Source organism: Stegodyphus dumicola, chromosome 6 (genome assembly GCF_044657685.1).
Source record: "Stegodyphus dumicola isolate Sdum_Otavi_A_Nest chromosome 6, ASM4465768v1".
In the NCBI taxonomy this organism is placed as follows: Eukaryota; Metazoa; Arthropoda; class Arachnida; order Araneae; family Eresidae; genus Stegodyphus; species Stegodyphus dumicola.
This window is the reverse complement of record NC_140773.1, coordinates 199125450-199197538: the sequence shown is the minus strand read 5'-3', so window position 1 is coordinate 199197538 and position 72089 is coordinate 199125450. Positions and strand designations below refer to the sequence as shown.

Here is a 72089-nt window from a genome sequence, read left to right as displayed (position 1 = left end):
TTATGCTGTCCTAATGCACCTTTTTGCTTAAATCGCTTTCCACAGATATCACATGCATAAGGTCTTTCCCCTGTGTGAATATTACAATGATATGCCAAAGATGTTCTACTTCGAAATGCTTTGTTGCATATTTGACACATAAATGGTCCAGATTTATAAATGGATGAATCTTGAGAGAAAACATAAGCATTCTTTGCATACGGAAAACTATGCTGAGAAACACATGAAGCAAAGCCTAAAAGAAAATTTTGAAATAAGATTATAAAAAAGAATTTTGCATTAAATACAAAAAACATACAATATGTAAAACACATACACAAGATGAACAGGGAAACTCGTATATCTCCAAACAACTGCTTAACAGTCAACTATACTAATGACTGTGATGTATAGCTATAATAAAAGGAACACACTCTACAAAATGAGGGCAATTAAGCACTTCTATCAGCAAAATTCAAAATTTAGTGATCTTATTTGAACAAAAAAAGTCAATCATAAAATTGTGCAGCATCATTATTTACATATAAAAAGATATATAGTGCACATGAATTGAATAAATTGTTGCCGGTGCAGCCTAAAATATCCAAAACCAAAGTGTGACATATTATTCAGTCATGCAAAAGTAGAATTACAGTTGTCTGAATTTCTCAAAAAATAGGTTAAAAAAAAGTGTTCAAAAAGATATGCAAATTACAACATCCATTAGATTTCCAAGCCTCATCCACGAGCAGAAATTATCATTAAACTAGTTTGACAACTCACAGAAACTAAGTACTGTAAATTATCCTTATTTCAATTTTTTTATAAGAGATTAATCATTTTAGTGTATCCACAACAGAGTATTGAAGACCAGAGTGCACACAGACACTACAAATGTGCAACAAACATAAAATATAACTTCAGAAAATATTAAAAGAACATGCTAAATATGAATCATACACTTTCAGAAACATACAAAAATACAAGCATATACATAAGATCGCCATATTATTACAAGAATATATAATACAAAATATACATACACAATTAATTTTTTCATAGAGAAAAGTATATTTCTTGCAATCATCATTTGTTACGTGGAGCCAAAAGATCAGAATAAAACCAATTCAAATAAAGGACTTGCAGCACATAGTTTTTGAACTTTGAGAGTGACATATTAAGAAAAATAAGTTCATTACAGTTCTAACCAAAAACTTTATTTTAAAATAAATAAAACTTGCATGCTAAATGAACAATCAAATTATGCAGATACAACATAGTTAAATAATAAACAGCACTTTAAAAACATAATAATAGTGTTTTTATACAGATATAAATATTCTTATTTTCTGAATAAAATTAAAAATACACCAAATAAAATAAGAAAATTTAAAAAAAATAAAATATGAAAGCATATAGCAACTTAACTTGCCTGTAAATAAAACCAAGCTGACCAAATAAAATCAATTTATAAAAAACATCCAAAGCAATACAAAGAAATGTTTTTTATGTAATACTTTTACTGCCTGAAAAATTAACTAAAAGAAATTTTAAACTCTTAGTCACCTTAAACATCTAAAATTAACACTTAAAACAGAAGTTTTCTGAGGGGAACATAAATAAGAGTAACAATTTCAAATAATTCTTCATACCAATTCATTTTTAATCAATTTGCTTTTTAACAGGAAAAACATTCTGGATTTGATCCCAATTTTATGTTTTTAATCAACCTAAATTTCTAAAATTAATGCTTTGAAAAGAAGTTAAAAAAGATAATTAAGTATAACAATTACAAGTGATCCTTCATGCAATTTTTTTTAATATCAGTTACTCTTTAAAAAATAAAACAAATAAGATTTCACTCCAGCAGTTTATTATCTTTTTAAGCAGAAAAGAAATGTGCATTTAAACTATAATAATACAGATAGGCACATAAAAAATACAAAACTGAATATCAGAGAAAAAATTTCATTAAATGGGTCAAATACAAAGAAAACTGAATCTATGCAAAACATTCAAATTACAACTGAATCCAAATACATTGAAGCAATTAGAAAAGATATATAGCTGCATCCATGAGAAGAAAATTCTTAGATTTTTATATATGGATGTATATAAAGCAAAAATTTAGAAAAATATAGGGGGAATAAACAAGGGAATATCAATAACTGTAAGAAATGGGCAGTTTTGTTTACAAGTTTGCAATTCTAAATTAGACTTTGTTATGCATTTTATTTTCCTGTTATTAGCTACCTACCAGAGCACACTACAGCAGTGAAGGAAATAACTGCAACAATATGCCCACATAGAAAGAAAAATGAAGGATCTGTCAAATTTCTAATGTGGGCAAGTTATGGATGCTTGATTAGTAAGGGCACAGATAAGCAAAGCTGTTGTTAACAGAATTTCAAAAGCAGTCTTGGATAACCTGACTGCCTGCTTACATAAAGTATGGAAGTACACTATAAGATATGACCATGAGAATGTAAAGTTGAATACCAGTGCCAGGGATTGCTAATAGAAGTGGGTGGTTCGAATATACTGAAGCACAATGGCAAAAATGATAGCAAAACTGAATTCCTACTTTCCAAAACCTTCCCTCCCCCCCAAAAAAATCATGGAGGTAGGAAGTAAGAAGGAGTCGCCCTAAACAAGTTTCTCCGTACCCTGCTCTGAAGCACCGGCGATCCCTACGTGGTGACCAAAACATTGGGTCATTTACCATTGAGTTCTATGGGATTTGACGCGTTCGGGTGTAAATATTTTGTAATTACCTCGCAAATATACATATAAATGTATATATTTTCTTTTTCTACAACACTTCAGAGTCCTAAGTATGTGAAAACAACATATTTTTAAACAACATTTCATTCTGAACGGAATTAAATGCTATACTTTTCACAGGACAGTTTTCTCAGAATGGTTTAATTTGAATGAAATATTTTCACAAGTTTTTGTTAATTACATTAGAAAAAAAAAATTAAGGTAATTCGATTTTATTCAGTTAAGGTACAAAAATTAAGATCAAAGTTTATTGTATTATTAATATTAAAATTATGCATTATTTCTTTTCTATTTATAGAGCTTCTTCCTAAAATACTTTCTTAAATATGACATGATTTTTTGGCTTCTTTTAAATCGAAAAATGTAAGTCAATTTATAATTAATGCTCTATTCGGTTCATTTTAAATTAGAGAATTATTAGGAATTAAATAGTATTTGACTTTCTCTGAACATTTCCCTAAGTATTATTTAAAACTTGTAACTGAGTTATTATAAAATTTAAAGGGAATAATTCTTTTAATTATACTTATCAGATTTTTTTTTTTTTTTACCCTTCATTTCAACAATACATATTCCAAAACTCTTTATTACGTTCTTAAGTGCGCATCTCATAGCATTTGCTTTACAATACCTTTTAAGAGATTGCTTTCCAATACGAACAATTCTTGCTTAAATAGTTTTATAACGTATTTGTCAACAGGATTTCAATTTATGTTTACAATTCAATATTAAGGTTATTATATATTTAGATAACATTTATAATCATTACAAATTAGATACATTTAATCATTAGATTTCTTCACAGTACTTTCACAGTTGTTTATAAGTGAATAAATTCTTCATTTCAAATACATTTATAAATAATTTAATGAATATTTCAAAATTTTGTCAAAGGCAGATACATGCTTTTTGCAAGCACATGCATAAATACCCATACATATTTCCTATTTATCATTTCCGGCATGTGCAAATCTTTAATTTCTGTGCATTCACTATATTTTTCGTGTAAAGTAATTTACACTAATTTAGCATACACCCGAAAGTTTTACATAAAAAATATATATGAATATAATTTGAATGAAAATTATAAGTATTATTTTTAATACCCACTCAATGGTCAGTTTTTCTTCAAAATTCCTCCACGATGGCACCTCTCTCTTTAGGCAGATAGCCCTTGCATGCGTTACTCTTGTAATGTATTTTGCAGTAATTTACAAAACAGACAATCTTCTTAGCAGAACATAAATTTTATTTCTAGTTCACAGTGATAGACAAATTTTATACAATTCTTAAGTGCCAAAATTTTCATACTTCTCCTAGCTGGTAAAATCTTCGGAATACTAAACCTTTTTAAAACAATATCTCTCGTTGCTGAGTAACGGTTTGATACAAATATGACGTTGCCACTTCAACAATAATTATATTTATTTATTAAATAACAAGATATTACAACCTCTCCCCCCTCCAGATAAACTTTAATTTATATTTTTATAAATTAAAGTTTACAGTTTTTAAAACAATAATATCAGCACAACAGAGAATTAAAATACAAGCATTTAAAGGAGAATTAAACAAGAAATAACATAATAACATACACTGAAGAAGAGAGGAAGGAACAAATTTTTTTTTTTTTTTTTTTTATCTATATAGAGAAACAAATTATTTAATCAGGCCAGGGAGTACGACTTAATGCATTTACATTTTTATGGTTTTTACCACTTCGATGAACGATCGTGTAATTGTAGGGTTGTAGTACCAGTGCCCATCTCATAAGTCGTGGATTTAGACTCACATTATTTTTGAGCCAAACTAAGGGATTATGATCGGTCATGATGAGGAATTTAGTATGCCCGTCTAAATAACATTGAAGTTTCTTTACAGCAAATATTATGGCGGCGCATTCCTTTTCTGTGGTAGAGTACTTTTTTTCAGTTTCTGTAAACTTCTTACTGAGGTATAATACTGGATGTTCATTGTCTCGTTCATCTTTTTGAGCTAAAATTACACCCATACCAGAGTCTGAAACATCAATTTGCAAAATAAACTCCTTATTGAAATCAGGCGAGTGTGACAAAGGCTTTTGTGGCAGTTTTGCTTCTTCAACAACTCGCTCTTGTCTGTTTAGTTTCTCTAAAAACTTCTCTTTGACTTGCATCTCAACTCCAGAACTTGGCAATTCATCTGGAACTTTTAACTGAGAATCGTTTAATTTTGTCAGTTCTTTCTTGTAAGATAGTTTTTGCTCTTTGCGAGATGAATCTCTGTTCTTATCTGCTACTTGCACTCTCATTGAATGTGGCAACTTTGAGTATCCTTTATCATGTTTGTGCCTCTTTGCTAAGTTTTCTGACGTGAACGTAGATTCTGAACATATTTTTAATTTCTTAGCTTTAGAAGCACCTTCATGAGTTCTTTTATCAGAAGTTCTTTGATCTGCTGTTAACAAACTGTCAAACACATCTTTGCTTTTTGGAGAAGAAGGAACTGGGGAACTTGTAGAGGAATAATCCCACACATTATCCATAGAAGATGAATCACCAGGTAAATAAGGTGAGTCAACTTCCATATAAATAACTTCAGCTTTCTCATCAAGAGATGAGCGCTTAGATTGTTTGTCAGATTTCTGTGAAGCATTGATAGGAGCTTGACTTTTAGGAGTGTGAGTATTGACCAAATTACCTTGAGTTTTAGTAATATTATTTGTTTGGTTCTGTATCAAAGATGTATAGTTCTGCATTTGATCCCTATATTTTTCAGGAATAACAATTAATTCCCTTTCATTTCCATTTTTATCTAATTTCGTTTTCATCAACATCCCGTTCTCCTTTACTTTGAAATCATTTCTGAAATTTTCACTTATAGCTTCGCTAAGCAATGAGGCTAGATCTCTGCTTTGATGCTGAGATTCAATTAATTCCTTTGAATTAACATTAATTTTTTTTTGTCTTCCTCATCAGCTTGCGGTAAAATATCTTCATCAGTCTCAATAATAGACAGTTCTTCTTTGTTTCCCATTTCGGTGTCTCTACTTCGATCTCCTTCACGAGATCGTGTCAAAACCGCATTTATCTTTTCTAAATTTAAGAATTGTTTATCTTTGAACAACTGAGCAGTTTTGTTACCCAATATATATCTTCAGGGATCATTTGTAACAACAGCTGCCTTTGTCTTTATATTACCAAGCTCGCAATTAATTTCAACTACCGCTAACGGTAGACATACTAAATGGTCATTTAAAAGATATTGTACCCAGACATGTTCTCCAGTCATTTTTGCGTTATCTATGTATTTCCGCGAAATAACATCAACAGTGGCTCCTGTGTCTCGAAGAATAGGCATTTCATACCCATTCACTAAACCGTTAATTGTATATGTCTCTAACAAATCATCATTTGAAGATACGCAATTTACCTTTTCATTTGGTTTTAAGCGAAGACACTGAGGCTTAAAATGTTCATATGATCCACACTCGAAACAACGTGGTCGATATCTTTTGTCATATAAATTTTCTTGGTTTTTGTTTTAGAACTGATTCCTTTGCTGATGATCTTTCTTGTATTTTGAATCATCCCATCTATCAGAATGCTTAAAATGAGGCGGATACTCTATTTTTTTCACAAAATTATCATAACGCAGTTTAAATGATCCTTTGTTAAATTTCTCAGTCTGATTGGTAGAAAATTTCGGTTTTATTATTTTTCTCACATCTTCAAAATCTTCAATTTTCTTAACCATTTCAGTAGGTGAAATGATGGTTGTCCATTGATCCATAAAATGTTCTTTGAAATCAGGAGAAGTACGTTTTTTTATTTGATCAACCAGCATGAGATCTTTTAGCTGTTCAAAAGTTTTAATGTTTAATCCGTTAAGCCATCTGTATGGTGTCTCTCTTCATGAGTCATAAATTCAAAGATCGTTTCGTTTCAGGAGTCAAGGTTAGGAGAGCATTAGAATTTCAAAGCAAAACTTCAAGATTTCTTAGAACATAGAAATAACATTTATTAACGATAAACTTATATTACTTCCGCCTATAGCGGCCATGAAACATAATCAAGCATCAAATAAATATGACATGCGTCATTGTTCATGTTCAAGCATCAAGTGATATATTTTTCATCGGCACGCATCAAGAGCGCCACCTATCTACCAAAATGACGGAACATACTCCGCCCCGATGAACATTGGTTCATTACAACATTATTATAAAAATCTTCAATTTTAGATTCAAACAAGTTTTCCAAAGTTCAACAGTATATCATATAAAATAAAAATGCATAATGACAAATTTAAATTGAATAACAACATTAAATTTAGCACAAAATTTTACAAATAAAACATACTTACAATCTCTAGAAGGAAAACAAAATAATGAAACTGCTAAATTACCATAATCCACAATTGTGGTCCATTCTCTGAATCTGAAACATAATTGAATTAATAATAATAATAAAGACACAAATTATGAATATACAATTAATGGTTTTTTTTTTTTTTAGAGTCTTATTCACTCAATGGTAAGCGGGAAAGTTTATGTATAGGACGCTTCATTTCGCCCAATAAAGTTTTTAGTTTCACAACACGAACTTTTCCATCAGCACCAGGATATAGTTCAATTACTCGTCCAAGTCGCCACTTTAATGGAGGCAAATTTTCGTCCTTTATCAAGACTAAGTCATTGAGGGCTAAATTTGGTTTATCCCTCAACCATTTGGTACGCCCTTGTAATTGTGAAAGATAATCTCTAGACCAACGTTTCCAAAAGCTCTGGAAAATTTGCTGTGTCAATTTCCATCTTTCAGCAGGGGTTAGCTTATTATTTGTAAGATCAGGTTCAGGAATTGCTGTTAATGTAGTCCCAATTAGGAAATGTCCAGGTGTTAAAGGATTAAAATCTTCAGGGTCAGATGAGATGGAAACTATTGGCCTGGAATTCAAACACGCCTCGATCTGTGTAATTAAGGTGTGAAATTCTTCGTATGTCAGAACCTGGGTACCAATAGTCCGCTTTAAGTGAATCTTCATTTGTTTCACTCCAGCCTCCCAAAGGCCTCCAAAGTGAGGGGCAGCAGGAGGATTGAAGATCCATTGAATATTTTCACCGCTCAGGTAGTTTTGAAATGCTTCGTCAGAGGAAAGTGTAGCTATGTATCTTCTTAATTCTCGATCAGCCCCAACAAAGTTGGTTCCTCTATCTGAAAAGATTTTCTTGGGTTTTCCTCTGCGTGACACAAATCTTTTCAGAGATGCTAGGAATGCTTCAGTTGTTAGATCACTGATCACTTCTAGGTGAATGGCCTTTGTGGTGAAACATATGTAAAGGCAAACGTAACATTTATATCTCGTTCCTCCTCTTCCTTTCCTAGCTTTAATTAAAAAGGGGCCTGCAAAATCTAGTCCTGTATTCGAGAATGTTCTATCCGGCAATACGTGAGAAGCAGGTAGGTCGCCCATTATCTGACTGGATGTGCTTGTTCGATTTTTAAAACATTTTATACATTTTCAAATTATTTTTCTTACAATTTCTCGGCCATTAACGATCCAATATTTCTGTCGCAGAGCAGATAATGTTAATGTGGCTCCTCCGTGAAGGTTCACTTCGTGAAAGTGTTTGACTATCAATTCAGTAACTTGGTGACTTTTGGGAAGAATGATTGGATACTTTGTGTTTTCTGAAAGATTCGAGTTACAGAGTCTACCACCGACTCTAAGGATTTCTTCTCTATCAAGAAAGGGATTTAATTTCAGGATTTTACTGCTGAGATTCAATTTCTTCCCTGCTTTCAAAAGTCTAATTTCTTCTCTAAATTCGGAATTTTGCATGATTTTAAAAATCAAATTGCTTGCCTTATCCAATTCTTGAACTGTTAAAAAACCCTTGAGTTTTACAGATGTAGGTTTAATATTGTGGCAGAATCTTAAACACCATGCAGTTACGCGTTTCAATTTTTTCCAGGATGAAAATCTGGATGTCAATTCAAATTCAGCCTCTTGGCTAATAACAGAACATACAGTAGTTTGACGCTGTTCTACCTGTACCTCTTCCACCATAGGCTCAATCAAAGGATCAAAAGATGATGAAGGTACATTTTTCTCTTTTAACCACACTGGTCCATTGAACCAAAGTTTATTTTCCACTAGATCAGAAGCTCTTAATCCACGTGAAACTATGTCAGCCGGATTGTCATTTCCCTTACAGTATTTCCATTGCGAAGGTGATACAACATCTTGTATTTCCCGTACACGATTAGCAACAAAGGGTTTCCATTTATCAGCGGAACCCCTGATCCAGTGAAGAACAATTTTAGAGTCACTAAAACAAAATACATTATCTTCTTGGATATTAAATAATTTCCTTAAATATTTAACTATTCTTGCGGCAATAATAGCTCCCATAAGTTCTAAACGAGGTAAGGTTAATTTTTTAAGTGGGGATACATGGCTCTTTGAAAGAACAAAAGACGTACAGCAAGAATCAGGATCACGAAAATATGCAACAGCTCCATATCCCTTGAGGCTGGCGTCACAAAAGACAAAAAGCTCTATTTTATCGAAATTTACACATTCATCATTTAATATGTATTTTCTAGGAATACACAAGTTGAGAATAACTTCAATTTCAAAGTACCAAGTTTTAAATTTTTCACTCAAATAGCTGGGCAAAATTGTGTCCCAATCAATACCCAATTCCCATAACTCTTGTAATAAGAATTTTATTCTGATAACAAAGGGTGCAATGAATCCAACTGGGTCATAAATTTTTGCCACAATCTGTAATACCTTTCGCTTTGTAAGATGTTTCCAGTCAACTGGTTGTAAAAGTTCTTGTACATCTAATTTCAATGTATCCTCATCCAAATCCCAAATTATTCCCAGCACTTTTAACGTTTTCTTATCCAAATTATCTTCCTTATTAATTAAACCAATATCTTGCCAATGATTTTTTAAAGATACTGAATTTGATTCAAATTTTCTTAAGTTCATACCAGCGTCTTGAAGAATTTTAACTGCATCAGTTGATAATGAGAAAACTTCTTCAACGGAGTCTGCTCCATGGATAAGGTCATCAACGTATAGGGACTTATTTAACATGTCAACAGCTTTGCTATATTTCTTTTCATAACCCTTAATATGATGTTTGATAGTGGCGGACAAAATAAACGGACTTGTTGTCATTCCAAACGGCACTCGGCACATTCGGAAAACCTTAAAGCCTAAACTATTGTCACTATCGTCGTAAGAATGATCAAACCACAAGAACCTTAAAAAATTTCTATCTTCATTATCAATTTGAATTTGGTGAAAAGCCTTCTCTATGTCTGCACAAAATGCAACTTTATGTACGCGAAATTTTAAAATTATATCCAACAAGTTAGGATTTAAATTAGGGCCTGATATCAAACATTCATTTAACGATTTAGCTCCTTCAGACTTAGAAGAGGCATCATAAACTATTCTTATTCTTGTTGTTACTTTTCCTTCACGTATAACGGGCCTATGAGGCATATAATAACAGTTAGGTTCATTTTCAACAAACTTACATTGTTCAACAATCCCCCTTTCAACTTGTTCTCTAATTATATTATCATATTCATTATATAGGAAATCATTTCCCTTTAATTTATGCTTTAGTCCTAGAAATCGTTGTTTAGCAACGAAAAAATTATCAGCGAGTTGTGATTTATTGTCCTTCCAAAAGAGTTTTGTTTCGTATCTGCCGTTATTAAATTTTAAAGTGTCGTTAAAATGCTTAATAGTATCCAAATCAGTTTCCGAAAATGTTTTGTTTTCATTTTCAATTCCTATCGAATCCAATTTCCAAAATGACTGCAAATCAAATGTGTTTCCTTCAACGGCAGATAAAAACAACGCATTAATTCAATTCGAGTATTATTATTTTTTACTTTACCCATCACTGTGTATCCAAATATGGTCGGTACTATAAACAAACCATCATTTATCATTGAATTACTTCCTGTTTGTATATACCAGAAATGCTCCGCGCCAAGCAGAATATTTATGTTCTCATTAACGGGACTTGTATCCGAAAGTTCCAAACCCTTTTTAGTCATAAATTCTTTAATGTTTTGACATGTTGATGGCGCCTGGAATTCTATTGATGATATTAATTCTATCCCTATAGCTTCTACAACAAGGCAGCGATCATCGTTTTTATTTTTTATTTTTAGACTATATACATCAAATTCTTGCGAGTTACCGCGCTGATTTCCAAACGAATAAATTGTTAGAAATTCTTTTCTAATGACTTGCAATTCTAAATCGCGCGCTAACTTGTGGGTGATGAAGTTTCGTTCACTACCTGAATCAATTAATAATCTTACGATTCTCGATTTATTTTTGCTTTGAGCAATAACAGAACATGTCTGTAAAAGCACAATATTTTCAGGTTTTAGAGTGTTACAGTGGGAAGTAGATACTAAAGTTTTATTTTGCGTATCTGCGGAGTTAACATCTTCTATTTCTTTCGATTTCAAACGGCAGAAAAGTTTATTATGATTTTTGTCGTTACAATTTTCGCATGGTTGTATTTTTGAATGACAAAACGCCGACAAATGTTTTAGAAAGCATCTATAACAGCGACCTTCATGTTTTAATTTCTTTCGTTTTTGTTCGTCGGAAAATTTCAAACATCCGGCAGATGTATGTTCGTTTGATTTGCAGAATATGCAAAACATTTTAATTATTATAAAAATTATTTTAATAATTGCAAAACATTATTTGTGTTAAAAGCAGAAGCTTGTGATTTGACTTTATAATTTTTTAACCCTTGTTTAGGATTAACCCCTGTGTATTTATTACCTTTTGTGCTATTAATCAAATTACTTGCTTCTCGGCATTCAGTTTCTATTTTAATGAACTCTATTAATTCACTTACTTCTATATTTTTGTTAGATGTTCTTTTTCTATGGAATTCAAGAGCTAAATCTTCAGGTAACAATTTAAGAATTATTGGGTTCAATAACTGTCCGTATGAACCGCTAGTAACATCTAAACTACTTAAATTTCTAACGCAGATTTGTAACTGATCATAGAGCTTTCTTAACCCAAAAATATTTGAAGAACTTTTAACTGGTTCTAACTGTAACAACATCTGCATGAATTTTGATATAATAACATCTTTACGACCAAACCTCTCTTCTAAACTTTTAATACATAGATCATAATTTTCTTCAGATAAAGCATAACCAGAAACACAATTATATGCTGAACCAGATAATAAACTTTTCAAATATGTAAACTTATCTATTTTAGATAAACTTGGATTAGAATGAATAGCATTATCATACGAATTAAAGAATTCGAGCCATTTACTGGGATCACCAGCAAATTTTTCAATACTTAATTTAGGTAACTTTACTGAAGCACTACTTGTAACAACATTATTACCATTCAGAGTACTACTAATACCATTACTACTTGCAATTATACTTCTTTCAACAACTTCATTACTGTTAATTTTCTTTACTTTACTAACAATCTTAGCTTTAAACGTTATAATTTTTTCATCATATTCTTCACATACAAGTAGTTCGTTATCATATTCTTTTTCATCAATTATGAAGATTTCTTAGAACATAGAAATAACATTTATTAACGATAAACTTATATTACTTCCGCCTATAGCGGCCATGAAACATAATCAAGCATCAAATAAATATGACATGCGTCATTGTTCATGTTCAAGCATCAAGTGATATATTTTTCATCGGCGCGCATCAAGAGCGCCACCTATCTACCAAAAAGACGGAACACCATCCTTCTAAATAATTTTTTAATTCATAGTAGAAATCATACCAAGTACTTTCAGTAGATTTTTGGTGTTTATTAAATAGTTGTCGAAATTTTTCCGCAGTCAATTTAAATCGTTGTAACAGTAAAGTTTTTACATATTCATACTTTTTTGCTTCCTCTTCTGGTTCTCTAGCAATAAGCTGAACAATGTCAGGAGGCAGTAATGAAATAAGTTGAGTCACTTGATTTTCAGCAGGTATATTCATTATTTTAGCTTGACGCTCAAATAACACCAGGAATAAACTTATTTCATCTTCTTTAGGGTTGAAACGTGGCATGACATCGTGAATTCTGATTTTTAAAGGCTGCTCAGGTAACTGCGTAGTTTCTGCCGACTGTGATGTGGCAGCCATAGCTTCCAGTTGAAGTTTCTGTAGCTCAAAGGCTCTAATTCGCTCTTCTCTTTCAAGCTCTTCTTTTCTTTCTTCTCTTTCGCGTTCTTCTCTTCTTTCTCTTTCTTCTCTTCTTTCTCTTTCTTCCCTTTCGCGTTCTTCTCTTCTTTCTCTTTCGCGTTCCTTTTCTCTTTCTCTTTCTTCTCTTTCGCATTCTTCTTTTCGTTCCCTTTCTTCTCTAATTGCAGCCAGTAGTTCTCGAGTAAACTCCTCATCATAATCGGGACTTTCCGTAATCAGTAATAATGCAATTGAGCAATCTTAAATTCAGGTTTCACGGTTAAACCTAACTCTTCTGCTAGTACTTTTAAATCCTGTTTTTTACTCCTAGCTAAGAATGACATGTTGACACAAGTTACTTTTAATAGGCTTCCTTTTGAAATTCAATCTAAAAGCTCGTACTTGTATTAAAAATATATAATTTCTGGCGAGATTTAATTTCTCGAATACGAAATTCACACTAACCAATTGGAGAGAATTATTTAAACAACTTTGCCAGGTTGGCACAAAATAATTTAATACTACGTCGGGTTGACGTTTTAACTCACTATTCACAAGCCTCGTTAGCTATAACTATATAAACACCTTTGCCAGTTAGGCAATACAATGGAATTTTACCAACGTCAGTTTGACGATTTTACTATCTATCTCCACACCTGGTTGGCGATAACGAAAACAATTTTTGCCAGTTTCGCAATACAACTTTTAGAATATACAATCTGTAATACGTCGGGATGACGTTGCTATCTACCACACGCCTGGATGGCGAGAACTAAGAAAAAACCTTTTGCCAATTCTGCAGTATAATTAAATCACACTACGTCAGTTTGACGTTATTACTTATTTTCACGCGCCTGCTTGGCAACAAATTCAAAAACTCAGCTAGCAGTTCTTTTTTTTTATAAATGCCGGGATGGCTTACACATATCAATTATCAACATAAAAATTCAATACAAATAGAAGTAAAGCATAAATAATAATTTTAAAATACTTCTTTACCACAAATATCAATTATAAATTTAAGCTGAATATTCTTAGTGTCAGTTATTTTAAACAAAATCTTACACGATATACTATAATTCTGAAACAAAGTATTAAAATTCAATAAAAGCTTTTTTAAGAAAACCAAAAGTTAATCTTATCTTCAGAGATCACCAGTATCCTGTTTTTGACAATTTTTTCTCGGATGCAAGTTATAGAAGCACAGAAGATAACCTTAATGATCCGCTTCAAATCTGGATTTAAAACAGCAGACTTCTTACATCCATTTCTCCTTGAAATAAACAAACTCGGAAATTGGTATTAGCAAACTTGTTCTAAAAAATTCAGCAAATTTCTGGGATTAGGAGACCAGCACCATCAAAATTGATAATTGCACTCCTAATTTCCAGTATCTCGGTGGAACCTCCAATTAATTAAGACTGTAATGTATTTTGCAGTAATTTACAAAACAGACAATCTTCTTAGCAGAACATAAATTTTATTTCTAGTTCACAGTGATAGACAAATTTTATACAATTCTTAAGTGCCAAAATTTTCATACTTCTCCTAGCTGGTAAAATCTTCGGAATACTAAATCTTTTTAAAACAATATCTCTCGTTGCTGAGTAACGGTTTGATACAAATATGACGTTGCCACTTCAACAATAATTATATTTATTTATTAAATAACAAGATATTACACTCTATTTAATAAAAACTTAATCTGACCTATGTGCCTAATTACAAATATTTTAACATACATAATTTTATATTTACATTTAGCCATCAAGTTTCATACTTTTCAAATCTTCTAGAAAATAAATTTTGGCAGATCTCTTTTAGCAATTTTCTTAAAATCTATATTTTTGTAGTGCAACAGCTTAGAATTTTATAAAACAAATTCATAATCAAAATCGCTGTTGTTAGTTATCGAAAAATAACCAAGATGTAATTTTTGCGTAAATGTCACTAAACTATACAAATTGCTATTATCCATCACACTATGAATGTTTCTTTCATGCAAGAGTGTCCCTTTTTCGATTTCTATGGAACTGTCGTGTGTCGAAATACTATCAGAATCTTGTCAAGCGAGCTTCTGAATGTAAACAAAGAACACCCCGTCTGGTGACCCAAGCTTCAAAGCAGTGCTTCACTTCTAGCGCGGAATGGCCCCTCCTCCCTTTCCTACCTCCATGAAAAAAATAGTTTATCCCAAACAGATTCATGGATGATTAACTGATAAGCCATTAATTATGCAAATAATATTGCATTTGAATTGCAATTAATATTGCATTGTCCATGAATTGTGTTTTATGGACATTAATATTTTTTTATCTTCCCCTGTGTACACGTATAAATAAAGGCATTCTAAAAATCATCTTCAAAAACACTACCTGATTAATTATTACTTTCATTATTTATATCAGACTTTTCTATAAAAATTCTTAATTTTATAGAAAAAATCAGACTATCAGTCAAAGTTGTGTATCATCCACATATTCATAATTCTCTGTAAGCCTACTTAGAAATCAGCAAAATTTATTATGCAATAAATCAAGTTATATATAGGATATTTTGATTGTTTTAATGATCTATAGCTATATTAATTGTATGTGCTTCTGCTCACCAGTTTTTAACTTGCAATAGCTACCCCTGCCTTGTACTAACTAAACTGTCAATTAAAAATAAATAATTAGCAAGATCAGAATATATACATATATAACAAATACAACAATTTCTATAATAAAATTATTAAATTATGTATCAAAATGAAAGTAAAATATAAAAAAAGAAATATGCATATTATAAAAATTGATAAACATATAAAATGGCAATAATATTGATGATCAAAATACCAAGTGTAGAAGATATATAATTTTACAGAAACAAACAAACAAACAAACAAACAAACAAAAAAAAAAAAAAAAAAAAAAAAGGTATTTTTGATATATATAAGGAAACTATTTCAATTTTTCAGCTTTTTTTACTACATTCTTTATTTTAATTACATTTCAAAACTTTAACACTAAATGGAGAATAATAATAAATCCTTCACTTTTACACTTCTTAAACATCAGAAAATATTTGATTTTTCAATATTTTTTAAAATTAATATATATATATATATATATATATATACAAAGTTCCATAAATTTCATATAATAAAATATTATTCTTTTGAATTATACTTACCACAATGATTTTCTAAAGAAGAATATAATTCACTCTTACTTTTACATGTAATGATGAATTAGTAACGCTTTTGTTTTGAACAAAAATTTCTTTTGCACTTGACACAATGATAGGGCCTTTCACTAGTATGTGAATGCAAATGAACTTTTAAATGGACCTTCTGCCTAACACTCTTATTGCATACCTAACAATTAAAAGGTTTCTCCCCAGTGTGAATATATATAAGGTGTTTCAATGAACTTTCATATAAAAACATTTTACTGCATATAGTACACATAAAACCACCTGAATTTGGTTGACAAAGTATATTGGTGCTGCAAAAGTTCACATCCATGATTGCTTTCACACTCCAAATTATTCTGAATTACTTGATATTTTTCTCTGGAACATTCTTCTTGCTGAGTTTTTGTATTTGTGATACCCCACTTCAAATTTATGCCTATAAGTGATGGAAAAAAGCTGATATGTCTGACGATTAATTATACAAAAATATTTATATTAATAAAATATACAATTATTGCAGAATTAGCATTATTAGTGCCTGCTGTTTGAAAGTAATGCAAACTATATATATTTACAATTAGTTCAATGCAGTAGTACACATACTTGCTCTTTAAATGATTTTCATTTTAGGATACATAAAAAAATTTAATTCTTCTTATTCAATATCCAAGTAATTTAATTTTTAAATGAATTTAAAGCAAACAGGAAACATTCAAACATTTGTTTATTTCAGCAAAAACATTCTAATAATAATGTAAAATATTGAAAAATAAATAAAATTTCAAATTATAATCAACTTATTATACTTTATGAGCCCGAGTATGAGCAATAAAAGTACTTCTCTTTATAAACTGTCTCCCACATACTCTACATACAAAAGGTTTAACTGTACTATGAATAAGCAGATGTTGGCCAAGTGAAGCTTTCTGATTGAATTTTTTTCCACAAAACTGACAAACAAATGGCCGTTCTCCAGTATGTACATATAGATGTCTTTTTAAACGGCTTTGAAACAAAAAATCTTTACCACAGTACCTACATGTTTTTGATGAAGAGTTTAAGCGAGTCTCTGGTGAAAACATTACACTTAATTCTGGTACCGCTTGAATGCTAGATGGGTGCTGCAGAACATCAAGAGAAAAATGAGAGTTATTTCCTGTTTCATGTCCTGAAGAAGGTTCACAAGATTCTTGGTTTAAACTTGTATCTGATCTAATTGTCTTTGTTACACCTTAAAAAAAAAAAAAAAAAAAAAAAAAAAAAAAAAAAAATTCAAAAGTAGAATTACATTTTTAAAGAAACAAAGAACTTAAATATTAGTTCATGCAACTTTGCTTCCTCACAAAATATAATATTAAAACAGATTTCATCAGCTAAGCTTAAACTAGTTAAACTAAAACTATCTTACATGCTAATTGCAATTATGTAATATAATTAAAAAATTTAAACTAAAATTATACATAATTAATATTTACTAAATTATAAAAAGTTTAAAAGAAGAATATAATACATAGGAATTAATTTTGTATATTTGAATTGGCAAAAAGGGTACATAATAAGTATGGAAAGGAATATTTTTGTTAGGAAAGATACATTAAATAATTTATACAAAACAAAACAAAACAAAAAGTAATTTAATCTAATTTGGCAATATAATATAAAAGGAATATTGAAAAGTTACACATTATTATTGCAGTTACTACATAAAACATAAGTAAATCTTACATACTACCAGACATAAAATAAACACAAACAACTAGAAACTTATTTCAGATATTACTTTGTATTTTTCTCATGCAATAGATTATTAAAGCTATATGTTAGAAATATTATCAGTGTTGTTTTATATATTGTTATGCTGCATAAGTTAACATAAAATTTAAATTCTGTTAAAATATAACTTTATTAATTAATTGCCATTTAAATAAATGAGAACAATAAAATTCCTGTTGTTTAAATCTTCAGCAAACAATGCAAATGTAATCTCTAAAGTTGCTTTGGATAAAGCAGTAACAGAAACTTTAACACATGTTTTCATCAACCTGCTCTAAACATTCAAACTAACCTATCAGCATTTGCATTTTTAAAAACTGAATCTGCTTTGGTAATGTTGCCACAGAAATTTCATCATTCTTATTATACTGATTTGAAAATTCTAAATAACCCTTCCAGTATTTGAATTATGTACACTTTGCACATAAAAAAGGGGGGGAGTTCTATATATCTAATTCTACTAGATCGATTATCGAAATTTATGATGCTATAAGATGATTCTGTTACAGAAGATAGACAACAGAATATTTAAAATAACAGAATATTTATGCTATAAGATGATGGTTAAAATTTTATAGGTCATAATTCAATATTTTTTTGAAAAATTTATAAAAATTATTTAAAAATACAAATTTTAAAAATAAATCATAAAAAATGGGCGAATTTTATTTGAATTGAACCTAAATTTCAAAATGTGAAAGGAAGAATCAAATAAGTTTAATACAAAAAGAGAGATTAATAAATATATACCAAATTCAATTGACATGGAGGAGCTAATACATTTAGAGCTAATTTTTTTTTAATTACTTGAGACATTTTTACATAACTTGGCACTCTGGCATAATTTCAGTTGTAGAATTGAAATATGGAAAAAAATGTATATGTTATTTCAGAAAAAGTGCGATTTTTTGCCAAAATACCTGTGTTAGAACAATGCTATATATAAATTTAACATATATTCTAAGTTGCGCTTTTGAGACATGGAAAATGCCAGTTAAATTTCGATAATCAATCCAGTAGAAGAGAGATATAAATCTGTCTCCACCTCTTTTTTTTTTTTTTTTTTTTTGTGCTAGGTATACATTCATTAATTACATAAGTAGTTTAGGTACTTGGTATTTTTTGTCTTTGGCAAACAATAAATGTCACCAAGCAGTATGAATAAACACTAATGAATACGCATGATGTAAGAACACAAGCAAAAAAAATCTTTGCTTTTGTTTTATAAAACTCCAATTCTCACAAAACCAGCTTTCTTTCTGCAAAGAAAAGCATAAGTTAACTGCTTTTCACATTTATTAAAAAAAATATTAAATTTGGGAAACGCCTTCTACAAAACAATAAGCAAAGGAGTACTTTCAAAGTTCCAGGGCATATACATGCTCAAAACATTCAATGATTCTAGGGTTCAGGAAAATGGTCCAGTAAAAAATCACTGCACGGTCATGATGCAATATCAGTTTAATGCCTTTTTAAACAAATTTATGTACTGCTAAGATCACAAAGACAATGATTTTTTGTTGCTATTTTAAATGCGATCAGGAATTTTTGACTACTGGAATGATTGGCATGTGTTTTGATAAATTTGTTTGTCAGATAATCTCAAAGTTTGAGCTAATATTTATTTCAGTTTTTATATATTACATCCGTAATTTATATCTGCTGATTACCTAACTAAATAAAAATCAACTTGTTCCTCAACTTCTGCTGGAATGATTCGTTCAAGTTTGGTAGTATCCCAGCCAAGCTTCACAGTTAACAGGAAATTCTATAAGTACTATAATTTTAAAATGCTAAATTAAGACATGCATAGTTTATAGTTTAATTATATACTATAACTAATACTGGCAAACATTGGTTTTGTGATAATGTTTCACTATCCGTGAATTATGAATATTTTATGGTAAATTAAAGTGAAACAGTATAAACTACATAAAGATCATTATTTTATGGTTGTTTGTCAGATAATCTCCAAAGTTTGAGCTCATATTTATTTCAGTTTTTATATATTACATCCGTAATTTATATCTGCTGATTACCTAACTAAATAAAAATCAACTTGTTCCTCCAAACTTTTGCTGGAATGATTCGTTCAAGTTTGGTAGTATCCCAGCCAAGCTTCACAGTTAACAGGAAATTCTATAAGTACTATAATTTTAAAATGCTAAATTAAGACATGCATAGTTTACAGTTTAATTATATACTATAACTAATACTGGCAAACATTGGTTTTGTGATAATGTTTCACTATCCATGAATTATGAATATTTTATGGTATATTAAAGTGAAACAGTATAAACTACATAAAGATCATTATTTTATGGACTAACAAACATAAAAAAAAATCGAACAACTTACCATTTACATATGCCTAATTAGTTAAATATTACCAAATAATTTCTGTGTTCAATAATAAATATTTTGAATGCTTTGTAAAATTTTTCAACATGCATAAACAAAAGAAAATGGAATAAAGAACACAAAAATACTCACTAGTAGTAAAACAATACATTTATCTTTACATATCTCATAAAATCTTATGAATGTATGCCCAAAATATCATACGTATAATCTAATGCCCTGAAATATCAATGGAAAAGTGAATTTATTTCAACTTACAGTTCAAAACATTTTGCACAGTTTACCGTATTTTAAAAAACTGTTTTTTGGCACCCAATAATTACTATTAAATCACTTTATCACATGACTGAATTACCGAATAATTTTTACAATTAATATACAACAGATAAAGATTAACTTTCAAAGGCAATTATTTAAAAGAGAAACTGTATCAGTTTCACATAGGGAGAATTTCATTAATCACTTCATTTGAGCATAAATAATATGATGCAAAATGATGAAGTAAGCCAAAACATTTGCACTTTCTGATTATCCCCCTTATATACAGACAGAGAAAATAAAGTAACCAATGGGTTGGCAATTTTGTGAATTGGCAGAAAAATTTGTTTGGTTACTTCTATGGCTAAAAATTAAATAATAAAAAGAAGGTTTTTATAAACAAGAAATTTCATGGGGTTGGGAGTAGGACAAAAATCTATGAGAATTTTTAAAGCCTGTAAACAAAGCTGGATTAACAACTATGCAAAATAAGCACATAATCAGAGCATCAAGGAAAGGAGGTAACACAAAATTTCTTTTCACTGTTTTACTATGGAATGTATAATATGGCTAAACTAAGACTTACAAAGAAAAAAAGGGGAAAAAATTGCATGAATGTATGGGGATACGCAAAACTTAAATGCGTACAGCTGAGTCTTAATATGGCCCTGTTAATGAATACTATTCAGTGAAATAACAATTAAATATAAAGCATATAAATCCATGTATACTCAAACACATGTGTTGTGTGTGCATACCTGAATTTACTACAGTTATGTGTATGCTGAAAAATAAGCCAAAACATGGCAGTTTTAGCAAATGTTGAAACGAGTGATAATGAAAAAATGAATAAAGGATAATGAAAAAGTAACTATTTGTTATATATAGCAATTATACATACAGCAGTATATGAAAGCAAATTTTCCTTTAAAACTAGGAGATGCTAAATATGGAATATTCAGTACAGAAGTTTATTTCAATATTTAATATTAAAATATAGAACCTGAATGTATATATTTAAAACATTTCTATGTAAAACACAACACAATATTAATATAATTCAACACATCAGTTGTATTTAACATGCTACATAACTACGTATGTTAATTTCTAAAAAATAAAATAATAAAAAAAAATTATGAAAAGATAAAGAATTTCACAAAATACTCCCCTCCCTCCAAAAAACAATAAAAAAATGCTTCTATCTGCAGTAAAAAGTTTTAAAAAAATACTGTATTGAGCTGAATAAGCTTGTAGTTACTGCTATTTCACAAAACATCTAAGAATTTGGCAAATACTACTACAGCTCTGATGTTTAATACACAAGAGGTATTTTTGCATTTTCTGATAAAAAGTACACAAATCATAATGTGATATCTACTTATAATGTGAACTATATGACAAATAGATTTCAATTAGTCAAATACAACTCTGATAGACATACCAAATTCTTAATATAAAAAAGCATGACAAAAATATTATACTAGTATAGTGAAATACTGATGAAAAGCTACACATTCTAAATTGAAAAATTATATTAGAGAAAACACATAGTCAGTTAACTAGATATTTTTTGGTAGCTTCTTATAATTCAGATACTTTTTTCAATACTTCTGTAAATATATATGCTTCATTTATACAGGACATCTTGCTTATTTGTACATATTTTCTTTTATAAGTTTTTTAATTTAAAAATGAAACTAACTTCTTAATTATTAAAAAATAATTAACCTGACATCACACTTTAATAAAGCATTTTAAAAGTGTACAGGAGTTATTTTCTATCTTAGTTAAATACACAATTTTTTTTTTTTTTTTTGAGTGTACAAGACATCAGGTTCTAACAACTTGTTGAGTCACTAGGCTTATTTGGAAGCAGGAGTCATGAAAAATGAGCAGCGCCTTCACCGGGAGTCGAACCACAGACATCTGGAATATGCACCCAACATGCAGACCACCACACAAGCAATGGCAAGAAACTCCAACTCCAACTTGCTTTATTTGCCGCGATTAACCTGCGAAATCGCAGGTTGTGTTCCGGCTATCGAACTTTGGTGCTTCTAGGAGCGCTGCAGGTAAGGAAATGCCGAACGTAGTTCTCGTGGAGACAGGATAGCAGATGCAGGGGGTGTGACCAATGTCACGTGATGAGCGATAAGACATCTGGTTGGCGATGAGGTATCCAGGCATCGTAGCGCTGTAAATCTGAAGTTTTACAGTAGTTATACATAAAATAGTACTAAATCAGTTCATAAAAGGTGTGTGTTGCAGTCATAAATGCAGAAAATAGAATACGATTCCAAAAAGTATAATAGTATATACAGGAAAAATATAAGTAATATCTTGTGGGCTTGGCTGTGTGTGTCACATGATCATTCGGCTAAGATTTCTAAACATCATTATTTACAAGTCAAATAAGTTTTTCACTACATACTTAAAAACACAAATTATGTTGGAAAATCCTGGTTTCCACTGAGTAGAAAAGCGGCATATGGACGGAGGTGCCTGTCCTCGTGTAAAATTTCATAGTGAAATAGGTTGAAAATGTCCATATGTTGGCACTCCTTAGCGGCGTCAATGGCAAGAAAGCGGGAGAAATACCTTATATACTCCCCCTTTTAAAGGGTGACTAGGCTTTTTAGGGGATCCAATCACCAAATACTGGGTGTGGAGAATCATCATCCAACACCCATTTAGTTCAGGCACCACTGTAGAGTCATTAGGCTTATTTGAAAGCAGGGGTCATGAAAAATGAGCAACGCCTTCACCAGGAATCGAACCGCGGAACTCTGGAATATGTGCCCAGCGTGCAGACTACCACACCATGAAGGCAGAAGAAATGGCTTATAAACTAAGACAAATTAGAAATACATGCTGCACTTTTATTTTTATATTATTCACTTAAAAATACACAAATATAGTTGAAAAGTGCTTCAAAATAATCATTCTAAACAAAGGTTAAATACATTTAAATTCCAAAAAGCAAGTACTTAAGCACTAAATCCAAATTTCTTACCAATTTCCTTCCGATACATCAATAAAAAATAACACAAATTCAGAAAACTTGGTCAAAACTTAATTGACAACTGGTGTTATTTGTTTGAACCTAAGGGGTGAAGTGTTTTAGTCATACTTCTGAAGAGTTGTGAGCAAAATTTATAAGTTCAAATTTGTATATTTATTTATACTACTATTTGTTTTCATAACCTTCCATTTTCTAGGATAATATTTAAATATTTAAAGTATATAACAAAATATTTTAAAATGGTTTGGTTTGGTTTATTTAATTATGGCAAAGAACACTAGGGCTATCTGCCTAAGGGGGGGATGTCTTCGTGGAGGACTTTTTAACAGAAACTGGCTTGTATACATGTTACAAATGGGGAAAACCACGAAAAAGGCCACGCAGCCAGCCTGTTCGCGGGATTCGAACCTCGGAACGAACTAGCAGTGTTCAGCGACTTTACCGCTCCACCGCTGGTGGGCTATATTTTAAAATAGCAAAACATTTCTGCAATTTAGTATATATTAACTTAATATACATATGCATAAGTGCATGCTTGTGAAACATCAACACATGCAAAGAGTAAATATTTCCTCAAAGTTAAATGACATAAAAATTGCAAAAATAACAATTTACAATAAACACTGTTTACAAATGAAAAAAATATATATAGGCCTCAAAGAAATCTATTTTAATACTTGGACAGAAAATTTCTAGTAATGCTCTATGAACTGATATATTTGTGTCACCTTAAACACTCTCTATCTTTTTTTCTGCAAATTTTTACATGGATACTTTACCTTTATGAAATAGTTCATACGGCTGAGTATTAATACTTGCAGATGAGAGGGATACATGTCTGATCAACCTCATAACAGACAAGAACTTTATTCAAAAATTTTCCCACTTTGTTTAATTTCAAATATAACTGCTTATCTGTTATGGATAGAATATGCAATAAAATTTTTTATGGTACTTAGGTTTATTTTATTATCAACTGAAAAATATTCAGTGCAAGTTAAAATTTTTCTCTCTACCAATAAATCACCTCCCTGAAAAGTAGATAAGAAAGTGATGATCTTAAAATGCACTTTATTTACACTACCTTCTAAATAACCTTGAATGGCATACTGATAACTAAAATTACTGGATAATGTATTCAATTTTTATTTGAAATTCTTTCTCATCAGGGCAGTTTTCATTCCAAAACTTATGCTTACAGGTTAGGGAATTTAAAAAAAAAAAAAAAAAAAAAAAAAAAAACCTAGATCTGTTTGATTTATTTTTCACAGCTTTTTCTAAAACAGATAAACAAATTAGGGCAAATTCCTGATGTGAATTCTGAAAACTAATGGTCAATCATATTTTAATCACAACTTAATATAAAGAAGACCAGATAGCTGATGATTTCACTGACTAGTTCAGCAGAAAAACTTGTAAAACAATAAAAAAAGATGGTGAAATTATGTGAATAATAAGAATGAAGAAAATACCATGTGCTTTTCTCTTATGCAGCAGGGCAAAAACCTTTAAATAACCACCTAACTGTTGATCAAATTATATACAACAAGAATTCTGAAGAAGATAAATTAATTCAGACATTTTTTCTATACATGCAGATATCTGTTACCTTAAGATGTAGTTTCCTCACTATCAAGATTTTAATATCAGTAATTTTCAGCTTTTTTATTTCATAAATAAAAATATACAAACTCTAATATTAAATAACAAATAAAATAAATGCAAGTTTAAAAATAGTTCATTTAAGCAAATATCTGCCAAAATAATACAAAGCATATTAAGAAAAGATTGTAGACAAATTTTCAGACATTACTCTAATTTAATGTATGTTTTTAAAAAGTAGATTGGCGACAAAGAATACTTAAAGAAAGAAAAGAACTTATTTCAATTTCATGTAACTTTATTGAAATGAAAAAGAACTTAATTTATATACAATATTTAAACACATAACACATTACTGAAAAGAAAACCACTCTGGCAGAAAACTTTATGCTAATATTATTTACATATTTTCAAAGTAAAAATTTCAAAAAGCAATAAATAATTTAGTATTATAAAAGTCTCTGTCCAAAACATTTTATAAAATTATCTCACTTAATGTCCTTCAGGCAAGACAAAGGAAATGAAAACATTCAAAATCCTATACATCTGTTGATAAATTTTTCTTTCAGGGTATATTCCACTTTATACTCAAATTAATTTTTAAAAGAAGTTTGAAAAATAAATAAATACTATCTTAAATCCAATAAAAGATTACCATAATAGAACTACAGAAGGTGTTTACGTATTTTAGAAAGATTTTGAGGCCGTTTAATAAATGTTTAAAACATAAAGAGTATTTTTTTAAATGTTCGATCTGATAGCCTTTTTCTGGATTATATGTCTATATCGCAATTTCCATGACAGAACGGCTTTTTTCAAAATTTCCAAGGGAACTGATTTTTATTCCTCTTCCATAGTCCATTCATCATGGTGGCTTTTGTGCTTAGAAAGAGGCACGATAGCACACAGGTGAAAGGTCAGGGGACTTCATAGGAATACATAGAAAATGTACATATATATTATATCTTTACCAATCTTTACTTTTTCAAGGAATGCAATGGTACTTTTTGAAGTATGATTTGTTGCTTTGTTTTGATAAAGTTTCACTCGTTGAAAGTCAGTGGGATACAGAAATGAAATAACTTCTGTTAATATCAGACATAAAACTATCTTTAGAAATATTACATACCTCTTTTGGATATTCATTTGGAGTCTTCTTCCTATATAAAAATAATGACTGATGTTTTTCTCAATGTTGCTTATTCTGAACTTCAAAATCTTAATACCATGCATTTCACAACAATTTTTAATTATCGAATAAGAAAATTTCTCCTTGGAAAGCATAAAAACATTTTTTCAATCTAGTTTATTCACATGTGACATTTTGAAAGAAAAATAAATTTTAAAAAGTAGCGAACAATACTTCTCATTTTAAATAATAAACTATTGACATGAATTTTTATTCCAAAACTATTGCTTTAATTCTTTATTAAAATCATTCTTAAAATGTATAAACACCCTCTGTATATACATATATTTAAAATCAAGGTATTTTTAGCACTCTCTCAACTGGAACTGGAAGCTATAATAAGCACCAAGGTACTCAGCTGAATCAATCTGAACACCAGTTATTTTTTTGGTTCATGGGGTAGTTAACTATGGTAGTGGTCTAGCTCACCTTTTTAATTTTTATTCCTGATGGATGGACCAGCTGTTGCATGTAAAAAATTCTTATTCTCATTCTCCCCATCTCTTTCTTAATGCTATGTTACAAGAATACTTTCCAAACCAATGCATGATATCATGATATAGAAAACAAACATTTTTAACTTCTGAGCAATAATCACAGCACAGAAAAAAGCATAATGCACGCACACTGTAGGATCTAACTAGTCTAAGTTACAAAAGATGATTTAAATGTGCATGAATGAATCTGTCAATAGTTAATAGCATGCCTAGTAAAGCCAGACAAAAGTGTAATGGAAAGCAATTACTTTTTATGCCTATCACAGTTTTCAATGCTGCACAATAAAGATAGTCTGTAGTCCTTGATACAGTGTTCTCTGATACTTCAAATGATTCTTTGGTTTTAAAGACTGGCTGGGGGATTTATATTACTATCATTATATTTAACATGATTTGGGGAATCCCTGAAGTATGGCGAGAGGGGAGGGGGGTCAAGCAGTATTTCCGACCTACATTTGATTCTGGCTAAGATACAAGTACTTTGCTTTGAAATTTTCCAATAATTTTTTCTTCTTTCTGCACAAATGCAGAGTATATCGCACTTTTCTACGTTGCCCCTTTGTTTTCAAATTTTTCTAGCATACAATAATTGAAATTCAGAAAAGCTGTCCTTATTTTGCATACCGAATGAAGAATTATTATTATCCTGATGAACCCCCAGCATTAGAAATACTCTCTTATATCCACCTTCTCCAAGCAAAATAATGAGTGAAATACCTAAAAACGTTAATAACAATGCTCCTAATATGAACTTTCTGATGCATTAAACTGACTTTTGAAATTTTGAATTAGAAAAGCCCATGAAAAGAAACATTTAAAATGAAGAAGCACTGAAAAAGATGTCTAAAAGTAAAATATTGAGAGTATGGGGGGGAGGGGAAAGACCTTGGAAACAAACCCTGGAACACTGCAACATGAAAAAGTAACCTAAAAAGCATAGAACAATAATTATCTGGCAACAGCATGTAAACAAAGAAATGCAATATTGCAAATAAAAGGTCTCTAAAAGCATAAGCAAAGCCTTCCCAATAAGGCAGCCAGCCTTATAACAGTCATATTGCAATGTAAAAATCAAATAAAATGGTATAAATTTTTTAGTCTGGATTTAATTGCAATGCAGAAATTATAAAATTAACTCTTTTTTCAGCCTTGGGAACTTTCTAAAATTCTAAGTTAATACTTCCATGCTTCAACATTCAGTATCAGTTCCTCAGTATTTATCATGATCAGTTATTTATTTACTGTTTCTCCAGCATCTTTTTAGATGAGCTTGTTTTTGGTTCGCTATTTTTCATAACATGTTTTAGTTTTCCTGATCTCAGATTTTTACTGCTAACTCATTATGAATCATTTTGAAGTTCATTAATTCACAAATCTTCCCTACACTTTTCTTTTATTTAAAGAATTTAAAAATTCAGGATATTTCATTCTACGATCACTGCAACATAGGCTTTCAATAAAATATCGGTTGAACTGCAGTTTAAATTTTTTAAAGGATAACAACAGAAATTGAGTTACATGCAAGCATACCTGGAGTCTAAAAATTAGGATTAAAGAACAAAATATAACACATACATTTTAATAAACTGATGGCTCATCTATTGTTTTTTACAGAAGCAGTAATGAAATATCTTACAGTGATTCAATGAGTTCCATACAGAAATGTAGGCTAGATTATTCTTTACAACAAATGAGATGATAGATACGAGATTATAATGCATATTGCAAACATTTCAGGCTTTTTTCAGCATTTTCAGCTGCCAGAAAAACTTTGCACAAATGAACCCAACTATTATACTCATTGCATAAATTCTCAATTGGATACAATCAGGAGATTAGAGAAGTAATTTGAATGCTCCAGAATCATCTGAAAATTTCCTTAAACAGTTGGCTGCCACTACTGCACAGTGACACTATTACGTCAAAAAATTGCATTATTATAGGAAATCTTTATGAAGGAATGTAAATCATTGGTAAGTCATGCTAAAGATACAGTAACTCTAGAAAATATCATGAAAAAAAAAAAAAAAAAAAAAAACTAATACTATTTTCATTTACCAGCATTGCTCTACATATGCATAATAATTCATCTTTTCAATGTTATCTGCGTCTCACTTGCGCTGCATGCAATCAGAAACATGATTAATAAGATCAAAATAACAAAATTCTAACATTGAGAAATTCAAAAATAATATGCTTCAGCAAAATAAGTCCCATATCTTTGACTTCCGAACTAACATGTATACATTATAAGTATATCAAATGTCATACTCAAGTTTTATCATGACACACAGAATAAGAGTAAGTTATAAGCCAGCAGACAAGGCATCATTAAAGTCCAATATTAAGTTGCTGAGTAATTCGTTATAAAAATAAAGTCTTTATCTACATGTATCTTGACAGTCAGCAGCACATTTATACTGATTTCCATTTTTGTGCTTGAAAATTTTAATGTATTTCACAATCTTAAATCTAAACAGACTTGTGTACCATCAGACATAAAAAATACTAAACTCTAGCCACCAAAGAAAATACTTTTTCATGGCATCTACACTTGGCTGCTAACTCATATCACCACTTTCATTTGCAATTACTTGCCAATATAAACAGACCTTTACAGCCATTGCCAGCTTTGCAATGTCATTTGACATGACATGAAATGCTATAGATGATTTACATATACTGCTATGATACTTTGTCCTTTCAGATTACCATATACTTAAAACATTTTATAAAACTGTATATTACATAACACATCTTACATACAGAATAACACTGAAAATACAAATCACTGACAGTCTAATTTTATTATTATTTATTACTATTCCTACGGTTTTATTTTAAATATCATTAATCATAAAATATTTTTTAAAGTCTGAACTGATATAGAATATTGAATACTTATATGTTTACATAAAAAAGTTCAGTAAACTCAAGTAATTCATAAATAAATTCTAAACCCACGTTTCGTTTTAGTTATTATTACTTTGAAAATTCAATCCCAAAAGGAAATGAAATATTTCTATTTTAAAAAATTTATTGAATTACTTAACTGTTAATTAAATACTTCTTTTTAAAAAAGTCCCTGTTGAATTACTGTTATCTTAAATAGTTAATACTGATACAAAATCTCAATTATTTTTATAAATAATGAAAATATTTTAAATTACATCATTATCAATATCTCAAATGCATTATCTAATCAAAATTCATTTTCCTCAAAAATATAAATATTTACATACTGAATATATAAAAAATTTATAATTATTAAAACTTATACAATTTTATGACACATACCGTCTAAAAATCTACACTTTAGTTTTTTCATGGATAGTTTTATTTAATAAGTTACTTACATTAAAATCAAAACATGTTATTCTGACTAAATTCACAAAAAAAAAAAAAAAAAAAAAAAAAAAAAAAAAAAAAAAAAAAAACTAGAATACTAATAACATTGCAAATATCTTGAATTATTAAATTCTAAAAGCAAAATATAATCTACTGAAAATTTTCATTTTTATCTTCAGAATTATTCGTGCAAGATTAGGAAGCAGCAACACATAAACACTGCATAAGAAAATACTCCAGTTAAAAATACAAAGAATGCAGATAAAAGTGAATTATTTGCATTTTACAATAAATATATATTTAACCAAGAAACCAAAAATACAAATACCATATTTTCGTGTGTATATCCGAAAAATTCTAGAACCTTTCTAAAGTTGGGGGAGGGGGGTCAGCTTATACATGGATCCACTAATTTTTGCAAAAAATGTAAGTACTTTTCCATTAACTAGGCACAAGCGATTAATCACTAAATATCACACTTTTTTATTATTTTAGTTTATATTAAATTTATAAAGAAATTACTTTTTATGAAATTAGTTATTCGTTTTATGAAAATCAGCTGTTTTATTTTCGAAATTGTTTATAATGCTGGTTTATTGACAAAATGAAATGTCTGTTAGTGAAATTTGCGTCCGTCTTTCATCACACTCAAACTTGTTTTTTATTCACATAGAAATGCCAAGCAGCCATACTCTTGTTAGAATTTTTAGCAAATTCAATCATCTATCATTTGAAATTTGCCCTATAAAAAATTACGATAGAGTTCCGCAAACTCAACAACTTTTCAGGAACTTTTTTAAATAACTCTAGCCCCCAAACAGAGCAAATATTGCACATGATTTCTGTGTTCTTTTTCTGTAATTTTTGCCATTTTTGCATTGTACCATTAACTCTTGGAACTGCCTAACAAATTTCAAGATATGTTGTTATACTTGGCAATGCTTTTTCCTTCTTTTGACGATGAAAAGAAAGTCAGATAGCGGCTGGCTCACATTCCTTTCTATGGTTGCAAAATGTTAGGAGACTTGTCTGAAGTTTTGTGACTGCATCTTACTACAAACTAATCTCACACCAGTTCATTGCGAGTATCATTCCTCAGTTCACATCGAGGTGTATAAATGTTACATATTTTGGGGAACTTTTGATATTCTGTGAAGTGAAAATGTCATTCAAAAGAAAACAAACTAATGTGACAATCAATGGAAATGAAACTAGATGCTTTAAAGAGAATGGAGAAAGAGAAAAGTGTAAACAAAATTACAATGGATTTAGGTGTTGGATGTCAAAGGGTTAAATATTAAAGGGCTCCGAAAAACCTACCCCTTATTCTGCAAAACTCGACTTTTCTTAAGCTCCCCAGTCTCTCAGCCCACATAATGCCAAGTTTGCGGAACTCTACTATATTTCCCAGCTCACTTTCAAGGAGAATAAGACTAGTACATATACTACAGACTGTATACAAGATAATGAATAGAATAAATGTGTGAGCTTCAAGCAGGGTTACCACAGGGTCACCGCCAGAGCATGTGCAAATAGTGCAAAATATTCCACTCGTTTTACCTAGTTGGCAACATTAACATTTCACTCTCATGGCAACATCTTCATACATTTTCTCCCATCCCCTCCTTTCCGCTTATATACGGGTTTTGTATTTAGGGTATATTTTTGAAGAAAAAAGCACTTTCGGCTTATATTTGGAAATATACGGTAATATGGCACTTATTTAGCAAACTACATTTGAAAAGGAACTGATATTATGTATATATATTATAATTCCAGACGGGTTTAAAGAAAACATGCAAACTATAATAAAACTACAAAAGACTAGCTGCCTTTCATTCATTTCCCTACCCACCTTAGAGATACAGTTTTTGTTTTAAGATTTTTTAAAATTAATTTACTTTTAATGCCACAGTTTAGTACGTGTTCATAAGAGTTCTTGTGATACATAAAATATTTCAAATTAAATATACTAATACAGTATTTTAAAATTTAAATTTGGACAGTATTGGAGCAACAAGAACAGATCTCCATACACAAGAAATCATTCATTATAAAGCATGAAGAAAGCTACGAAATCATTTTATAACTTGTTGATCAGCTGTAACAATTACAGTCCTATGTCCTTGCTTGTCTATTATGTCTTTTGGGATACCATATTTTCAAAAGAAACAGAGAAGCAGACTTTCTACATAAAATTGTAGAAACAAAGATTAAATACCATTTAAAGATCTTCTCCTTTGCTTAACCCATAATGACAGATGCATGCAGGTGTAAACACAATGAACTTTCTTCAAATTCAAACTGCAGTATTATGGATGCTCATACTATTCATGAAATTAGCATGGGCACTGATTTCAAAGATTATGACTTCTTAAATAGTCATCACTGGCTAAGAACAATATGTAAAACTTGAACATCAATAACAGATATTACCAGGTAGACTGTATTGAAACAATCCTGAATCATTCCAATAAAAGCAACAGGAAAACTAAATTTTAAAACTTTTCGTCTTCTTTGATACTGTGCATTTTATAGATGTCCCTCCAGGTCTCTGTATAAATACTATATTTAGGGGAAAAAACCTTGATTTTCACAGTTATTTAATTTCCTAGATTTCATTATGGTTAGTAATATATTTCTTTTAAAATTTTATACTTAATTAATAATTAATTTTATACTTATGTAAAAGGAAAGAACTTTGTAATAATCAAATTAAAAAGTCATCTAACATTAGTACATAGTCATTAATATTATTTTTGCTATTTCTTAATCTTTTGTGTTTTTAAAATCATCTCAGATAATTTATAAAATATACATATTAGAAAAAGAAACTAAAATCTGCATCAGTGCTTTCCAACTTTTTTTCATGTCAAAGCACACCATACAAGCATAAATAATATCCCGGCACACATTAGAAGAATAATGTTCATGACATGCTATGTCATTCGTTTTTCTATCAACATGATAAATTTCTTCTAATTTATACTAGGACTCAAAGTAAGATCCTCTCAAATATTTCTCATTATAACAATGAAACATACCATCTGGACATTCCTTTCGAATAAGTCTTCTTATGCAATCATAAATATGAAACAAGTAGAATGAAAATACCTAATTTATACATCCCCAGTGAAGGTCTAGGTCAGATTTGACTGACTAAAACTGTGATTAATTTTTTATAATACTTATTTTATATAATTATGATATGAAAATAGAAAATTAAAATTAATTACACACAAAAGAATTACTGACTATATGTAGTATAAATTAGCAAATAAAAACTGAATGAAAAAATAAACATTTTAAATATTTGTTATATTGCTAGTATACTCTTTTGCCATAATTAATATATTATTACTTTCTTATCTCGGTGACATACTAGTTTCTCTGAATACAGCTTTTCTACATCTGGCTCCATGATCAAAAGCATTATATGCAATTTATGATCACAACTTTTCAATGATTATCTCTTTAAATTCTCCAGAGTAAACACAGAAATAAAACTGTGCTCAAACACGTATGTTGTAACAAATGGTAAAAAAATAATTACACTTTCACTGATGAATGGAAACCCCTTTTTTGCAGTAACCTAGAATTCAGTTAATCAGATTTCATATCAAAATACTCATTGATCACTTTAAAGATTTCTTTCCCACTTTCTGTCTCTGAAATTCTTTGCAGAATAAATAATACTCTTTTTCATTGGGAATGAGAACAAGTACAATTAGGTTACAATAATTGCTAACAGCTGTTGATTCATCAACCTGTACAGAACATTTTTCAACTTCACAAATTTCTTGGATATTTCTATGCTAACCAACATGCTTTCAATGTACCCGCTGATCATATTATTTGAAAGTGGCACCTTTTCCAAAAACCTTTACTTCATCAATTCCAAGGGATAATTTTGACAATTTCCACACAAGCTAATAAAAGAAAAATGACTTGAAACTTACTCCTACAGCTTGATTTGATACTGTTGTGTCTGATTTCATGAAAGAACTTAGGATAATGATGCAGTATGAAATCTATTGTTTTGGTTAGTTATTTTTTAGATGGTACCATTAAAATACTATTTTTAAATATGAAAATAAATACAAATAATTAAGAATAAATTAAATTGATTCCATTAATTCAAATTAGTATCATCTGTAGGATTGATAAACTTTCTTTTGGTGGTTTAAGGTTTGATGATTGTAACTAAATTGAATATGCAATAAATATTCATATTCAAACATACAATAAAATGGCAGGGAAAAGAAATGATTAAACCAACAACTAATTTTAGTGGTATCATCCAAAAAATAAATAAGTAAATAAAAGCAGTAGATTGCAAACTAGAACAATACTGAACTTTGCATCTGAATTTGAGTTTGCAGATGTTTGAAATAGTTAAAATCCGTATCTATGTATGAATGAGGTTTGGTAGAAAGATGTTAATGCAATTTTCTTGGCACCACTGATATGTAAACCACATAAAACTAAAAAAAAATTGTTTTATAATAGAAGATACAAAATAAGCATCATAACTTGGGCATCTGAAATACAAAAATTTACAAAATCATATTAGGAAAGATTTTAGTTTCTTCCTCAACAGGCATTCTGTTGACAGAAATGTTTATAATTACTACGTTCAAGCTATACAAATTACACATGCGGTGCCCATTGTCAAAATATCTCAAATATTTTTTGATTGCATACAAAAAAAATGGTTAATTATAAGGAAAAATGATTCACCATTGTTTATTTCATCACGTGAAGGTACTTCTTTCTTGTAGGGTAACAGGAAATAAAGTCTTTGTTTGCAAATAATAACAATCTGACTTATGTTATACAAACAATCACACTTGTTAAAACACAAATTCAAAAAAAGACACAATTAGGTCATTTCTGCTGAAATATTTTACACAGACAACTTAGCAACACTGTACATTCACCTGAAAGCATTTAAATAGCATGTTGTGAAACAATCGACCTAGTACTCTCACAACAGCCAAGTTGGAACTGAAGCAGCATAATGATTTTCTGTGTCATACAGGCAAAATGCAGAGGTGGAAATGATAGAAAGAGACTGCCTGTGATGTCCTAGAACGATGCCTTCATAAGTGCATAACAAAAGAACAACAGAGTACAAAGGAACCATTCAGCAGCCTAACCTTCCAAAGAAGGCGGCTTCGTAATCAGGAATCTGAGGTTAAAATTTTCATGGTACTTAGGTTGGGAAGGACTGTGCTATGTAATCATAGTTTTTTAAAGTAATTAAAAGGTCAACAACAATATTATAAAAACTACAAAAAGAACAAATTGGGTAAAACAACATATGGTCAATGATAAAAGAATAAGATCACAAATATTTCACCTTCAAATAATTATACAATACCACCATATCACTAAAATTAAAATGCTAAAAATGGAGATTAAATTAGAATATTAAAAAGTAAAATATCACTGCTGTATTTTCCAAATAAGTTTACTATAACAGCACATTACTCAACTTGAATATTTCTTCCTAATAATCTAGTACAGGACTTGCTTCTTCCCAAGTTAAAATATACTCTGCAACTCGATCAATTCTAATACGTACAATAACCCTAGCAGTTTCACAGCAAAATAAGTCATTATCAATATGCTTGCTTTATTTTATTCTTAATGTGAAGAAAGAGAGACTTTTTCAAAGCAAAATTTCCTCATGTGATACAACTGGTAGAAGCACACATTCTGTGTTTTAAACATGGAAGAATGTTTATTGAACAATATATTAGACTAAAAACATAATGAAAATAAATGTCATATGGATAAAATAGTTACATAGTTTATATATATATATAATTCCAATAAAATAATTAATATCTACAGTGAATACGGAGATGAACATTCAGATTGCTCTTTTGGCTAAATTTTTTTCCACATGTATCACAAGCAAATGGTTTTTCCCCAGTGTGAACATACTGGTGGATTCTGAAATGACTTTTGTAGCTAAAAACCTTTCCACAATACTTGCAGGTGAAATTATTTCCAGTTGTTTTCATGATGAATTGCTGTTTTCCAAAGAAACTGACACTGCTTTCTGAAAGCACTGCATCAAGTTCTGGGGGGGAAAAAAATTAATGGATGAATAGTTACATCATGAAACAAAATGAAATTTATACAGAGAAAATATTTTTAAACTAAAACTCCAAAAATAAAATATTTTTCCCATTAATAATAAGCTGCACAAATATAATAAGTAAATTAGTCATTGAAAAAAAATTATAGTTCTCGAAATGCTGAGAGATATTTTCATATTACTTCCTACAAATAAACAGTACTCGAAAATGAATCTTTTGCATTTTCAGTACTCTTAAAATATAAAAACAAAATCATAAAATTATTTTTTTAAATATTCAAACGCAGGTTTCCTACCTTTCCTAAGTTGATATTTTTGATTGCACATTTCACATGATTATTTAATTTACAGTATGTTATTTCTATGATTAATTTCATTAATATGCATATAAAATAAATTGCAATCCCTTCAGATTCTGAAATTTCACATAACATCAGTATCATCATAAGAGATCAAATAAGTTAAAAATTAAACATGACTGTCAGAATTTTCAATGCATATAATGCTTGTTTTAACCATTTTATTTATTTAATTATAGAAATACTTAGTTTAAGAAAATGGATTAAATATAAAACATGAGAAATTTTTACAGATCAAATTAATCACAAACTGAAGAGATAACTATGCAATACTTGTTTTAACTGAAGATTAATTTAAACATGTTTTTAATTTTAAAATTTGTGCTATTTTAACAAAAATAATTTTCAAAAGAAACATTGTATGAATGCATTGCAACCTTTTGGTATTGATGTAGTATCTGATCTACCACTTCTTATTAATTGTTCATTTCTTAGATGATGCTATTAATATGTTATTTGTAAACATGAAAATACATATTATTAACAATACATAAATTAAAATGATTTCATAAATTAATTTAATAACCTATTAAATTTTAAATCCATTAAATTTAAATCATTTTCACAATCACAAAACAAAAGTAGGGATGTCATTGAAAAATCACTTTTATTAATGATTCTGCACCATGCTTCTGCAAGATAACACAGAAGCATTTGTGATGCAGTACTCTGAAAGCTGCGTAGTAACTTGAGGACCAAAATCAAATAAAGCTTCAAAATCACGCAGCACACAGTTGCTTGAGTATTAGTACTGCCTGCATGACTGATAAAGTTTTCTTTCGGTGGTTTACAGTACAGTGTTTAGGGGATGCTATTACAAAAGTGGCAGATTGCATTCTACATCAATATGAACTTTTCATACTGTTATAAATATATATAACACTAACATAATAATAATATTCTATTTAGATAAATTCGTTTTTAAAAGCTAAAAAAAAGTAAATGAATGAGATTTAAAATTAAAAATAAATCAGAATATATTTTATAAGTAATAATAAAATATATTTATGCAGTTTTTTTTTTAAATATAATAAAGTACATGGTCACTTAAACTCCTCTTAAAATACTATTATAGCCAAATTTTAAACTAATTCTAGCAAAATATTACAAAATATTATTTGCAAGATCATTTTTGTACTGCAAAATAATAAATATAATTTAGTTTCATTAAAAATACCACTTTTGTTCAATTATTCATATTTCATAAATTATTCTAGTATGATATAAGAAGAAGACTTAGAAACAATAATTTTGGATTTACTCTATTATATACATATCTAAAATACCTGTAATTTCAAACTAATATATCAATAAAATTTAAACCAGGTGAAGAATACAACAAGGCAATTTTAAAAGATCCTGAAGAACTTAGCAATTAAACTTCATTGTTACAATGAAAAATAAAATGTTCAGTATGAAAAATTAATTAAACATGAAATAAAAAGTTCAAAATTAACATGGCCTTTAGGTGCACAAAGCTTGTTTCAAAACTTCCATGATTAGCACAATTTGATTAGGGTAACAGATATATTGTTTCATATGAAAGTGACATTAAAATGTACACAATTTCATAGCAATAAACCCTCTGTTAACAAATATATAATAGAAACTTTTGGGGGGGGGATTACAGAGTGTCTACTATTTAATAGGCTTCATTTATTTCTCTCTGCATAATCCTGCTATATTTTCTTCCTGCATTTTCAATCACTTCTACATGAATATTACTATGTTAAAAAATTTTTGGAGAATTTTTGCTAAGTAACTGATATCCATTACAGCTGCACTTCAAAGCTTCTTTTACAGTTCTCAGCAATGAATTTACTGCAGTTTCCAAGTCACTTTTCTTTCACTTAATAAAACTGATAGCTCGATAAACTCTCTTGAGTGTTTTAATACTGAATGCATCGAGATAAAACGCTTCAATAATTTTTCTGCTAAAATCATAACAAGTTTCCCAATACACCTTCTTTAGAGCAATTAACATACATTTATAAAAACACAACATTTGGGAAAAAATACATTTACATTTTATTTCACAAGAAATTACAATTTCAGGGTACAAATTTCAGAAGAAATAATAATTCCAAATTATATAACAAACTGCAGAACTCGTCCAAATTTCACTTGATTAAAGCCACATTTTTACACCAGTCATGAAGTAATTTACAATTTTTCAACTAATAACTGTGCATGACTTACAAAACGAGAACTTGGAACTACTATAAAACTAATGACATCAACTCTTAGCAATTTCTAAATTTAGGCAAGTTGTTTTCATTATTTTATAATACATTTAATACATTCCCTTGCATCCATGTCTAGCACATACATGAGATTTTAATCTAGATTTAGTTGCAAAAGCTGCCATACAATAATTGCATTTGAAAGGTCTTTCTTTTGTATGAGTTCGTTTATGATCATTTAAATGATGCTTCATGGAAAATGTTTTGCCGCATAGTTGGCACTGAAAAGGCCTAAGTCCAGTATGAACACGTAAATGTGTGTTTAAGTTACCTCTTCTATTGAAATTTTTTCCACAGTGCTCACAAGTGAAGGGAATAACCTTTATTTGTTGGTGCTGCATACCAGAATGCTGTAAATGATGCTCTTTTAAAATGTCATTTGTAGAAAACACTTTCCCGCAATAATCAGTAATATTAACATCAACAGGATGTGCATCAGGAGATACATAATTATCATCACAAATCCTTCTAATGCCTTCAGGTTTTCCTAAGCTAACACCAGTAGCTGTTGGTTTCTTCCTTTTCTTATCTGTGAATGAGTTAGAAATAAATAAATAAACATTTTAAAATAAAAGCTCAACAGAGAAGAATATTATCACAAACTTCTCCTATGATTAAATCCTTGACATATGAATGAAATTCAAAGCTGAGGTGCTTAAAAATTGTAGGAACAAAACTGTGCACTGTAGAAAACTTACATATCCAAGTAAATGACTGTATTATACTTCATGAAATCTATTATTTCCATTAAAGTATTAAGACTTTTGAAATTAAATGAGTACACATTTTCTTAAATTTAAAGCCTCAAATACTGTAAACTCAGAAACAAAGTTAAATTATTTGATACATTTCTTAAATTACTTTTGTTTTTGAAAAGATGAGAAGTCTAAAATGCAGCAATCATAATTATACAATATTTTAAGTTATGAGAAACATGCTATCTATCTATATATATGTTGACAAATAATAAATCTTTTAGTTTAAGAATTCATTATATTTGTAATATAATATTTAACTTCTTATAATTTGTAATATCATATTTAAATAAAGTGAAAGACAACAAAGAAAAACAGTACAGCAAAGAAAGTAAAACATTTTATTAAAAAGGCGGAGATCTCAAAGCCCCATAAATGATTCACCTCATAATACAACTTTGCAAATTCATCAGTATAGGATTTATCTTCACACAGTATGAATAATTATTAATTAAATTGTATTAAAGAAACTCCCTGATTTTTACAAATCCACAAAAAGGTATAACATAGAAAGCAATGATGATGGTTACAAGATATCCACAAGATGGTGGTTATGAAAAATCTATTTATTTTTGGATATGGGCCAATAGAAAAAAACTACACCAGCAGAACTCATTTATTTATTATCTTAAAAAAATAACCCTCCAAGAAATAAATTGAAGATATTAATAGTAAAAACATGTTTACAAGAGGTTCTTGAAGCTTTACTTTTATCCAATGCAAATATGAATCCATCAACAACATAATCATTCATGCAAGAGCTGAAACAATATAAGATACTAGTTTTGTGTTAAAAATGCTGTTAGGCGATATGTTCTTGAAAACAGAACTACAAAAATATAGAACTCATTTATTTATTATCTTAAAAAAATAACCCTCCAAGAAATAAATTACAGATATCAATAATAAAAACATGTTTACAAGGAATTCTTGAAGCTTTACTTTTATGCAATACAAATATTACAAAAGCCTCTTCAGAGAAACAAACCGCAATAAGCAAAATCTGCAGTTGGCATTCATGATTACATAAAATACAAATGAACTTTTTTTAGAAACATTGTAACATTCTTTTAATTCAATAGATAAAATAAATGTACACTTAATATTCCAAAATAAACATTCAGAACACTCTCATGTGTTCATAATCGAAAACACCTTCTTTCAAAACACAAATAATCCAATGGATATTAATCATGTAGATATATTTGAACTTGACTCATTTTTAATTTGAAGATGTGCTTCATGTATCTTTTAGCAAAAACAAGGCCTTGCTATAATAGGTGTATATTGATTTTTTAGGAAAAGCTCATTTTCAGTTGTAACAGTTATGACACTACTCACCAACTCCTTGTTCAAAAGATGTAAAGTCTCTGAACTACTTCTTTTAAATAAAGAATATACGATACAATGCAAAGGTCAGTTACAAAATGAAATCAACGTAATACTATAACAAAAGTTTTCTTCACATTGCACAAGATGTGCTTTTTTAAAATGTGCTTTTAAGTTTGAAAAAAATCAAATTAACTTTTGTACACTGGAGGTTTCTTATTAAGATTTATAAAATGCCGGCTTTCTGAAATCCTGGTATATTGTAGTGTTCAGTATAGCAAATTAATTCAAATGGATTTAAGATAGCAAAATAGTTGTATTTGCTGATACAATATCTATGACTTATGGTAGCCAAAATATTTTTTTTAATTAAAGAAATGAGCATTAAGTTTTCTAACATGCACTCAGTAAGAAAAATGCTGTGTGTATAGCTGTGTGTAAAGAGGCATCACTGTATAGTATTTCACATATCACCGTATAGTATTTCACCCACACTTGTCTATTCTTGCAAATTAGACAAGGAATCAGAATTCTCTTCTTTCACATGTACACAAAAAAATGAGGGAACACTGCATTTAATGTACAATATATTATACATTACTTTAACATAATCTGTAATATTGCACAAGTGTATTGTTCAGTACTCTTTATATGAGGTTGGTAATGTCTTATGGTGTATAATTTACCAACTAAACTTTACTGCATTTATGTAATGTTACACAAATATTCACTTTTATTCAGTATTAACTATAGTCTATTACTTTAGAAGAGGCATTTCAAGGCCGTTGCCAGCCTCCCATTCACAATCATAACTCATGTCATCATCAACACACAGCATTTATTTTTGCCACATCATTTAAGATTGAACTTTAAATCAACCTTCATTTGTGTGCTTTTTATGAATAGAAACATGCTAAACAGAAATGAAGTTGGGGCAGAGGGAGAATTAAGCAACTAGACCTTTTTTCCTGCAGCTGTTGCTCCCATGGTTACAAATCAAACTGGGCAGCAGTAAATAACCTTGAAGTTTCTATTTTAAAGTAACAGACTATATTATTCACAGTATTAGAATGTATATGGAACATTACTGTATTATATTATGAGGTGAATAATTTTATGATTATCCTACAATAAAAGCATGCATAATAAAAACATATGTCACAATGAAAAAAAAAAAAAAACTTTGGAGTACTAATCAATACCATGTTATCAGGAAATATATTTAAAAACTTAACAGAAATATGCAAAATATAGTAATAATGAAAAGGAATAGGAAGAGAACATTTTCGCTATCAATTTGCTTAATGCTCCGACAAATATCAGGTTTTAATTAAAGTTTCCCACCACCGAAAATATTGTCTGAGCAAACAGTTCATGTTGCCCTGTTTAATCATATTCTGTTAAACGATTTTTGGCATTTTAAGAAAGAGACTTGCTATAGAACACTGTGCAGTGAAATTCGTAAAAAAATATCGTTATCATTACATACAAGGTGTCTGAAATGGAACTATCATGCCTTCCATTCTGCACAGGGCATCCAAAATGAGGTTGATCTATTTTTGGACTCACAACCACCAAGTTTCTGGGCTGAAGGCTTTGAAAAACTGCCAAAATGTTAGCAGGAAATCACAGATATGGGTGGTGATTACTATCCACACTAAAGGTACTGCTTTCATGTTTTCTTTTTCTAACTTTATTAAGAATGTTTCTTTGGCGGAAAACTTTCATTACAACCAGATACATATTGCATTTCATTTTCAAATCTTAAATGCACACTGTTTTTTTATTTAATGCATGCAGTTGTTCACAATTACCTTGGATTACATGAATGGATAGCAAGTTGATCACGCCTGATAAATTTTTTACAGCACAACTGACAACTATATGGTTTTTCCCCAGTATGAATATAAAGATGCCTTATAAGATTTGGTTGAGAGGCAAAAGCTTTTGGACAAAATCGACAATGAAAGGGCTTTTCTCCAGTATGTATACGAAGATGATTACGTAAATAAGCATTTCTTTTGAAGCTTTTGCCACAGAACTTGCAAACAAAATCCTTTGAATTAAATATGCCAAAAGATTCAGCTTTTTGCTCATGTAAAGGCTGTGAGAGAAAGGATGCTACTTCTAAATTATTTTTATAGTATGCACTCTGCAGATGACAATTTTCAGTTACTGGCGAATCAACTTCAAAAGATGATTCAGTGATCAAAGGCATATTTGACGATAAAGTATTTCTGAGAAATCCATCTGAAAAACAAACAGTTTGATAATAATGTTACAACATAATGCAAGTGATTTTTTTACATATACAGCCATTTAAAATACCCTCCAAAAAGCAATTAAAAACTCTAATAAAAAGTTACGAATTTTAAAGAAAGTAGATAAATAATTTAATAGAGTAAAACATAAAGCAGTTATCTGCTTAGTGAGAAATTTTTCCGAACGAATTTTTACATATTGGAAGATATTTATATTACAGAACAAAGTGTAAAATCCAGAATGGTTGGGACTTCAGCGACTTCGCATTTTAAATCAATTTAAGTTTAGTAAAATTACATGTAAAAATTATAAAATTTTAAAAATGAAACGTTTTTGTGAAATAATAAAGCATTTATAATTTTAAAGAAACCAAAATTTACAATAAAAAAACCCAATGCTAGCAATTGCTTTGTTTCATTAAAAATATTTCTTTGGCATACGTTGTTCACACAATTTAGTTTTATGTGTTAATACTTTCTCTTTAAACAGACATGTTTTCAAAAAATTGCGTATTCAGTTATCATAGACTTGTGTCCCTATGCCTATGGAAGCATTTTAAAAATACCTGCATATAGTCCTTGGTATCCTACAGCAGGTTTCATATTAAAATATCTCAAGAAATCTAGGATGGACTTAGAGTTGCATCAATTTTAAAAAGGCTATTTTATATCTACATTTCTGGCCGTGCAAAATTCCAATATTCATTGGTTGATTGATGGCTACCATGTTTCAAGGGAAAGGCTGAGTTTAAATTAATAAAAACCTTATTCTTTCTCCTTCCCTGCTACACCAACAAAACGACATCAGTATGCACAGCATTCTATTCCACACAAACTTTGTTCTTCAGGGTTCACTCATTATGATAAAACAGAGAAATGCTATACTCAAAACCATTCGAGAGATTTAACAGGCAGGTTTCAAAGTTGACAGAACATGCAAGATGCTTCTATATTATCACAAATAATGATGTTTTTTACAAAAAACTCAACTAATCGGAACAAAAATTTGTATTTACATATTATCTAGTCACCTGTGAAACTACTGCCAAGCAGCACAATTTTGAATCAGTTACAGATCGTGAACCAATATTATAACATCTCTATATTCGTTTGATGTAATCCTAATAAATTCTCTGTACTTTTTATGAACAAGAATGTAAATTAACTGTTATTGCTGTATTTTTTTTTTTTTTTTTTCTTGGTACATGAAAAACAAATGATTAAAATTTGGGATCTGCCGTCTACAGAGCAGCAAGCAATGAATTATTTTCAAAATTATGGTATCCTACCATCAAAAAAAACATATGTAGTACTAGGCACAATATGGTCAGCTGAATATGAATATGGCCGACAAAACACTTATAGACTGAAGCAATGATCTGTATGAAGTTTGTATTTACAGCATTTTAAACAGACCTTCTGATAAAACTGAAGGGTCTAACAAAATAATAGAAACTGATGAAAGCCCTTTTTACGAAGTGTAAACACGAAGTGGGTTGAATATTGATTCTTTATTAAATAAAGAGACATCATATCCTCCTGAATTCCACACAATGATTGATGCATTTTTGGCAGAATCTCTGCCAACTTTCATGGTCAACAGGATAATATGCAAGCACTCAAAAATCGATTCATGGCACATATGCTCTTTCTGGAGTATCATATCACCTGTTTCTGCAATGTGTATGAAATAATGCATGCTTAAAACTTAACATTTTATAGCACGTATAAAACAACAAGCAATAAAAACATACATTTACAAAATGAAATAACACATACTGGATTATGGTTAAGCATACAAGGCCTATCTGTATATAACATTTAACTGCATTAAACCTATACATCTAAAATGCTGCAAACTACAGTTGTAAGTTAATAGATTTTTTTTTTTTTTAATGAATGGGATACAACAACTTCATTTAATTTAACTATGACTAATAAAAATGGTGTAGGAAAATAATATTCGGTTAGATATTTTATTATAAAATGACTTTATTACATTTACACAAAAATAATGAAATTTGAAATCTCTCCCTCAAGAGAAATTTTTTTTACATATACTGCTCATAAAAATGTGTGTGGTGTAATTATATGAAAACTTTGCAAGGAAAAAAAAAGCTCCAAAGAAGTTTATTATATTGTTATATATACTGCTGCTTAACAATAATATAAAAATTTATACCTTTAACTGTCAAAAATAACCCATAAAGTATCTGAATAAAAGTATTATTACACACTGGTCTGCCCTTGTATTTTTACCACAATACCATTTATTTGATATAGCTTGAAATCTTATATCCATTATACATTAAAAATAAATATATTTAAAACATTTATAAAATTTATTAACAGAAGGTGTAAAAGTTCTATTGTTACAGCTAAGAGGGAATAATGCAGACGAAAATTTAGTAATCAATACAATATTTAGTGAAATTGCAAGCAAGCGTAGTAAAAGTAATTTTTATTCGTGTTTCTGTGTACATAGTGTTTGAGAAAGGTAACTAGACTTTATTCTCTTAAATATTGATCTTAAACTTACTACCAGTTATCAAATTTCTCTAAATAAGATACAGAATTCTATGAGGACAGTTTCAGCAACAGATATACTAATAGAGTATATCTGTTGCTGAAACCACTACTAGAGTTTTGAAAAAGGTTTCTCATGCAGTCTTCGTAAATCAAACATCCACTTCGTAAAATTTTTGTTTTGCGTCAATGTTACAGAAAAATTCTCTCTAGATTTTTAACAAGAAGTGATCAAAATCTGCAAATTTAAAATAAAACTACTGACTCTGATAATTTTATGCATAATTTTGACCAAAACTAAACACTCCCTGAACCAGATAGTATATTTGTTTTTCCCACAGAAAAGGAGAAAGAAAAGAACTACAAAACAAATGCAGCTCACCTGACCATTTGTAAAATTAAATTGGGTAAAACAGTCCAACTTAATAAATTTGTAACTAGCCCCATGGAATTAGTATAAATTTTATTGAATTTACATAAATAGGCACAAACTTTAAAAAAAAATTAACTATGCTTTCAGCAGGAGTGAACTAGAGATTTTGCAACTACCAGTTGGATATGGTAATCACTACACAATAATGGCACATGCAAAGAGAAACGTAGTAATTTCTCAGTTTTCCCCAATTAAATTGTAAATATTCTCAAAAGGTGGCTTCAAGCTTGCTGTTATATAATTCTAAAGGCTCATTTGTAGTTCTTTCTAAAGGCTTATGCTAGTCTAAAAATCTGGATGATTAGTACAGTGTGCTCTAGTCGAAAATATATATTAAGGATTTTATTTCAAGCTTCCCGCCTCTAACAAAATTAGTTAAATGAATAAAAACTATTAGAAGATGTAAAAATTGGCATTCAACACAAACTCTAACTGTCCATCTTTAGGCAATTTATGCAAATGAAGCAAAACTTTCAAGGAAGCTGTTATAAAATTCACAGTTCACCAAGTCACTTTTCAGCCCCCGTATACTCCATACTTGTAGTTAATTGCTTTTAAGTTAGCCTTTTCTGTTCTTTTGTGTTTATACTTATTTTCTTGAATTATGTATTTTGCCTTATTTAATGTATTATTTTTACTTTTTTATCAGTCACTCTGCTAATAGTTCATATTCATAATTATTGCACTATTCAGCTGATTATATAACTCAGTTATACCTGTAATTTAACTATCAGCAGTACTAATTTATTGTTCACATTGTGGATACCTATTGATAGCACTTGAGCTGTAACTATCTATCTGTAACTCTGTAATGTGGTCAAATAAAAACGAATTCATGTTCTTTAATCAAAAGACAGTTTGTGTCCATTTCTGCCATAAAAGAAATCTTCATCTGGATCCAGAAGTCTTCCTAGAAGGCTCAGTAGTTCCAGTAGTCGTAGAAGTTAAATTTCTAGGAGTAACATTTGATAAGAAACTCACCTTTCTCATGTATCATACCTAAAGAAAAAGTGTTTAAAAGTATTAAACATTTTGAAAGTATTATCAAATACCTCCTGGGGAGCAGATAAAACTTCCATGCTCTGAATTTACAGAGCTCTTATTCACTTCAAACTCGATTACGGATCAGTTGGCTATGGATTGGCACGACCTTCTGTTGTTAAGAAGCTTGATGCTGTTTCTCACCAAGCCCTGAGAATTTGTTCAGCAGCTTTCAAAACATCTCCTGTTCAGAGTTTGTATATAGAATGTTTCGAGCCACCCCTTCAGCTGAGACGCTAGTAAATGTCTCTTCAATATTATTTCAAAACTTTTTCGCATCCTGATCATCCAGCCAATCACTCAGTGCTTAGTAGCCAGTTTTATTTGCTCTACCGAGTGCATCCTTCTTGCATTCCTGCTTTTGGATTACACATTTGATAGTGGATGCAAGAACATGACTTGGAAGAGGTGAAAGTTCAAGCAGTAAAGTATTTGGAAATACCTCCTTGGAAAGATGCTCACATTGAGCTTCTCAACATATTTTCCAGCTTAGCTAAAGCTAGCACCAGTCATGTTGTGTAAGAGCAGATTTTCTATGAACATAGACAGGCTTATAAAGACTATGTTGCAGTGCATACAGACGGATCAAAGTCCCAGGATCACGTCAGCTCTGTCTTCATGTCCAAGAATAATACTGAATGAAGAAAACTTCATCTCGCTTGTACTATCTTTACTGCATACATCGTTGCTTTGCTATTAGCTCTATCTTTCATAAATAAACAACATAGGAAAAATTTCATTATTTACAGACTCATTTATGGAGCTAAAAGCTCTCGAATCATATGTGAATAACACAAATCTATTAATTGTAGAAGTGCTAAAGCTCAATGTTAGTTTCAAGGCCAAAGGTTATTGGATCCTTTATTGCTGGATACCAAGCCAAAAGGAAACAAACTGGCAGATATCACTGCAAAATGTGCCTGTGGGACATTGAACCAAACCGTTCCCTATTCAGATATTAACACTCTCATTGGAGGAAAATTCTGATGAAATGGCAAAAGCTTTGGGATATTGCAGTTATAAACAATAAATTACAAAATATAAAACCTACAATAGAACATTGAAAATGTTCTCTAAACTGAAAGGAGCAGGTCCTTCTGACCTGATTGAGAATCAGTCACACAAGGCTAACATACAAATACCTGTTGATGGGCGAACCAGTTATATGCTGAATGCAGCACTATTTTAACCGTTAAACACATTTTAATTGATTGTCCAAATTTTAATCGCTTTCAAAATTTTTATTTTAATACTTGTGAGATTTCAGCAAAACATTCAGTTGATAAAAAACCACATTTTAACATTTTTAACTTTTTGAAAGCAACAAAGTTCTACTACGCTATTTGAATGCTTTGAACCCAATACAGTACAAAGTCTTTAATCCGGACGTCCATAATCCAGACCTCAAAGTTACAAACTTTCTGTGCATGCGTAAACGCATAATGCGTTAATGTATAACGTACAGTATAAGCTAGGCTAAAAGTATCTAATTATCTTTTTCAGTTACTGCTACAAATTGTGTTGTTCCTTAATCTTCTAATTGGATCCGGCTTATTATTTTTTGCAGACTGTTAGAGCAATTTTATAAAAAGTAAGCTTGAACTTTCGATTATATCAAACAGAATTTCCGATTTTGGAGCTGCCAAAGGATCTACAAAGCGAAAGCATGTTTCAATGTACCGCTTCCAATAGTGAAGAAAGTGACAGAGTTTATTGAAAATGAAAAAATTTCAATTGACAAGTTAGTCCGTATTCTTGACACAGCAATTACATGACTTGAACAGTGGAACTGAACAAGAAATTATGTCTGTTTACAGAATTAAAGAGAAAGTATTAGCACAAAAAATGAAGCAACTTAAACAACTTACATTGAAAGAAATGTTTAATAAAGTAAACAAATAAATATTAAGCTTTTTTTTTTTGTAAATTTTGACACCCTTTAGATCATAATTGCTCTTTTATTTCATAAATTAAGGTTTCATATTTTTAATTTTATAATTTCTGCATGCCATCTTACCAGATTTAAATTGATGATCTATAATTCGGAAAAACCTCTAATCCGGAATCGCCGAAGTCCCGACAAGTCCGGATTAAAGACTTTGTACCGTATAGGTTTCAGAAGATCTAACCCGTTCTAGTTTGATTCATATGATCAAAATTTATCTTTTAACTATAGATTTTTGGTTTTTCGTAAAAGAATTTTATGTGTTTGACCTTATTGCTTGCTATTTTATACCTATATGTAACGTTGTCTTAAATTTCCACTCTTGAGTATGCACTGAATGGTGCACGTGTTTTTTTTATCTCTATTATCATAAGTTTTGGAAATACACAACCTTTTGTCTGGCGCAACTTAACCCCCCATGGGCTTTGTGTCACAAAACTTGTAAATTTAAAACTGAAATTCTTCCATCACTGCACCACTGACTCGCCCAGCATTTGTTTACACCCCCCAGCACTTGTCTTGAGCACAATATGCACCAAACTGGGTTGTGTGGACCAAGTTAATTCCATCAGCGGGGCTACCTGGCCAATATGCTAACAGCCCCAGTGGATTGGCTGCCTTGCTTTTGGTGGAAAGAAAGAAAGTTCCACCTAGTTTTATTTCATAAATTGCTAATAAAATCTACCCTTCCTATTACTTTTTGCTGGTTGCTTTTATCTTTTTACAACCATGAGACATTCAAATGCATAAAATGAGAAAAGCAGTTAATGCTTTACACACACTATTACTGAAAATATTACACTATTACATCCTTATACATAATTAACATGCAGTATGACTGAAGTCCTTAAATAATTTTAAGGGCTTTAGATAAGGTATACAAAAATGAGCAATTTTTACAAAAGAACATTGGGTTATAAATGCAATGAATGAAACTAGTGGGAGCTCTTTGGAAGAAAATGAGTTAGGACTTGCACTGCAGGATCATTCGAGATACCAATACTCTCAGTGTAGAATGTAATATTAATACAGCACTGATAGAGATATATTTATTTATTAGGAAACTAGAGGAAATGGCTGTGCAGCACAGTGTTCATATCAGTGCCATTATCCAAACTGGCAGTTGCCCATCATCAGACATTTGAGCCTTTGCATCAAATATGAAGTTACAGCGGGGACATTTAAAGTACACAAACATTGTGGGTAGAACCAAATGTTGCATTTACCTATCTCAAAAAAAAAAAAAAAAAAAAAAAAAAAAAAAAAAATCGGTCAAATGCAAAGTTGACCATGATCCAAGTACAAATATGTGAATGATTTCTTATAATGTTAACATTTTACAATCCAATTTCAATGTTGCATATATTGTGTTTGCAATATTTCACATATTGCACCATGAGTCTTTATGTACTTAACACAATCAATTAAGCTCTGAAACTTGCATTTACAACTTGGTTTTCCCAAAACACCAGCACAGGTGAATTTTCCAGCCTGGGTTTGTTTCATGGATTAAACTACATATTCAAGGAGGGTGTTGTGGACATGCACAATTGGCACATATGGATGTATACACCCACGAGCAACAAGGCCATCTAGTGCTCGATGATGGACTACCATAAACATTTTGGGCAAGAATTATGAGAGATCATCTAGTAAGCCCATACCTTCTCTTAACACTACTCAACAGAACATACTGGATATTTTTGGAAGTTGTGTTGCCAGAATTACTCCATGATATCCCGCAAGCATTTGTCTTAGCAGGTAATTTCAGTGATCAGGGCTGGCTGTACATTTCAGTCAAATTGTGCAGTATTGTTTCAATGTGACTTATCCACTAAAATGGATTATTAGGCCAGATTAGTTGAAGTGGCCTAAATAATCCCTAGATTCGTACTCCCTTTATTTATTTTTACAGGGCAACTTAGACTTGATGAAGACCTTGTTGCAAAAGCCAAAAAGCAGCTGTAAAGATCCATGAGAGATCTGATACTTTTGATCAGATCCATGCATCGATGTTACAAAGTGCATTGCTTTGGAGAGCAAGGCCTTTGAACATTGCTTTGGATAGGAAGGCCTTTGAACAACTTAATGCACTATGCTCTTGTGCCACTTGCAACTTAATGCATTAAGAATGACCAATACTTATCAATCATTTAGCTATCCTCTCATGAAGAATGCTGCCCAAAGTGCAGCAGAGGGGGAGACCAATCTTACACAATTGAGAACAGAGAAGTTCCCCAATTTTGAACAGACACCCAGGTGAAGATATCTGAGGATATCCTACCCCTCTCTCCCTATCACCAAACCTCTCAAGAGGATTTTTCAGCTTGCCAATATTTTAAGTGCCTTCATTGTGCACAGACACTATATACTTATAAAAATCTCAGCTTTCTCCATGATTTAAATACAGACCCAATGATAACTGCTAGCAACACTACTATACTGACAAGGAAGCTGTACAATTTTTATACATATATGTGTGATGCTATGCATTACTTATCACTGTAATATGGCAGAGCCTGCTGTTGTTATTGCAACATTGTCATTGATTTGAACATGCACACTTGTACTGCTACGTGATTACAAACTTGTATTCCTTAAATCTGTAATTGCATACTTTATCTGGTATTCCTTATCTTTAATTAATTCACTGGCAAAAAACTTCCTCCAGAAATCACTCACTGCAATTGTAACTTCCTGTTCTACTGCAAAAATAACTTCTTTTTGTATACCTGCCCTTAACTTCCTCTTAGAACATGTTTTTCAGATTTCTGAAAGATTTAGATACAAAAATTACAAATTAACTAATATGCACTGTCAACTAACATACCATTGGATACATAACTGAAATAATTCATAATGTAATTTTAAGAAATCATATAAAATAACACTGTACTAATTTATGAATATTAGTTAAAGACTTCCCCCCCCAAAAAAAAAATAAATTGATAAATATAATTGGATAAATAAAACTTACATTTTTAAAACAATTAATTTCTAAGAAATAACAAAATTTGTAATAGTGCTTTAGCAATGGAAAAGGACAGCTACAAAAGGGGAAGGAAATCAGTTCTTTCAGCTATAAAATTGTACAAGAATAATTTGCTTTAAGCCGCAGAGAAGAAATTTAAAATGTGAAAACAAATTATAATCCAGCAAAAAATAAACTCCAACAAGTTTCTGTAAGCATCTGCTGGAAAAAAAGCCTAGCGTATCATGCTTCTCATAGTCTGTTATTTGTTTAAGCGAGAAACAGTCACCATCGTAAATGCTACTACTGTCAAATCAACAGTCATTGGTTAAAAAATAATTTTCAGAATATTTTCTGCTATATTTTCCATATGTACATTTAAAACAGCTTACTAAACTGGTAAGCAATTTCATACATTCATCCTTATACAAATAGCATGTAAAAATATAAAGATGACTTGCTTTAGAGAAAAAAAACATGGTAAACTCATTACGATAGGAAATGAACAAAACACTGAAAGGACTCCACTTAAAATTTTGATATCACCAAGGACCCCCTTAACTTTCTTTTAGAACATGTTTTTCAGATTTCTGAAAATATAGATACAAGAATTACAAATTAACTAATATGCAATGTCATACCATTGGACATATAATTTGTTTGTTATTTGCTGGGAAAATGCCAAACTACAACCAGTACTTAAGATGCAGTTAAAATGCCTAGAAATATTTAAATGTCAGTATGCCATGTAATACACAGAATGCTGACTTACTCAATAATAAGCACTGCTATATAATGCATCAAATCCTATATGCAACATTAAAAATCTTCAAACTTCAGAAAATGAACACTTGAAATTTTATACATTTTCTTTAACTACAAATCTATTTGCTGGGAAGGGAACAGAGATCTGCTGCAGACAACAAAATGAACAGATCTAACATGTATTCTTTATGTTATGAGAAACACAAAATGATAATTTAAATGTTAAAAGGAGGAACAAAATCCTCCCCATACATATATTTTTACCACATGATTGAATTGAAATATAAATATACAATTATTATAATGAAATACTCTGAATTATATTTAATGTTATTCTCCCAAAATATAAATACTATAAATTATCAAAAGCAATCTTTATGCAGAAGAATCAACGTAACAAAAGGGTTAAATGATTTTAAAGAACAGAGAAGAATAGATATCTGTTCCTTAACACATATGAGGAAATGGAGTTAATTCAGTATCAAGTAAAGACAGAGAATACAATTTATGACTTTTTTTTAAATTTGTTGCTAATTTGATATGATTTGTTTACCTATAAATACTGTTGCTTACTTAACAATCCAAATCTGAGTTTTGTGATTAAAAATACTTTCCACATCACAGCACATTTTCTGCTATTATCTTACATACTGATATTTAATAAAGAATATTTAACTGATATACAACTCATTCCTATACATAATTTGCTAACGAACTGCTAAATAAAAGACATATGGAGTACATGGAAAAATTGCATTATTTAAAACCTTCAGGAAGCTCAATACTAAAATTTTGATAACTTAAGGAAATCCTTACTCAGGGCCAGAGCTGGTACAACCAGTGCAGTTGCACTGGGCAGCAAAACTTTTAGAATTTATGAAGAAACTGGGAAGAAACTTTAGAAGTTGCAGAGTATGCATCTGGTTCCAAAAAGCCTCATGCTTGCTCTGTCTATATATTGTCTATATTTTAAACATTATGCAATCCATGCAGCATACATCTTTAAATGTACGTTATAACAGAATCCATACTTCAAATTTAACAGTATCAGTATGGAGAAATGAATATGGAAAGGTCTGGCTGAAGATTAGTGCTATATAGGCTTGCCTAATCAATAAAACAGCTCTAAGTACCTTGTTGTAATAAGCATTTTCTTTGCATTATTATCAATGGAAAAAGTTTTTCTACAGGGTATCAAAGATATATTAAGGACATAATTATTCTATGAAATTCACATCAATGTTGAACATGGAAAACCTGAAATAATAAAATCAAATAATAATAAAATCAAATATTTGCCCCTGCTTTGGAATGTAGTCATTTTGAAAGCATGTAAAAAACAATAATGCCAATCATATCAACAAAGATAATACATAGCAAGAATTCATTAGAGAATATGAAAAATTAAAAAATAAAATACAACCGCATAAGAAAACATTTCCAATTTTATTATTTATTTTTACTGCAAAAATTTCAACTTGAAAATTTAATCAAGTATCGCAGATATGATCCTTTAGAGATAAAGTTCTTTATTAAATTATCATTATTCCTTTCTGTCGAAACATTACGTATAATAATCAAATGTGGAGAACATAATTAACAGAAATACACAACTAACTATTAAGATATCATTTTCTGAGTTCAGATATTTTAGAATAGGAACTTACAAAAAAAGGGAGGGGACAAAATTTATTGAATTTCACTCTTTGATTTTGAAGAGATGCATATATATATATATATATATATACACATATATATATATATTACTAAGCACAATTTCATTGCTATTGCTCACTATTATCAGAAAAATATAACAATTGCAAATTTGGCATCAATCTGTGTTAAGGCAATTTTATGCAAACTGCACAAAAATACAGACTTAAAAGAATAACTATGGTTACACTTTTATAAATGCTTTTAATACAAAATAGCAACAAGAACAAGGCATGCATCATAAAAATATATAACTAAACAATTAAAAACTGAGCTATTATAAAATATATAACTAAACAATCAACATATTAAGTATTTCATAAAGATAAAAAAAGTATACTAAGCATTGTTTTTAGCATCCACTTCAATCACATGAAATCAACCTCAGAAATACAGATATAGAAAAAAACAAAATTAAAATTACAATAATTGTAAGTTACTAATATTTCATCATAAATCATTTAAACAACAAGTTTAAACTACTTCTATTTATAATTGAATTTCAAAAATTAAATTTGTATTACATAATCTACCCTTTACATTACAGCCAGCTATTTTTTTCCCACAAAAGTTATTTACTTTCTCTTGCACCAGTAATTAAGCTAGTTATAAGATATTTTTGTGTATATTGTTTATGAAGTGTGACACAAGTGAACATTATATAACTAGTAGTAGTCAAATAATTATATTAAAATTAAGTCATCTAAGCCTCACCCTTAAATGGAAATAATTCAAACTAGCTTATCTCTAAACTTATTCTTACGATAATATCAAGCAAAAGGATCCAGGTTACAAATTGCAATCGAATATATCTCATTATATACTTACTATACATATTCTAATAATAGGAAGAAAAAGTCTTCAAAATTTCATTACATAATTCTTAGAACAACATTCGCATTAAATTTCAATTAATTTAATTTCTTAATCTAATTTACTAAACTTTACATGCATAGAAAAGCATCTAAAACTAAATACCTCATTTTTAAAAATCAAATTATATACGTCGGTTGCAATAAATTGAAAAATGCAACAAATCAATACATTTTAGTCTTAAATATGATATAAAATTTGAAAATTATGGGAAATGAATTAATAGAATTGCTTGTGGAAAATAAGTTCATTTAAACTGTTTTATTTAATACAATTTAAATGAATTCTAGATTTCTAATTATGCTTAAATTTTTAAGAGAGAATATTTTTCTATTAACAGAATGCCAATTAGTGTCAAATGGAAACACTGGCATGAAATCTAATTAAATGCCGGCAACCCTACCAATGCATACAGAAATTCAGAAAATAAATAAACTGATAATAACAATAATGAATCATACAATATAAAATACAGTGGCTCCCAAAAGCGTTCGTACACTTACAATATTCATTGAAATAGGGCTCTATCCATTAATTAAAAGTAAACTTTCTGAATCAAATTTTAATAATAAGATCTATAATTTATTCGTAACAAAATTACATGAAATATTTTTAAAATATAGCAAAACTTTTTTTAAGAAATTAATAATAAAAAAATGACAAACATTTTATCTCACAAATCTTTGTACGCTGAAATAGTTTTGGATAAAATCAAAATTAAAATTATCATTTGCCACATTTTTTAATTTCTGCACTGTGGTGGCATTTGAAAAACCATTTGCTTTAATTTTTTATAGTTTACTTCATAATATTCTATTTATTATTGAAAAATGGGTCGCAGTCGTAAAGAAATTACAAACAGCATTCGAAAATTGATAATTTGTCACTATAGTAGTGGTAAATCAATTCAAAATATCGCTAAATTAGTTAATTTATTCCATTCTACAGTACAGTATGTGATAAAACGCTTTAAAGTAGAAAACCGGAGTCAAAACTAGGTAAGAAAAGGTCGACCAAGAAAGTTAACTAAATATGATAAGAGATTTATTATTAGAAAATTTGTGAAAAACTCACGTTTGAGTGCTGTAAAAGTTTCTGCGGAATTTAATGCAAAGTTTTCTACTTCAATTTCACCTGAAACTGTTTGACGAGTTCTCAGAGAAGCTGGATTACATGGGTGTTCTGCCAGTAAAATATTTTTTATTAGTGAGAAAAACAGAAAGCTTAGGCTTTCATTCGCAAAATCAACGATAAATACACCCGAAACGTACTGGAATATTGCTGACTATTTGCTATAAAAGCAAATTTAACATTTTTGGTTCCAATGGTGGAATAACTGTATGGAGAAGAAAAAATGAGGAACTTCATTCTAAGAACTTAGTTGGAACAGTTAAGCATGGCGGTGAAGGTGATCTTGTGTGAGGGTGCATGGCAGCATCAGGACTAGGTAATTTGTTATTCATTAATGGCATAATGAATTATGCTCTTTATTTAAATATTTTAAGAGACGATTTAAAATTATCAGCCCAAAATTTGGGTATTGGAAACAATTTTATTTTTAATCATGATAACACAATCTTACGCATACGACTCTCAACGTTCACCTATGATGTCTCTATAATTGTCCACAGGTTTTGAAAACACCAGCTCAGTCACCAGATTTAAACCCCATAGAACACACAAAGAACTGGAGGTTAGAGTAAGAAAACATGCCATCAAAACGAAAAACGAACTCAAAACAGTCAGGATAGAAGAATGGATGAACATTGATGCAGAAATTGCAAAAAACTAGTAAAATCTATTCCCAGACGTTTAAAAGCTGTTGTGGATGCTAAAGGATATCCTACTAAATATTAATTTAACGAAAAATGAAAATATGGATTTTTTGCCAGGATTTTTTTAAAGTGTATGAAGACTTTTGTGAGATAAAATGTTTGTCATTTTTTTATCATCAATTTCTTAAAGTTTTGCTATATTTTAAACATATTTCATGTAATTTTGTTACGAATAGATTATAGATCTTATTAAAATCTCATTCAGAAAGTTTACTTTTAATTAATGGATTGAACCCTATTTCAATGAAAATTATAAATGCACAAACACTTTTGGGAGCCACTGTATATAATGCTTACTGTCCAGAATGCCGAAACACAAAGTTCCGAATTTGAGCAATTCTTTGAAGCTTAGAACAGTAAATCTAATACAGCATTGGCACAGCATACATAACACATTGCACATTTATTTGTGATGAGATATAAACAAGCTAGCACACGGACACTTTTAACATATAATAAATCACTGGTACCCTTTAGAAAAAAATACTAAGAGAATTTTAATAACACTACACATTAATGACTTAGAATTCTTCTTCAAAGTAGTTTCTAAATAACTATAAACACACTTAAATGAATTATACAGCTAATTGTAATTGAATGGCGTGTGCTAAATTTTGCACCTGACAGACTCATATGCTGATAATTATAAAATCTGAAAGATGCATCTAAGAAAAAAAAAAAAAAAAAAAAAAAAGACTTAAAATTATTTTTGTATAATGTTTTCAATATTTGAGAATGTCACGTGCTCTAAAATATTTAGTAATATTTACCAAAAACATGAAAAAAATAGCTCAATTACACCCACTGAAACTACACACTAATTTATATGAATAATGCAAGTTTAATGGAAATATCAGCTAACAATGAAAGAGGCTAAGAGATATCTTATCTTGATACAATAGAAAACTTGTCAAGAAAAGAGCTCATAAGTTTTTAATTTTACAGCTACAAACTTGCATCTATTCTTATCAAAGGACAAAATTAGTGCTCTATACTCCTTTGTTAATTCTACTATTAAGGTTTTATTAGTTTTTTAAGGGACTTAAACATACCCTATACACTGAGGACAGTACCTAGAATCAAAACTGAATATAAAAATGTGAAGAGTATATTTGCACAAAATGAAAAACTAATTTAGCAATGTGAACAACAAAACTAAAAGAAATATTAATATTTTGAATATGCCCAAATTCCAACATTACTCAACATAAAATAAAAACTTCCAATGACATTAATTATTAACAACAGTTTCAAATGTATGTAAACTTAATATTATGCACATTTTGAATGACAAGCACAAGTGATGTCAATTAGAACAAGTATTCACAAACAGTAAACCATTTCATCTTCCACCTTTTAAATGTCACGCTCTTATTACACAAATTTAAAATAATTCCTAATGCACAGGTACATGGAATAGCAAATATTACTATGAGTTCATCACATACATTATCATCATTTAGTACTGCATTATTAATACCACTATATGATCCTGAGTTATTTAAGAAGTTCATAAAGAATAAAGTAAACAAACATACGAACATACAAAAATGTTTATTTTTAAGAAAGCAGAAAATGTGAGACATGCATTACAAGAGTTAGGAAAAAGTAAAATTTCAAAGCTAAGTAGTAGATTTCTACGATACCTGCATTGAATATATATTAGAGAATGGTAAACACCATGTTTCACATCTCTTCCATATATGGACTGAATCTAAAGCAAGAGAAGCCAAAAACTTGAAAAAATATACAAAAAGCTACATTATTTATGAAGACAGTACCACAAAATTTTTCTATACATAAAGGATTTATTTAATGAATTTACATGTGATAAAATAACGAGAAAAGAAATTTGAAGTGTGTTGTAAAGTGGATTAAATGTCAGCAAAAAAATTATGTGGAATAGTAGCTAAAGCTGGATACTGAAAACTAGGAATGTTTACTTAGTTTTTATTTAGCTCCACAAGAGTTTAATGCAAATGCTGAACATGTTCTTTCATTACTGAATGCTCTGCAGAAGAGTGAAAGGAAAATATTCGGAATTAACACAATAAAAACCTTTAATCATTGTAATGATCCTTTTTTTTTTTTTTTTTTTTTTTTTTTTTTGTTCAGCTATATGTTTATATATTCAAAGGTAAAAAACTTCCAAACAGATCTGTAAAATATGACAAATACTCTGATGAAACTAAAACACAAACCTGCCAATTTTTAAAGATGTGATTTTATTAATTAAAATGTTTGTAACTTATAACTTCTTTTCAAAATGGAATTCATGATAATTAATATAAATATTTCTACATGTTATATTTTATTTATTTTCAGTTTCCTTGTGTTTTTTAGCAATCCAAAAATGTTGAAATGTTTTAATAAAAACAATAAATGACAAAAGGAAAAGAGCCAATATATGAAAAACCCCATATTAAACACAATGCAAGTTTCTCAGAAGATATACCAGGTTTTTAAAAATGACACTGTAGTAAAGGGTTTGCTGATTCTAGCTTGAAAACATTATTTTGAAAAATAGAAAGGTTATATGTTCTTAATGGGCCAGCACTAGCTCTAGAGACACTTCTAGCCAGCTTCGCAGTTTTTTGTAATGTTATCTTCCAAAATCCACCAACTCTGATACTTGGTATCTCTGCTTTGCCATCCCATACAATTTCTCCCACAGAAATGAGTTTTATTGAGTTTCCATTTCTGAAATACTTTGGAAAAGCAACAAAAATTGTTTTTGAGAAATTTGGCACTCATGACCAAAAATATATTATTTACAACAATGTAAGCACGATGAAAAGTTCTACCTGCAGTTTTGTATAAAGCAGATATTTCTAAAGCATATACTATACAAAAATTCTGCCCAATATTTGACCATAATGTAAAAGTTTACAGAAGTATAAGCTTCTAGAAAATAATAAAATGAAAAATAATGAAACATATTACGCATAGTAAGGATTAGCAGATGAAATTTTTGAAACAGAATACATTAAAAAAATGATTAAATACCTTAGTAGCACGTTTAAATAGTGAATGAATTTATCACTAAATGGTATATTTTTTCTACAGATTTGGCTTTTTACTTCATGGTTCAACAAAACAAAATACAGTATCATCTAGTGCACTCCATCTTTTGATATTTGAAAATTTTAGAATACAGAACAAACTGACATCTGAACATCCAGGAAAAGGTTAGGTTAGGTTATTTAATTACGGCAAAACCTAGAGGGCTATCTGCCTAAGGGGAAGGGATGCCTTCGTGGAGGACTTTTTAAGAGAAACTGGCTCGTATACACGTTACACATGGGGAAAACCACGAAAACGCCCATGCAGCCAGCCCATTCGCGAGATTTGAATCTCGGACTGAACTACCAGTGTTCACCGACTTTACCGCTCGGCTGCTGGTGGGCCATCCAGGAAAAGAATACATTTAATGTTTACCATAGTAATATGAATATATTTATCACTACTGGCTTTATTTAAAATGGAGACAAAAGAAAGCAAACTTCATTTTCATTCTTTCCGTAAGAAAACCTCAAGTACTCAGCTTACAAAATGCACTCCTGCTAAAAAAGTAAGCAACAAACGTTAACAGAAAAGATACCAATGTAAAAAAAGGAATCAAAACATGCAATTTACATACGAGGTAGAGGCTGCATCACCAAATGCAAATAGGTAACCATAATTAGCATACAACTCAAAACTGCAATCACACCACAATGCTTTAAAAATGGGCATGCCTATGCATCAGTTCGCAAGTAGTTGTAGTTCCATGTAATTAGAAATAGCCAAAGTGGAAAGAATGACTCAAAGACACCACGAACATTATGAAAAGCGTTGGAGGGCTGTTTGGATGTTGCACGCAGCCAGTGCAAGACAATCCGCTGTTGCGACACAGCTGAATGTGCATCGTAATGTCATCAATAGGCTTTGGAATCATTACGAAAGGGATCAAAACCCCTGCAGAATATGGGTCTGGATGCCGAAGGATCACCACAACAGCAGACAATCGCTTCCCGATCCTAAGTGTGAGATATTGTAGATCACTAACAGCATGGCAGCTGGTGTCACATCTCTCTGCTGTGTCAGAAGAGCCCATATACCACCAAACTATGTCACGTCGATTGCATGAAGGTGGTTTGTGTTCCTTTATCTCCATTGCATGTCTGAGCATAGTTGAATTGGGCCCGTGAACATTGCAGTTGGATACCAGTGCAGTGAAGCCATATACTCTTTATGGATGTTTCAATTTAACATCCAGAACCATTCCCATAGGGCAATGATATGGCAAGAGCGAGGGACATGATATTGGGCACTGAAAATCATCGAAAGAGACCATTACAAAGAAGGATTATTTGTATGGGCTGGGATAGTAATGAATGGATGCAATGACCTCTATGTGACTACTGGCGGTTCGGTGCCAGTCATTTGATATCACAATGAAAGTCGACACCCTTTTGTGCATCCTTTTATCACTGCAATGGATACCAACACAATATTATGGATGATAACGGCTGACCGCATACAGCTCAAGTGGTGCGGACCTTAATGAAACCAATCCACATCTGGCATGGCCTGCTATATCACCAGAGTTTAATTCCACAGAGCATGTATGTGACATGTGGGGAAGATGGATAGCAGGTCACAGTGTGCTCACAGGCAACCTCTGCAAACTCCGATATGCATTTCTACAGGAATGAATGCTATTGCCAGAACAAGTGATCAAGGACACTATTGCCACCTTGTTTCACAGTTGTCAAGCATGCATTTAAGCTAAAGGGTATCATACCAGTTATTAGTGTGATGTGCACATTCTTCTGCTCCATTTGGTCTTTCGTGATGTGATGGTTATAATACATGTTTTTTACTTGCATGTCTTTGCTTTATTGTTTAAGATGTGATGTAGTAATGCCACACCAACCTCTTGGATCAATTTCACACGTACCCATTAAATAGTTTTTTTCCCGTGTCTTGCCTTTGTTGCTTATTTTTTTAGCAGGAGAGTATTATTTACATTAACACGTTTCTAATACCAAAGTGAGTGCCTGTAAAAGAAAATAGGAGACGCAGCTGAACTTATACTATCATCTAGATCAATGACTTCTGAATTTTTTGATTCTGTTTCCCAAGACAAAAGTAATTCTAAGTTATACCCTATATAATATAATGTAATATAGTATAATATGCAATATATATATGTATATGCAGATACAGTGATACACGATCATATACTCCTTGTACCTGATCATGAGTTTACTTCTTTGACGTAGGTCCAAGTATCATTTTGCATACCTCTTGGGACACATGTACCCCACATAGGAAACCACTGATCCATATATTAAAGAAAAATCAGTGAAACAAATTATGTCTGAATAAAAGCTGAACTTTTTTCACATTTCATAAGTGTCTAAAAGGCTGACTTAAAACAGAAGGAAATATATAAACACCACACATTTACTAACCTTTCATACAGCTGAATACTCTAAAAATTGCAAAGAAAAACCATTTTTGGTAAATAAATTTTGAAAACATTTACTAGATTATACAGAATATTTCCTGGGTATACCTATTTCAGTTTATTATTTTTCAGATCCCTTAGAAAGGTCTAATTTTTCTAATATTTGTTATTGCCAAGCACTGTACCAAAAGTAAAAATCCCAAAATTAAAGTTTTGAGATAAGAATTTCAAGGTTTGACACATAAAAAACATTTATTCCCAATTTAATTTTTTTAATTTAAGTTTGCCTTAAAAACATTTAACACCATCTGCTGAAAACAGTCATATATGTGAAATTTTATTTATAATTGCACAGAATTGAAATTATTTATAATTGCACAGAACTGAAATAATGAATTGAAATTATAAAAGCAGTTAAGAAATCCGCAGAAATAAATTTTTGTTTCCCAATCTTCATAAACAGACACTTTTCCAGTCTTCATAATCACATTTTTTGCTCAGCACTTGATAAATTGTCCCACATACTGTTTTTATTCATCTTTTCAGGATAAAGTTGTAGTATTCTCTAGATATACAACATATCTAAAAGTCTTTAGAAAGCAGTGGACTTAGAAGGTTTGATTTTTTATTGGTGAGCTACCATTTTTCGCATTTTATGATAGATTTATTTTAAAATCTTTGCAGTCATACTGAGCATCTCTTTTCGCTACAGGGAAAAAACTTTTTTCCTACGAATAGCTAATTTTCATAAATTTCTATATCTCAGAAAAATGACAGAAACTTTCAAATTGTATTACATTAACTGTGTAACTTGAACAGATATACTGTTAGCTGTTTTGATTTTTAATTCCCCCCCAAAAAAAAGACTGAAATTGAATTGTATTTGCAGATGCTCAGGCCAGAAAATGAATCTTGTCTATCACCAACCTAAATGTTTTTAGAAAAAGGGGGTATAAATTTGAGCCTATTTTTTCCCCTTGTAAATTACATACAAACCAATAACCAAAATACCAGATGCTGTGCTTGTTTTCATTTTATTTCAACAAACATAATTTCATTTTTTTCCTCGAAATTTCTCCTGTAATACTTACTGTCATGCAATTTACTTGTACTATAAACTGATGCATCAAAAACTGCAAAAGAGTGATAATTTAACATAATAATACATCAACTAGTTTATGCAAGTGAAAAGTTTGTGCCAACATTTCCTTCAGATTAGTTAAGGTTACATCAAGATGAAAATTATATCATTAAGAATTAACATTTTACTGCCACATCTTCATTCATGACCTTTTTCTTCAAGATTCCATGAAACTTTTTAAAATTCTTTACCATAACCATTCTTAATTCATGTATAAGCTATGAAATTTAAGCATTTCTTTTACTAATTCTCTTTTGGATGACAGAACCCTGCATTATATTCCCTAAATATCTTTCGAAATGACTCAAAAGAAACCTTTTGCAACTGTTTTTCATTACAGTGTTCTATAAACATCTTATACATTTTTGCAACACTGATATTTCCACTAGAGTACCTTTTGTCTGAAATTTCAAGGCTATAATACGATTCTGTAGTAGGAAATGATAAAATGAATTCCCGAATATTAGCTTCTGTCTCTGGAGAAAATTTATTATGAGGAGGATGATGTCCCCTGAGATCTGGCTGAAGTATACCAGTGCTAGATATCTTGCTTAAAGTAGTACGAATAAAAGCATCAGTAACATTTAATGTGGCCATGAAAAATTCTCTGCAAACTTTCATACTTTCACCATTTACAGCAAAAGAATAGATATAGGTATTTTCTCTTCTTGAGGAATCCCCACTTGTTGCTTTCCTTTTTTGTATTTTCTTCACATGCCGTGCAATGAAATAACGCTGGTCATTGATTGTTGGAAGAGCTCTAAAATTATTATAGATGTTTTGCCTTTCTGCCTCACTTATCAGTTTACTACAATGATGATTGCTTTTGTAGTAGCAAGGAGATGCTAGCATAGGTCGAGCAGCATGTTCAACTCCACGGAATCCAATATAAGATTCACCTCGTAATCTCTTGTCCCGGCGGATGTGTTTCTTCCAAACTTTTGATGGTGAATCACCCTGCAGTGTTTCTTGTTCCATTTGCACATAATAAGGATCATAAGAACTCTGGGCAAACTCTCGCAACGAAAAATCTGAAACATCAACGAGAATAAAAATCATACATTTACTTTCAATAAAGCCTTAATAAAATTATGCCTGTTTATTCAGAAAATGTGTTCAATTTCACTAAAGTATAAATAAGTATTTTGATTAATTTATCAATGATCTAGTTTCTGAATTTATTGATTTACTTACTCTGATTATAACCAATATTACATTTCAATGGAGGAAAAAAAACCCATCAAGTATGAATTTAATATAAAAATTTTGATTAAAGAGGATTCAAAACTTGTAAGAGACCATAAATACAAATTTAAAAAATTCACGTCATTTGTTCAATGAAGAATATACAAATTTGTAAGTTATTAGGTCTTTTACCTAATTACTTAAAAAAATGGATATTTATAAAAAGTTATAATAAATAATCACTAATTTTTCCCCCAAAATTAATACTAGCACTTTCTTTGGGGCTATACACTTTCCATCAATAGAATCAAGAACAATAATAAGTGTGTAAAATTATCATCAGTTTCTGATTCTAATTTTTACCCTCATCTCAATTTCTAAATTAGCATGAAGATCAGAATTACTTGAATTTTCTTTAGAGTTTTCTTGAGGAGACACAAGAAGTTGATTTTTTTTTTTTCCACCTAAATGTTGATTATACATAATCTGAAATTATTAAAACTGAGGATTCAAATGATATTGCAACAGCAGTACTACCTAGTAATACAATGCCAAACTTACATAAAATACATAATTTTTAAATACTTCATCCATAATATAAAAATAATGAAACTAAAAGAACAGATTCATGAATTTCTTTAGCTAAAAATGGAATTATGTAATCAAAGACAAGTGATAATCTAGGTTATTCCATATAGAAATCAGAATTTGAGTTCACTATGTAAACCACTGAAAAACAATTTCACATTTTATGCTGTGACAAATACACAAATTCTGAATCATATGTATATATAAATGGCACAAATGTTGATTTATCTAAAAATCATTCATTTTTATTTTTTTATGTTACTAACATGCCAAAACAGTGCATTTCCAGGGAATAAATTGCAGCACGATCAACGTACACTGAAAGATGCGCTAGACCAGGCATGGCAAGCCTATGGCATGCGGCAGGTATTTCAGTGGCATATCACAGGTACATATTAAATTGCTTTTATTTACTTACATTCACTGAAAACATTCTTAAAAAAATCTTCAAAACTAGCGGCCATAAAAGGCAGATCCAAAAATGAGCAGGAGCATGAGAGCCATTAATAATTAAATAAAAAGTTAATAACTAAGCAAGTAAAGAACTAAACAAGCAATTGTAGAGTCATTATTATTTTTATTATTATTATTAAGTAAGAAATGTGAAATATGTGCAATGCCCTTGCTGGGACTCAAACCTGGATCTCTCGAATATGTGCCGAGTGTGCAAAAATTTACACCACTAAGCATTTTGATTACGAAGGCATGCAAAAAGCAGGAAAAAAATACCTTATACAAGTTATGAACTAAACAGCATAATTACAAAATACAATTTGATAGTTTGAAATCAAAGCAGGGTTTAACGATGATTTTTAAAAAGAAATATAATAAATGACACACTGGTCACCTGAAAATAATAAACAGTATTTTGATTGGCACACTAATCGAAAAAGATTCACCATCCCTGCATTAGTAGATGAATACAATGGATGGTGATTTGTTACTAATGCAATGGCAACAATACCATAAGCTCTAAATTTTGGTTTAATAATATTCTGAAATCTAGTATTTTAATTAAATAAAAAAAAAGGATGGAATTATTTGCTTGCAGCAAAGCGCAACATGTAAACAATACAAAAACAAAAATCAGAAGGGAAAATTAAATGTGTTTCAACAGAGATGCATCTAAAAATAATAACCATTCTTTAATTAGAAAGATTTACGAAAATATGGAATAAAATAAACAAATTACAGATATATTTATATTTTTTATCACAATAACAACCGATTATGACTGCATCTCAAAATTTAGTTTATCTTCTGAGCTTCATAAACTAGTGACTCAAAGAAAACTTCATATCATTTACACTCACCAACTATAAAAAATTACATACAATGAAATTCTACATAAAATTTAAGTATATTTTTATTATTGGGTTTATATATAGCTACTATAAAAGATTAAAAAAAAAACTAAATACATAGAAAAACACTGTACTAATATAAATGGTAATTTAATAATTATACTGTATTTTTAATACAGAATTTATACCGATTTAATATTGCTTAAACCATCATCTTCATATTGATATCAGCAGCATCAGATAATTTTTTTTTTTTTTAAAACTAATCTTTCGGAATATTTATTTTTGATATGGCTTTAACAGTGAAAATCATAGCTTTCTAGATTTTTCCCAACATAAAAAAGTACCTTTGTTTTTTGAGATTTGGAAAGAGAAAATAGTCTCAAGATAAGAAATCTGAAAAACAGGAGTTTGTTTTGCGTTGAAGTTATAAATTTGTTGCTTACGAGTTAATGCTGAGTACTGTTAAGTGTTTGAGGCAACAGGTTTAAACTGAATAATTTAAAACACCACATTAAAAACTATTTTCTGAATTCTAGATATTAAAAATTTCAAAACTTCCATCACCTAAATAACACAGATACAAATGCTGTTATGAAGATTGAAGTTAAGTAATCATTTGCAATAGTCTCCAGTCCCAAACTAATTTTGGTGAAACTTTTCTTCCATCTACAAAGAGTAAAAAAAAAAGAAAAAAAAAAAAGAAAGAAACTGCTTTCCTAAAAAACAATTTTTTTTTTTTTTTTTAACTGACATGTTATTTTAAATGTTAGTTCTAAGAATTTTTTTAAATTTATTCTCATTATCATGTCACACTATGTATATATTATTGGGCTTATACAATTATTCTAAAAGGCAAAGATACAAAATGGAAAAAAAAAAAAAAAAAAAAAAAAATTAATTCAAAAATTATAGCTTTCTGTCAAGAATGGCATACTTTCCAATTAAACGACTCGATTTACCAATAATCACATTTTAAATCCCATCAAGCTAAAACTTCATAAAATAATTAGGTATCTACAATAATTCAAGTGTAATAAAATTTCTCTCATTAAAAAAGAAACTGCTTGGAACCAAAAATGCATAATGATGTACACGATTTAAGACTAAAAATGAAACTCATGCAATAAGATTTACAGTCTTAACACAATTCTAAATGCCACTGAGGCACTCGTGCATCTCTTTCCATATTTGCTTCCTAAGCATTATTGCAACATTTCTTAAAATCCTACATTTAATTATATATAATAGAACAACACGGGGAAACTAAATGGTAATATTTAAAAGGCTTGAAAAAGTATATTCTAGATGTTTCAATATTATGAATTTTAATTTGTTAGGATATACATTTACACATTTCATATCTCCACTTCCCTTTCCCTTACATTTCAAGTAATACATGCACTAAATCACTGTGGATAATAAAATTAAGAAGTTCTATTGACTTTCACTAGACAATTAGCCCCTCATTGACAGAATAGCCATTTCAGAACAAAAAAAAAAAAAAAAAAAAAAAAAAAAAAAGAGTAAAATAGAAATCAAATCATAATTTTATATTTTATTAAAATTATATGAATACAGTTTATCTGAATCCATAAAAAAATGAGAAAAAAGAAAATGTCAGTCCTCTAATGTTTTTCTAGACACTTCTAAACTTGAGAAGATAGCAGGCTTTTAACTAGGAATTGAATGATAACCTGGAGAGCATAAACAGCATACACAAGGTAACCAAGAAAGTTCTTGCCGTTTCTGATATGACATTGGAAGCATGAACCACAACATAAAAATAGTCCCCAAACCTGACAATGAGGTGCTTAAGATAGGAGTACATATACTGACCAAGAGTATAAAAGAATGTTGCATCAGTGCTTCAAGGACAACTTACACAGCGACTGATTAAAATGGACGCATCAAAGGCGTTCGTTCGGAGTTATTTGCTGTATGATTTTAAAGTGGACCTGTCAGCAGCAGAATCAATTTGCCAGGCCTTTGGGGATGATGCCGTTAAAGAATGAACTGCGGCAATGGTTCCAGAAGTTCAGGTCAGGGGATATGTCTCTTAGTGATGCACTACGCAGCAGTCGGCCACAAGCACTGGACGATGAGGACCTGAGAGCAGCCATAGAGAGTGACAGTAGCCAAACATGTGGTGAGCTTGCTGCACAGTTCCAGATATGTGATGAAACAATCAGATTCCATTTGAACCACATAGAAAAGGCATACAAATTAAGCAATACCCATTCACTATATGATGCAAACAGGTAACAACGCGTCTCTGCCAGTTTGTCATCGCTTACTCGGCATCACAATGCATCCATATTTGATCGAGTACTCACCAGCAATGGAAAGTGGGTCCAGTATGACACATCCAGGTGTTCCCGACATTGGTTGTTACCACGGGACCCTGTGCCTCACATTGAGAAACCTTCTCTCCACCCACGCAAAATCATGCTCTGTATCTGGTGGACTAGTCGTCAAGAGGTGCCCTGTGAGCTCATGCCAGTGGACCAAACCATCATAGCAGTCCTGTACTCACTGCATTTAGAACATGTGCATTAGGCACTGATGCACAAAGAGCCAGCACTGGTCAATCATAAGGATGTACTCCCCTTCCATGACAATGTGAGGCCATATGTGGCTTGATAGGCCAGAGACACCATCCAGTGACTAGGTTGGAAGACACTACCCCATCCACCACTCTTCCCAGACCTCTCGCCAACAGACCATTCACGACCTCTCGTCCGTTCTTTAGAAAACCATCTTCGCAGAAAATCCTTCAAGAACCTGAAAGATCTCAAAAGGCCCTCACAGACTTCTTTGCATCTAAGACTCCAGTTTTACCACGATGGCATCACACAGCTAGCTACTCATTGGCAAAAAGCCAATGGTGATTACTTTGAAGATTAGCAGTGATGATTATTTTATGTACGGTATTTCTCCTGCCTTTGTAGTGTAGTGGTCTGCACGCTAGGCGCATATTCCAGAGGTCCGTGGTTCGATTCCCAGTGAAAGCGTTGCTCATTTTTCATCTTGCCTGCTTCCAAAAATACCTAAGCCCAGTGGCAATCGAACTAAAGGGGTGGTGGATGATGTTCTCCACACCCAGAATTTGGCGATTGGGTCTCCTAAAACCCCAGTCGTCATTTAAAAGGGGGAGGGGAGTATATAAGGTATTTCTCCTGTCTTCTTAGTGTGCCTTCGTGATATAGTGATCTGAATGCTGGGCACGCATTCCAGAGACCCGTGGTTCGAATCCAGGCGAAGGCATTGCTCATTTTTCACGACTCCTGCTTCCAAAAAATACGTAATGTATCTGCAATTTGTTTCATGACTTTTTCTTTCAGACTGTCCAAAACGGCAAGAACTTTTTTGGTTACCTTGTATTTTGACAAAGTTGAACGAAGAGTGCACTAAAACTTATAACTGAACCATGAAGAGCATACACAGCGTTTCTAGTATGTGTGATTATGTTTCAAATATTTGTACGGTAAAATAAAATTTCAGTGATTACAGACACAGTTTTCAAGGTTAAAACTGCAATTACAGCCATCTAAATTTACTTATACACAAGCAAAATTTGCATTATTTAAATAGGCAACAAATTTAAACTCTATGACTTTCTGAAGTTCATGCAGAAAATATACTTAAAAATCACAGCTATCTTTAAAATTTCATTTTTGTTAAAAAATAAAATTTTTTCTTCACACACTTTAATTTTAAAATATTTAAAACACAGGAAAGCTTACATTGTGCATTTTACAAAAAATTTCACATTTTTATCTCTCATCATCAAATTTAGAAGCTTCAACTCTTATTATATTACAATGCATGCCTTTTAACTTATTATAACCATAAAAAGCCAACATTTATTTACAGTTTATTATAATTTAAACAGGAGAAGAGGTAATAAATAAATATAAAAACTTTTAGTTTACGTTTAGCATTTTTTTTATGAATCCAATTCCAGAATTCATAATAAACTATACAAAATCATACAATAAGACTGATTAAACCAATTTTGTGGGTTTAATGAAATATGTTACATATTAAAAGCTAAATTCCAATGTGTCCGTAAATGTTTAGTCAATTGTTCATTTCGAGTAAACCTTTTAGGACAAAGTGCACACACAAATGGCTTTTCACCTGTATGCGTAAACATATGCTTGTGCAAGTGAATTTTTTGAGTGAATTTTTTACGACAAAGCTCGCATTCAAAAGGTTTTTCACCGGTATGAGTTCGCAAATGTGTATGAAAGCTACTTCTATGATAGAATTTTTTTCCACAACAAGGACAAGTCATTTTTCCTGCTGTATGAATGCGCCTGTGTTCTCTCAAAGAAGTTTCTTTAAGAAATACTTTTCCACAAAATGAGCATGTGAAAGTTCTCTTAGGTTGATCTTCAAACTGCGAAATAAACATATCAGAATTTGGTACTTGAAGGAAAAATGGAATATCACACACAGATGTTCGGGCAGAACCTGCAAAAGCAGAATAAGTCCTTAAATTATTTACATACAGCAATTTACAGTAACAAATGATTGCTGCTTTAAAGACTTGTATGCAGAGATTAAACAATGGTGTAGTGGGCATCTTAACTCATAAAAACTTGCAAGAAGAAATTAATGAAAGCTATACAGCTTAAGAGTTTTGCCTTTAAATTAACCTTTTTCTCATCAAACTGAAAGTCTAACACTTGGTCAGTGATGAGGGAATATTAAAAAAAAAAAAAAAAACTTTTAGGTTATATATACCGTAAATCAGACCATTATGCAAGTTATAACAATAGGAATAATAATTAGGTAAACCTAATAATACTATATACAATGGTTATCATTAATTAAGGAAAAATCACAAAAATGACAATTACTCAAAAAATTACACATAGAATTTAATGAAACTGACTCACAGTACACAACACATGGTAAGGTAAAAAATAACATGAAAAGAAATTAACAGACAATTCTGGTATTATAGAAACTAGCATATGCCTAAAATGAACAAATTGGATATGTCAATTTGGTATAAATATGGATTATGATCTCCCCTAGAAGCACTACAACGA

At 30.3% G+C, this 72089-nt stretch overlaps 1 protein-coding gene across 1 annotated transcript; it reads right to left on the bottom strand.

Moving 5' to 3' along the window:
- Positions 1–39249: 39249 nt before the first annotated feature.
- LOC118202460 (protein odd-skipped-related 1-like) lies at positions 39250–52341 on the bottom strand. Its single transcript, XM_085819330.1, has 2 exons — positions 42805–52341; positions 39250–39435 (listed from the first exon to the last, which is right to left on the bottom strand). The coding sequence occupies exons 1-2, from the start codon at positions 43206–43208 to the stop codon at positions 39432–39434; spliced, it is 408 nt and encodes a 135-aa protein (XP_085675456.1). The 5' UTR covers positions 43209–52341; the 3' UTR covers positions 39250–39431.
- Between the last annotated feature and the right edge of the window lie 19748 nt (positions 52342–72089).

Excerpts from the sequence above, each read along its gene's own strand:
- LOC118202460 (XM_085819330.1), bottom strand. The coding sequence starts at position 43,208 with ATGCCTTTGATCACTGAATCATCTTTTGAAGTTGATTCGCCAGTAACT.